The sequence below is a fragment of the Hirsutella rhossiliensis genome, assembly GCF_020360975.1.
Source record: "Hirsutella rhossiliensis strain HR02 chromosome Unknown scaffold00011, whole genome shotgun sequence".
Classification (NCBI taxonomy): Eukaryota; Fungi; Ascomycota; class Sordariomycetes; order Hypocreales; family Ophiocordycipitaceae; genus Hirsutella; species Hirsutella rhossiliensis.
The window spans coordinates 10,539-76,499 of record NW_025408677.1 but is presented as its reverse complement, the minus strand read 5'-3'; the positions used below and the strand labels follow the sequence as shown (position 1 = coordinate 76,499).

At 59.7% G+C, this 65,961-nt stretch overlaps 15 protein-coding genes across 15 annotated transcripts in view; 7 read left to right on the top strand and 8 right to left on the bottom strand.

The window, feature by feature from the left end:
- Positions 1–234, bottom strand: part of HRG_08788 (PIF1-like helicase domain-containing protein) — a gene marked incomplete at both ends in the record, with an annotated part of 7,098 nt that extends 6,864 nt beyond the window's left edge. Inside the window, one exon of the mRNA XM_044867259.1 lies at positions 1–234. This exon is cut by the window's left edge and continues 951 nt beyond it. Within this exon, the coding sequence (XP_044717280.1) occupies positions 1–234 (234 nt within the window).
- Positions 235–527: 293 nt separating this feature from the next.
- On the bottom strand, positions 528–1,715 carry HRG_08787 (uncharacterized protein; the record flags this gene model as incomplete). Its single annotated transcript, XM_044867258.1, has 2 exons — positions 528–1,251; positions 1,306–1,715. The coding sequence occupies 2 exons, from the start codon at positions 1,713–1,715 to the stop codon at positions 528–530; spliced, it is 1,134 nt and encodes a 377-aa protein (XP_044717279.1).
- A 1,067-nt stretch (positions 1,716–2,782) lies between these two features.
- HRG_08786 (uncharacterized protein) lies at positions 2,783–3,984 on the top strand (the record flags this gene model as incomplete). Its single annotated transcript, XM_044867257.1, has 3 exons — positions 2,783–3,249; positions 3,319–3,541; positions 3,592–3,984. The coding sequence occupies 3 exons, from the start codon at positions 2,783–2,785 to the stop codon at positions 3,982–3,984; spliced, it is 1,083 nt and encodes a 360-aa protein (XP_044717278.1).
- Positions 3,985–9,476: 5,492 nt separating this feature from the next.
- On the top strand, positions 9,477–14,068 carry HRG_08785 (PIF1 protein; the record flags this gene model as incomplete). The annotated part of the gene is made up of 13 exons (XM_044867256.1): positions 9,477–9,616; positions 9,776–10,088; positions 10,178–10,402; positions 10,473–10,870; positions 10,927–11,142; positions 11,196–11,298; positions 11,377–11,538; positions 11,591–11,884; positions 11,937–12,170; positions 12,370–12,464; positions 12,537–12,991; positions 13,068–13,509; positions 13,723–14,068. The coding sequence occupies 13 exons, from the start codon at positions 9,477–9,479 to the stop codon at positions 14,066–14,068; spliced, it is 3,423 nt and encodes a 1,140-aa protein (XP_044717277.1).
- A 396-nt stretch (positions 14,069–14,464) lies between these two features.
- Positions 14,465–14,872, top strand: HRG_08784 (PIF1 protein; the record flags this gene model as incomplete). Its single annotated transcript, XM_044867255.1, has 1 exon — positions 14,465–14,872. One exon carries the CDS (start codon positions 14,465–14,467, stop codon positions 14,870–14,872), a length of 408 nt encoding a protein of 135 aa, XP_044717276.1.
- A 5,842-nt stretch (positions 14,873–20,714) lies between these two features.
- On the top strand, positions 20,715–26,422 carry HRG_08783 (PIF1-like helicase domain-containing protein; the record flags this gene model as incomplete). The annotated part of the gene is made up of 8 exons (XM_044867254.1): positions 20,715–20,796; positions 20,957–21,725; positions 21,827–22,757; positions 22,829–23,898; positions 23,992–24,171; positions 24,324–25,570; positions 25,645–26,306; positions 26,372–26,422. The coding sequence occupies 8 exons, from the start codon at positions 20,715–20,717 to the stop codon at positions 26,420–26,422; spliced, it is 4,992 nt and encodes a 1,663-aa protein (XP_044717275.1).
- A 904-nt stretch (positions 26,423–27,326) lies between these two features.
- HRG_08782 (uncharacterized protein) lies at positions 27,327–28,236 on the bottom strand (the record flags this gene model as incomplete). The annotated part of the gene is made up of 3 exons (XM_044867253.1): positions 27,327–27,817; positions 27,906–28,022; positions 28,086–28,236. The coding sequence occupies 3 exons, from the start codon at positions 28,234–28,236 to the stop codon at positions 27,327–27,329; spliced, it is 759 nt and encodes a 252-aa protein (XP_044717274.1).
- A 3,868-nt stretch (positions 28,237–32,104) lies between these two features.
- HRG_08781 (ATP-dependent DNA helicase PIF1) lies at positions 32,105–37,275 on the top strand (the record flags this gene model as incomplete). The annotated part of the gene is made up of 12 exons (XM_044867252.1): positions 32,105–32,242; positions 32,300–32,401; positions 32,456–34,144; positions 34,209–34,723; positions 34,789–35,133; positions 35,232–35,273; positions 35,344–36,056; positions 36,158–36,361; positions 36,411–36,435; positions 36,487–36,530; positions 36,600–36,897; positions 36,963–37,275. 12 exons carry the CDS (start codon positions 32,105–32,107, stop codon positions 37,273–37,275), a joined length of 4,428 nt encoding a protein of 1,475 aa, XP_044717273.1.
- Positions 37,276–38,223: 948 nt separating this feature from the next.
- Positions 38,224–43,711, bottom strand: HRG_08780 (AAA domain-containing protein; the record flags this gene model as incomplete). The annotated part of the gene is made up of 11 exons (XM_044867251.1): positions 38,224–38,598; positions 38,680–39,165; positions 39,481–40,058; positions 40,120–40,670; positions 40,741–40,838; positions 41,033–41,803; positions 41,886–41,970; positions 42,078–42,328; positions 42,418–42,886; positions 42,933–43,583; positions 43,641–43,711. 11 exons carry the CDS (start codon positions 43,709–43,711, stop codon positions 38,224–38,226), a joined length of 4,386 nt encoding a protein of 1,461 aa, XP_044717272.1.
- Positions 43,712–46,271: 2,560 nt separating this feature from the next.
- On the bottom strand, positions 46,272–47,383 carry HRG_08779 (uncharacterized protein; the record flags this gene model as incomplete). Its single annotated transcript, XM_044867250.1, has 3 exons — positions 46,272–46,761; positions 46,831–47,024; positions 47,087–47,383. The coding sequence occupies 3 exons, from the start codon at positions 47,381–47,383 to the stop codon at positions 46,272–46,274; spliced, it is 981 nt and encodes a 326-aa protein (XP_044717271.1).
- A 1,626-nt stretch (positions 47,384–49,009) lies between these two features.
- On the bottom strand, positions 49,010–50,779 carry HRG_08778 (metalloprotease-like protein; the record flags this gene model as incomplete). Its single annotated transcript, XM_044867249.1, has 4 exons — positions 49,010–49,337; positions 49,519–49,933; positions 50,005–50,685; positions 50,737–50,779. 4 exons carry the CDS (start codon positions 50,777–50,779, stop codon positions 49,010–49,012), a joined length of 1,467 nt encoding a protein of 488 aa, XP_044717270.1.
- An 871-nt stretch (positions 50,780–51,650) lies between these two features.
- Positions 51,651–52,313, top strand: HRG_08777 (putative transposase; the record flags this gene model as incomplete). Its single annotated transcript, XM_044867248.1, has 1 exon — positions 51,651–52,313. The coding sequence occupies one exon, from the start codon at positions 51,651–51,653 to the stop codon at positions 52,311–52,313; it is 663 nt and encodes a 220-aa protein (XP_044717269.1).
- Positions 52,314–52,531: 218 nt separating this feature from the next.
- HRG_08776 (RNase H domain-containing protein) lies at positions 52,532–53,387 on the bottom strand (the record flags this gene model as incomplete). Its single annotated transcript, XM_044867247.1, has 3 exons — positions 52,532–52,887; positions 53,010–53,095; positions 53,164–53,387. 3 exons carry the CDS (start codon positions 53,385–53,387, stop codon positions 52,532–52,534), a joined length of 666 nt encoding a protein of 221 aa, XP_044717268.1.
- An 877-nt stretch (positions 53,388–54,264) lies between these two features.
- On the top strand, positions 54,265–55,938 carry HRG_08775 (ankyrin repeats (many copies) domain-containing protein; the record flags this gene model as incomplete). Its single annotated transcript, XM_044867246.1, has 5 exons — positions 54,265–54,647; positions 55,311–55,460; positions 55,514–55,584; positions 55,647–55,800; positions 55,920–55,938. 5 exons carry the CDS (start codon positions 54,265–54,267, stop codon positions 55,936–55,938), a joined length of 777 nt encoding a protein of 258 aa, XP_044717267.1.
- Positions 55,939–56,864: 926 nt separating this feature from the next.
- HRG_08774 (PIF1-like helicase domain-containing protein) lies at positions 56,865–61,173 on the bottom strand (the record flags this gene model as incomplete). Its single annotated transcript, XM_044867245.1, has 15 exons — positions 56,865–56,950; positions 57,003–57,275; positions 57,397–57,607; positions 57,670–57,774; positions 57,927–58,207; positions 58,253–58,520; positions 58,780–59,038; positions 59,081–59,389; positions 59,759–59,814; positions 59,892–60,032; positions 60,075–60,145; positions 60,227–60,439; positions 60,522–60,645; positions 60,736–60,765; positions 60,982–61,173. The coding sequence occupies 15 exons, from the start codon at positions 61,171–61,173 to the stop codon at positions 56,865–56,867; spliced, it is 2,619 nt and encodes an 872-aa protein (XP_044717266.1).
- Between the last annotated feature and the right edge of the window lie 4,788 nt (positions 61,174–65,961).

The window sequence follows — 65,961 nt, the reverse complement described above, 5'->3', positions numbered from 1 at the left end:
CCGCCCGTGGAGGTGCATGGCCGGCGACGCCCCCTCGCGCCCCTTGGCCCGCTTCCGGTAGCATAGCGTGCAGGTCGCGATCGGCAGCGTGCCTGCGTCGTGGAACGCCCGGTAGAACCTCCGCACCGTCCTCACCTGCCTCTCGCGCGGCACCGGCGCGCACCACGTCTGCTCGTTGGCCAGCCTCTCGCCCGCCTCGAACTCCTCGGCCTGCAGCTCCCTTCGTCTTGGCATCTTGTCACCCACTCTGGCGCGTTTCCGCCCGGCCTGCCCACTACCAAGATGGCGTTTCCTCTTCTGCTCTTCTCTCGCCTGCCGTCTTATCGCCGCTCTGCCTGCGTCCTGTTAGCTGTCGCCGCCATACACCTTCACCTCGCTCTACGGCCGTACCTGCCGATGCGCTATCTCTGCCGCTAACATGCGGCCCGGCTGCGGCGGGAGTTGTGGTAGAAGCCTCGGCCCTGCTGGCCGGCCGGGACTGGATGGCTCGCGGCGAGTGCTGGCTTCCGGCCGAGACTACGGCCGGGCTAGTCCCGCTCGACGGCGGCGAAGGCCCGGCGGCCCTCCATGTCGGCTGGGGCCGGATATCCTGCGGAGACATCCGGTTTCCGGCCAAGGCTGAACCTAAACCTATCCCGCTCGACGGCGGTGAAGGGCCGGCGGCCTTCCATGTCGGCTGTGGCCGAATGTTCCGCGTAACGTCCGAACTTCTCGTCGCCGGCGGCGAAGACCCGGCGGCCCTCCATATCGGTTGGGACCGGATATCCTGCGGAGCCCCCGGGCTTCCGGCCAAGGCTGAAACAAGCGGCCCGGCTGTGGCGGGAGTTGTGGCAGAAGCCTCGGCCCTGCTGGCCGGCCGGGACTGGATGGCTCGCGGCGGGTGCTGGCTTCCGGCCAAGGCTGAAGCCAAGCCTATCCCGCTCGACGGCGTTGAAGGACCGGCGGCCCTCCATGTCGGCTGTGGCCGAATGTCCCGCGGAACCTCCGAACTTCTCGTCGCCGGCGGCCAAGGACCGGCGGCCCTCCATGTCGGCTGGGGCCGGATATCCTGCAGAGACCCCCGCCTTCCGGCCAAGGCTGAAGCCAAACCCATCCCGCTCGACGGCGGTGAAGGACCGGCGGCCCTCCATGTCGGCTGTGGCCGAATGTCCCGCGGAACCTCCGAACTTCTCGTCGCCGGCGGCCAAGGCCCGGCGGCCCTCCTTGGCGGCTGGGGCCTGATATTCTGGGGAGCCCGGCTTCCGGCCAATGCTGAAACAAGCGGCCCGGCTGCGGCGGGGGTTGTGGCAGGAGCCTCGGCCCTACTGGCCGGCCGGGACTGGACGGCTCGCGGCGACGGGCCGGCGGCTCTCCTCTGGGGCCGGACATCCTGCGGAGCCCCCCGCCTTCCGGCCAAGGCTGAAGCCAAACCCATCCCGTTCGACGGCGGCGAAGGCCCGGCGGCCCTCCATGTTGGCTGAGACCGAATGTCCCGCGGGGCGACCGAACTTCTCGTCGCCGGCGGCGAAGGCCCGGCGGTCTCCACCGTCGGCAGAGACCGGATTTCTCTTGGTGCGCGCTGGCCTTTCCCTGAGGCCGAGACGGCGCTGGGCCCGCCTAGCGGCAGCCAGTGCCCCGCCGCCCTCGGTGTCGGCGGCAGCCAAGTTGCCGCCGCACTCGGTGTCGGCTGAGGCTGGATATCCCGCGGCGCGACTCGGCCTGCGCTGATCCTCCATTTCCCTAGTCCTGGCGGTCTTCCCCGCCCTCGCCTCAGAAGCGCCTCCCTTGACGCCTCTTCTTGCTCTCTCCGAGAGGCGCCGCGACCGAGTGCCGGCGCTGCTGTGATCGGCCGGATCTCTGGTCCTGTGTACGGCGCTGCTCGGGCTTCTGGCGCCGGGCTTGCCCTGTCACCCGCTCCGGACTGGACCCTCCCGTTAGCTGGCTTCATCGCGACACCGGTCTACCGAGGCCCCCGCGGACCTCTTGTCTTCCTCGCTTGCGCTGCCCTCTTCGGCCCCGCCTACTTGCGGTGCTACTGGGCTCCCGGCGTAAATCCTCGTAAGTGTAATAACGGCGTATAAGTCCTTGCCTCGGCCATTCATCCTGCACTTGTCTTGCTGACTGGCACCCCTCCTGTGCGTACAGGATCCTCTAGGAAAGTCTATATATCTTACTCGTAGCTCTCTAGTACGTCTACAGGCGTGCCGCTGCTCTTTACATTATACCGGCGCCGCCTTTCTATCGAGCCCGCCCGCTATTGCCCGCCGCCCCCAGCGGCGGGCTCGGCCTCGGCCGGTCGCACATGTAGGTCGCCAAGACAGCTTCCTCTTGCCTGTGCTTTGCATGGTACACTTTTCCGTCTAGTCATCTAGGTCTTGTCGGTCAAAGCCTCAGTACGTCCCTAGACGCTCGCCTGCTGAATTTTGAACCCATGTCTTACACGTGTTGCGAATAAGCCTGCCTCCTTCTCCTCGAACATAGCTTCGCGCGTCCTGCTTGTCTTAAAACCCTCTACGTCTTACTAGACCGCCTTTCGAGGTTTCCTCTTCTCCTCTTGTCGCATTTTTCTATACACATCTTATAGACCTCCTTTATATAGGCTCCTTATCTTAGCCTACCGCTAACGCTACGTTGCGTCTTCGTTTAGTATCCTTTGACTTCTCTTATACACCACGGCCACCAGCCCTTCCCTACTACACTAAACTCTTAAGACGGCATATTGGTAGGGAGCACTCCTGCCCCTATTCCTCGCCGCTTCTAGCTTCGCTCCGGCAACGTTGCTCGTCCACTACACGGCCTCGCCATGTCTTCGTCTCCGTCGGCGGACAGCTCTGCCCCGCACCTCCGCAAGCCCCTTGTCACTAGCAAGGGCGCGGGCGGCGACATGTCCATGATGTTCTTCGCCCAGCCTGACTGCCCCGCGAAGTTTGCCCACCAGGACGAGCACCGCATCAGAGGCCTTAACGCCGAAGCCATCGCCCGAGTCCTCCTGCCGGTGCCCTCGTGGCTGCTAGAGTCGGAGTATGCAACCCTCCGGGCCGAGGGCGACGATCTAGGACCCTCTCTCTTCTTTAGCCTAAACCTCTCCATCTACGGCCAGCCAGTCGTCGATACAGACTGGTCCGAGCAGTGGTTCTTTATGAGCGGCCGCGTTCACCCCTACGCCATCTCCTGGGAGGTGGAGCGCCGCGACGGGCTCGAGGCCGGCCCGGACGATACTATTCTCTACACCGTGCCCGCCCTTATTGTCCGCGACCAAGGTTACCAGCCGTGGGCCCCCCTCCCCTTTTCATTTTAATGCGCCTCCTCACCCACCGCCCCGCTGACTTTGCCCCCTAGCGTCCTGCCGCGCTCCTTGGCCTCTAGCGGCCAGTTCCCGTCTACGCCTCCCGTTGTCTCCTTCCATGGCGTCGTAGCCGGGCCCGGCCTCGACCTCCTGCGTCGAGATTTCCTGCCAATCTCGGGCCCGACCAGCTCCGCTGCTGCGGCTTCGTCCGGCTCGACCTACATCGCCCCTGGCCTGCCGGACAGGATTCCATATAAGGGCTACCACCCCTTCGAGGTCTTTGTTATCTTTCCGTCTACGTTAACCCTTGGGCCGTGCTATGCCAGAAAATCGCTGCAACGCCTAACTCTTCATTCCTGCCCCGCGTCCCCTTTACCTCCACCGGAAAGGCCGTCCGCCTTCTCGACCACCGCGTTATGCTCTCCCCGGGCTCGGAGCGCGATTACGTCTTTATCATCGTCCCGGACAGCTGGACCTTTGTCGATCGACCCTCGGCGGCGGCCGCCGCCGCCTCGGCTTCCCCCCTCGCTACGCCCTTTAGGCGTCAGACCCAATCCGCCTCCTCTACCTTCGATTCCGTCCGTGCCGCCTTGTACTCTGTTGCCGCGCCGGCCTCGACCGCGCCGCCCCCCCTTTCCTCGGCCCCGGCCCCGCCAGCCCTCGACCCCGTCACGCCGCCGCCTAAGCGATCGCCCCGGCCCTGGCCGATACGCCCATGAAGAGGGCGCGCTTCCTGCAGCAGCAGTATTCGCCGCTTTCCTCGTCTTCGAACACCGTCGGCTCCGCCGCCCCTCCTCTCTCCTCCGCCGGCCGCTTTCCGTCTCGACCGGACGGCGCCCGTTCCCTCCGACGGCCAGCCCGGATTCCCCTCTCAACTCTATCGTCGCGAGCACCTCCGACCCGCCCGCACGCCCTCTTCGCTATCGCATGCAGAAATAAGCTACCTACTATAGACCCATCGCTCTCTTAAGCCTCCTACCTTTACTAAAACGAACTGTTCTCCCTCCCGGGGTGCTGCTCCTAACGCAAATTGTCGCTCTAGAATTACTATTACTCTGCACATTACAGCGTTTGTCCCTTTTAAGGACAGCTTTAGCTTCCGAACCCGTTTCTTACGAAAGTGCCTGCCTCTAGACGTTCTCCGTGACCTCATTTGTGTCCTGTGCGTTGCGCTTCGCCCCTTCTCTTTTCCTTGCCAGCTTGCCGCCGCACCTCTCGGCTGCATTTAGCGGCGACGGGGGGCCTGTAGTTGCGCCTCGGCAAAAGGCGTCTTTGTTGCGGAAGCCGACTCCGCTTCTCGCCTATCGGTCATTGCTCTACATGGAGGATACGGTTTTCTACTATAAAATATTATATGCCGTTCCTTAGTTGTGCAAGCCATAGGGACGACGGTCGTTGAAGTCGGCGGGTTCTACAAAGGCCGTTGCGGCGTTTGAGGCTGGCCGTAAGGCCGCCTCGACGGCGTTGCTTTCCCCCCTAGCTCCTAGCTTGCCTTTGGCTTGCATCCCTTCTTGTGTACCTTCAGTCCTCCTTTTGGTGTTGCCTGCTGCAATACGCGACCGCCAGGCATCGGCTGCACCTCCTCGCCCCGCCATCTCTCCACAAACCGGCAGACCTTCCCCTCAGTGCTCTGTGCATCCTGCCCTTGCATTTGCTTTGCGCCCATACTTCCGTCCGCCTGCCCCGCCTCTGCCATCGTGTCCTGCATTTCCTGCCTCGCCCTTATTTCGCATCCTTCTTGGCCGCAGAATGACGACACGACCACGACCACAAACGGCCTCTCTGCATGTAGGTACGATATCGGGCTCTGTAGAATGTCCTTTGCGACTTCGCCGCAACTCTCGCAGCGCGCCCCTGCTGCCTTCCGACACGCCGCCTCGTGCTCCCGTAGGATCGGCCTTATCCACTGTAGGAACAGTGCGCTGGCTTCGTCGTCCGGCCTCGCCTGGCCTACCTGCGTCACGAGCGTCTTCGGGATGCTATGCTTGCGAGCTCCGTGGCCCGAATTCGCACCAGAACTCCACGGAAACGTTGCAAGTGGCCATGCTGTAGTTGTTTTCCTAACTGCTCGATCGGTAGCTAGGGTAGACGCTTCTGCTCTCCTATTCGTGCCTTGGTGCCTCTCTTACTCCTTCCTCTCTCTTACCCCGCAACCGTTATCATCGCTGTATTTGCCTTCTTGCTTTTCTCCCTCTTCCCGCTGCGGGATGGTGCCCGAATGGCCGATTTATTGCCTACCTTCTTGCATGCATTAGTTCCTGGCGCTACCGCCTGCTTGCGTTCTTTGCTCTCGCCCTCTGTCTTCGTCTTGTTTGTCTCAATCCTCAGTCTTCGTTCCTCAAGGCTTTTTGCGCAACCCATGAGGGGTTGCCTTACCTGTACAGCCAAGAGGAAGAGAGACAGGCCGGCCGACTCTAGGCTAGCGGTAGCTACCGACGTAAAAGGAGTATAGGTCAAGCAAGGGCCAGGAGGACGGGCGAAGGGGGCGACGAGGACGAGTGCGATGTATTTTCAGACCAATAAGAGGAGAGCAAGCCGACGAATCAGATGGCGGCAGCTGACGAATCAGAGGAAAGACAGGTAAGGCAACCCTTCATGGGTTGCGCAAAGAGCCTTGAGGAACGAAGGCCGAAGATTGGAGAGACAAACAAGACAAAGACAGGGTGAGAGAAAGAACGCAAGCAGGCGGTAGCGCTAGGAACTAAAACATGCAAAAAAGGTAGGTAAAGAAAGCGGCCATTCGGGCACCATCCCGCCGCGGGGAAGAGGCAGAAAAAGCAAGAAGGCAAGTAAAGCGGTGATGACGATTGCGGGGTAAGCGAGAGGAAGGGAGCATAAGAGGGGCGCCAAGGCACGAATAGGAGAACAAGAGCAGAAGCGTCTACCTAGCTACCGATCGAGCAGTTAGGAAAACAACTACAGCATGGCCACTTGCAACGTTTCCGTGGAGTTCTGGTGCGAATTCAGGGCCACGGAGCTGAAGTACAAGCATAGCATCCGAAGACGCTCGTGACGCAGGTAGCCAGGCGAGGCCGAACCACGCAGCCAGTGCACTGTTCCTACAGTGGATAAGGCCGATCCTACGGGAGCACGAGGCAGCGTGTCGGAAGGCAGCAGGGGTGCGCTGCGAGCTGCGGCGGACTCGCAAAGGAGATTCTACAGAGCCCGATATCGTACCTACACGCAGAGAGGCCGTTTGTGCTCGTGGTCGTGTCGTCGTTCTGCGGCAAAGAAGGATGCGAAATTAGGACGAGGCAGGAAATGCAGGACAAGATGGCAGAGGCGGGGCAGGCGGGCGGAAACAAGGGCGCGACGCAAATGCAAGGGCAGGATGCGCAGAGCACAGAGGAAGGTCTGCCGGGTTTGTGGAGAGATGGCGGGGGCGAGGAGGTGCAGCCGATGCCTGACGGTGGCGTACTGCAGCAGGCAACACCAAAAGGAGGACTGGAAGGTGCACAAGAAGGGATGCAAGGCAAAGGCAAGCTAGGGAGCTAGGGAGAGGAGGAAGGAAAGTAAAGGGACAAGGCATAACGCGCAGGACATAAACAAGGTCACGGAGAACAAATAGAGGCAGGCACTATCGTAAGAAATAGGTCGCAAGCTAAAGTTGTTGTTTCAAAAAGAGATAAACGTTGTAATGTGTAGAGTAATGGTAATTTTGCAGCGATAAGTTTCGTTAGGAATAGCATCTCGAGAGGAGAACGGTTTATTTTAGTAAAGGCAAGAGGCGTAAGAGAGCGATAGGTTTATAGTAGGCAGCTCATTTCTGCATGCGATAGCGGATGGGTCGAGCGGGCGGGTCGGAGGTGCTCGCGACAATAGAGTCAAGAGGAACCCGGCTTGGCTGCCGGAGCAGGAACGGGCGGGACGCCGCTCGGTCGAGACGAAGAAGCGGCCGGCGGGGAGAGGAGGAGGGGCGGCGGAGCTGACGGTGTCCGAAGACGAGGAAGGCGGCGAATTCTGCTGCTGCAGCAAGCGCGCCCTCTTCATGGGCGTATCGGCAAGGGCCGGGTGGGAAGTTTAGTGTAAAGAGAGGGCCAGTGGCGATGGTGTGTAAGAGAAGTCAAAGGATTCTAAACAAAGACGCAACATGGCGTTAGTGGTAGGTTATATAAGGAGCCTTTGTAAAAGAGGGTTATAAGATGCGTATAGAGGAGAGTGCAATAAGAGAAGGAGAACTTTAAAAGGCGGTCTAGTAAGATGTAGAGGGTTTTAAGACAAGCAGGACGCGCGAAGCTATATTCGAGGAGAAGCAGGCAGCCCTATTCGCAACACGTGTAAGACATGGTTTTAAACTTCAGCGGGCAAGTGTCTAGGGGCATACGGAAGCTTTGACTGATAAGAGCTGGATGACAAGAAGGAAAAGCGTAGCATGCAAAGCATAGGCAAGAAGAAGCCGTCGCGGCGACGTACATATAAGGATCGGCCGAGGCCGTCTAGCCTATCGCATATAGCAGCAGGCAATGGCGGGCGGGCTTAATAGAAAGGCGGCGCCGGTATAATGCAAAGAGCAGCAGCACGCATATAGACATAGTAGAGAGCTACGAGTAAGATATATAGACTTTTGTAGAGGATCCTATATGCGCAAGAGGGGGGCCAGTCAGCAAGATAAGTGCAGGGCGAATAATCGAGGCAAGGATTTATACGCTGTTATTACACTTACGAGGATTTACGCCAGGGGCCTAGTGGCACCATAAGTAGGCAGGGCCAAAGAGGGCAGGTGCAAAGAGGAAGACAAGACGTCCGTGGGGCTTTGGTAGACCGGTGTCGCAATGAAGCCAGCCAACGGAAGGGACCAGTCCGGAGCGGGGGACGGGGCAAGCCCGGCGCCAGAAGCCTGCGCAGCGCCGTACACAGGACCAGAGTTCCAGCCGACCACAGCAGCGCCGGCACTTGCTAGCGGCGCCACTCGGAGAGAGCAAGAAGAGGCGTCAAGGAGGCGCCTCCGAGGCGAGGGCGGGAAGACCGCCAGGACTAGGGAGATGGAGGATCAGCGCAGGCCGAGTCATGCCGCGGGATATCCAGCCTCGGCCGACACCAAGCGCGGCGGCAACGGCTGCCGCCGACACCGAGGGCGGCAGGGCACTGGCTGCCGCAAGGCGTGCCCAGCGCCGTCTCGGCCTCAGGAAAAGCCAGCGCGCACCAAGAGAAATCCGGCCTCTGCCGACGGTAGAGGCCGCCGGTCCTTCGCCGCCGCCGACGAGAAGTTCGGACGTTCCGCGGGACATTCGGCCACAGCCGACATGGAGCCGCCGGCCCTTCGCCGCCGACGAGAAGTTCGGACGCGCCGCGGGATATCTAGGCTCTGTCGACACCGACGGCGGTAGGGCGCCGGCTGCCGCAAGGCGGGCCTAGCGCCGTCTCGGCCTCAGGGAAAAGCCAGCGCGCACCGAGGGAAATCCGGCCTCTGCCGACGGTGGAGGCCGCCGGGCCTTCGCCGCCGCCGACGAGAAGTTCGGACGTTCCGCGGGATATTCGGCCACAACCGACTTGGAGGGCCGCCGGCCCTTCGCCGCCGTCAAGCGGGACTAGCTCGGCCGTAGTCTCGATCGGAAGCCAGCACTCGCCGCGAGCCATCCAGTCCCGGCCGGCCAGCAGGGCCGAGATCCCCGCCACAACTCCGGCCGCAGCCGGGCTGCTTGTTGGCGGCAGAGATAGCGCCTCGGCAGGTACGGTCGTAGAGCGAGGTAAAGGCGTGTAGCGGTGATAGCTAACCGGACGCAGGTAGATCGGCGATAAGACGGCAGGCGAGGAAGAAGAAGAGGAAACGCCATCTTAGTAGTGGGCAGGCCGAGCGGAAACGCGCCGGGTCGGTGAAAGGTGCCGAGACCAAGGGAGCTGCAGGCCGAGGACCTAGCCAGCGCGCTGCGGCACCTCGACGAGGAGTTCGAGGCGGGCGAGAGGCTGGCTAACGAGCAGACGTGGTGTGCGCCGGTGCCGCGCGAGAGGCAGGTGAGGACGGTGCGGAAGTTCTACCGGGCGTTCCACGACGCTGGCACGCTGCCGATCGCGACCTGCACGCTATGCTACCGGAAGCGGGCCAAGGGAGCTGAGGAGATGGCGTGGGAGGGTGGGAGGGTGGTCGCGGAGCGGTGTTGCGGGGGGCGGGCGGTCCCCGTTCGGGTGCCAAGCCTGCTTCCCGGAGGGCAGGCCGGTGGCGGTCTGCGCAGAGTGCGCGCGATGGGCCGGGCGTGAGGGGGCGTCGCCGGCCATGCACCTCCATGGGCGGCTCGGCTGCGAGCACGCGTACCCCGACGAGCTAAAGGACCTCACGCCGCTCGAGGAGAAGCTCATCTCGCTCAACTCGTGCTACGGCTTCGTGACGAAGTATAGCATCCCCGGAGGCAGAGCGTGAGGTACCCGAGGCACGTCAAGGGCCATATCACGGTGTTCCCGAACGACGTGCAGGGCCTGGCTGCCAGGTGCTCCCGCACCCGCTGGTCCGGGTCATGGACGAGATCCACGTCTCGTGGCAGGGCGCTGAGAGGCCCGGGCCGCGGGACCTATCAGGCCTGCTGTCGGTAAGGCGGTCGGCGGTCGAGAGGGCGCTGGCCTGGCTCAGGAGAACAACCCGCTCTACGGCGAGGTCGAGATCGACGCGGCGGAGATAGCCAGCTGGGGGCGCCGCCGCACGGTGCCGCCGGTGGTGTGCGAGCGGCTGGAGCGAAACGAGCCGTCGGCGCGGGAGAGGACGCAGACGGCGCAGGTGGTGCCGCCGTCGGAGCGGGCCATGGACGACGGAGGCGCGGCCGAGATCGAGGAGGTCCTCGCGATGCTAAGGCAGGGCCAGGACCCCGCCGAGGAGCCGCGACGTCGGGCTCACGTGCGAGGACGACGACAGGGACGGCGCTAGGCCCGAAGAGGACGGGGACGTAATCAATGAGGTAACGTCTTCCGGCATGTTCCCGTTAGATGGGGCGCCAGATGTGGCCGACGCCGAGAAGATTCGCTTCGCCCGCGACGCGGTCGGGCCCGAGGCGCGCGCCAGCCGAGGACGTGGGTAGGGACGGCGGCCAGAGGGCGGCGGGCGACGGCGGCGACGGCGAGCCGTACATACAGGTGCGACGCGGCGAGGATTTCGCCGACTCGGCGGACGCCTCCTTCTTTGCAAAGGCCTTTCCGACCCTGTTCCCTTTGGCTTAGGCGGGCCGAGGCTCGCCGACGAGGACGCCGCGGGAGAGAGCGCGGGCCTAGCGTCGGGAACCAGGGCGCCCAGGCGGAGCGGGTTGCAGAGGGCCTTATGTCGACGCGGAACATGAAGCTCCAGGCATGGGCCGACGTCGTGCTGCGGCGTCACGGCGGCCGGTTCGCGACGCACCCTATCTTCGCCTTCCTTGTCTTTAACATGGGCGTGCGGTCTAAGAACCGCCAGGCCAGCATGCTAGGCGTAGCGAGGAAGAACTTCGCAAGGGTCGAGGGCCTACTAAAGTCGTTAACGGCGCAGAGGCTCGAGGCGGCCAGGGCCGAGCTCGAGGCCACGGGCAAGACTAGCGACGACGGGGTAAAAGAGCTCCTCCGGTCCCTCTCCGTGTTCGGCTACCGGCAGCCAATGTCGAGGGAGAGCCGCCTTAGTATGCGGAAGAAGATACTATCCCTCATCGTTAGGTACGGGGTGCCGGCTATCTGGTTCACGCTGAACCCGAACGACATTACGAACCTAGTAAAGTTACGGCTAGCGGCGCACCGCGGCCGCGACCCGACGAGGCCGAGGCCTTCCTAAGTGACCTAGGGACCGCGTATAAGCGGACGCGGCTGGCCATATCGGACCCGATGAGCTCGGCCGTCTTCTTCCACCGGGAGATGACGCTCTTCTTCGAGCACTACGTCAACGTCGGGGAGGAGTCGGTGTTCGGCCACGTCGGCGCATACTACGGGCGGTAGAGACCAACGAGCGAGGCGCCCTCCACATCCACGGGCTCCTCTGGCTAAGGGGCAACGCGGGCATTGGCGACGCGCTCGCCGGCCCGGACGCGGAGGAGCAGGCGGCGTACCGGGAGCGCATCGTCCGCTACGTAGATAGCGTCTTCTCTGAGGTAAGGCGGCCGCCTTAACACAAACCCCGATGCCCCTATCTGGGGCAGGCTGAGGCCTAAGCTGAACCGAGGCCGCAGGAGCTAGACGCAGAAGGTTACTGTGCCATGCAGGCAGAGCGGTCGGCCACGGCGGACATATCGTCGCGGCTCGACGACGTCGCGCGCTTCACGGACACCTTCGACGAGGAGGCCAACTTCTGCGCGGGCGCGACGCAGATCCATACGCATAGCGCGACCTGCGTAAAATACTCGCTCGGCGTGGGGCGCGGAAGGGGACCTCTGCCGGTTTAAGGCGCCGTGGAGGTTGGTGGAGAGGACGGCGCTGACGGCGGACGGGGTGCTCGAGATCCGGCGGACGCATAGCATGGTGAACCGGTGGAACAGGGCGATGGCAGTGGGGCTACGACACAACCACGACATCTCGTTCATCGCGACGCAGCGCAAGACCATGGCCCTAATCTACTATATTACTAACTATGCGACGAAGGTAGAGGACCCGGTGTGGAAGCGTGTGGCCGCCGCGGCCGAGTTCCTTCCTGTGCTAGAGCCGACGGGAGAGGGCAACAGAAGTGGCGCCGACCGCGACGCCGGCCGGGAGGGCGGGGCCGAAGGGGTAGCGACGGCGGCGGACCCCGTAGGGGAATAAGACGAGAACGTTCCTGCTTAAGGCGGCGAATCGAGTCTTTACGGAGCGGCCGCTGTCGCAGGTCGAGGTGATCGCGCACCTCCTAGGGTACCCGGCGGAGTTTAGCAGCGGCTCAGCGTGGGCGTATATAAACGCAAACCAGCTCTACTGGGCCGTCTTCCGCCGGTGGCGGCACCTCCGACGGGCGAGCGGCGCCGAGGCGACGGGCGACGCGCCGGACGAGACGGTCGTCGTCGAGGAGGCTGGCCTGAGGATCCCTCTCGTCGAGGCCTACCGGCACCGGGGCGAGCTCCTGCGGGGCCTCTGCCTTTATGACTACGCATCGCTTGTAAGGTTAAAGCAAAACGGCAGCGGCGCCGACGGTATGGCGGGCTGGGGTGGTACCCTTCGCGGAGAGCTGGGCGTCGGGGAAGGGCTGGGTGCAGGCGCTTAGGCGGCCGGGTTGCGGGGCGACTGTATGCGTCGACGGATACCTCAGCAAGGAGTTCAGCGAGGAAGACGACGAGTCGTGCCACCGGAGGTGCGTACTATAAGACGGGGGGCGCCTAAGAGGAAGGCAGAGCAGCTAGGGGCATCGGCTAACAGCATCTAGGGCGGCGGTGCAGCACCTGGCCCTATTCGTGCCGTGGAGTCCTTCCTCGGCGAGGAGGCAGGCGACATTAACAACATCTGGGCACGGGCGCGGGTCGCTGGCGCCGAGGGTCGCGCGGCTCGCAGACAACGTGCAGCTCCTCCGGCGGTCGGCGGAGGACGCGAAGCGCGACGCCAAGCAGTGGGCCGCCACGGCCGAGGAGGGCGGTATGACGGCGCCGCAGGCCGACGACGAAGGCAGGGGCGGCCGAAGGGGCGAGGAGGCATACCGCGCCGGCGGGGCGGGCGACGCGGCTCGGCTCATCGACGTCGTCCGGAACGCCGCCAGCGCGGGACAAGTCACGGCGCAGTCAACAGAGCTGCTAGCGATGACGCAGCAGCTCTGCCGGTTCCAGCAGTCGGCGCTCGGGTCGGCGGCCGAGCTCGCGGCGACGGTGGTGGCGGACGAGAGGGCAGGCAGGCGGGTGAACCTACCGGGCTCGGCGCTGTCGGGGCGGCACTGCCGCGGCAAGAAGAGGTGCGGGCCATCAAGTCGCAGCAGAGGAGCGCGGCGCGGGGCGGGAGCGGGCGATCCAGGGCATCCAGGGCGGCGGGGCGGCGGCGGGCGTCGGGGCCGACCGCGGCGCGGCCCTTCGCGGGGTGATGGGGGGCTTCGGCGAGGACGACATCGACGTAACGGCGGCCGACGGCGACGCAGACGCAGGCACGGCGGCGGGGATGCGCGTGCGGCTCGGCCCGTCGAGCTCGTTCGTCGCCGCCGGCAGGAGCTGGCGGGCCAGCTCACGCTCAACGAAGCAGGCCATCGCCCTCCTAATCGTGTGCCGGCAACTCGACCGAATCCGGCAGGGCGACGACGCAGGCGGCGACGGTGGTGGCCAGCTCTGCCTATTCATCGGCGGCGAGGGCGGCACCGGCAAGTCGCGCGTCATCGAGGCGCTCGTCGAGCTGCTCGCCCGGAGGACCTATCGAGCCGGGTACTGGTTACGGCGACGTCGGGGACGGCGGCAGCGCGGATCAACGGCATCACGCTGCACTCGGCCTGCGGCCTTACGGTCGGCCAGGGCGGCCGGGCGGGAGGGGGGACGAGGGACATTGACGGCGTACGGCTGGCGGGCCAGGGCGAGCGCTTCGTCGACGGCCGGTCGCGGATGGACTGGCAGGAGAAGGAGGTGCTGGTGATCGACGAGGTCAGCATGCTCGGGGCGCACGCACGCCGCCAACGAGCAGCTCTGCCGGCTGCGGGGGTCGGCGCGGGACTTCGGCGGCATCCCGGTAGTGATCCTCTGCGGCGACTTCCACCAGTTCCGGCCGGTGCAGGAACGGTCGATCCTGCTGCCGAGCGCGGCGGTGGCGTGGGACGAGGACGGGGCGTTCGCGGCCGAGCAGCGGCGGCGGCACGACAAGGCGCACGCGCTGTGGCGGCGCTTCACGACGGTCGTCATGCTGACGAGCAGATGCGGGCCGCCGGCGACCCGGAGCTGCGGCGGCTGCTCGGGCGGATCCGCCGGGGCGAGCAGGACCGGTCGGACCTAGAGCTGCTCAACTCGAGATGCTACCGGCCGGGCAGGCGGATCCCGTGGGAGACGGGCCTGACGGTGGTGACGCCGCTCAACCGGAACCGCTGGAACCTCAACCTAGAGGCGGCGCTCGCGTTCCGGAGAGGCGGCGGACGGCGGCGCGCGTCTTCCTCTCCGAGCATAAGTGGAGGGACGGCGTGCCGACGGAAGAGGAGGCGGTGCTAATGCTAGGCCAGGGCGACGACAGCGCGACCCCGGTGCCGGCCGTCTTCCTCTTCGTGCCAGGCATGCCGGTCGTCGTGAACCAGAACACGCACCAGGGGCTGAAGCTTGTGAACGGGGCCGGGTACACGGCGGTGGACGTCATCCCCGACCGCGCCTTCCCGGCCACCGCGTCTCGGCGGAGCTCATCATGCACTTCGGGCCGCCGGCGGGCATCGTGCTGGCCTCGGAGACGACCAAGGACTTCCACTTCGTCGGGATGCCTGCCGGGACGATCCTGCTAACGCCCATCAGCGTCAAGATCACAGCGCAGCGGAAGCGGCCATGGCAGCGCAACGACGTCAGCCGGAGGGGCCTGCCGTGTGCCGCGGCCTTCGCCTGCACCGACTATAAGGTGCAGGGCGGGACGCTAGAGCGCGTGGCGCTGGAGCTGCGGGGGGCGAGGATGACGACGGTCGAGGGGAGGGCGGTGCCGTCGTCGTGCGACCCGTATAGCCTATACGTGCAGCTGTCGCGGTGCCCGACGCTCGACGGCATCATGCTCGTATCAGAGGTGCGGGAGCGGGACCTAGTGGGAACCGGGTGCCTGAGGAGATGACGGCAGCGCAGGCCCGGCTAGAGGAGCTTAGCACGCAGACAACACAGGAGGCGGCCGACTGGCTCCGCAGGTAACGCAGGCGCCCTGCATTTTCCACACTTCTGACGTAAAAGGAGTGTAGGTTAAGGGCCAGGAGGACGGGCGAAGGGGGTGGTCTGTGGAGGCGTGTGGTCTATGGCGGAGTTAGAAGCCGGGCCGGCTTGGGCACCTTCCTCTATGTGGTCTGCGGCGGCGTATGGTCTACGGAGGCGTTGGAAGCGAACTGCGCAGCTGGAACTAAAAGGGGCAGCAAGGGGGCAGGGCATTATTTATTTTTATTTATTAACGAATGAAAAGCGAGAACATCGACGAATCAAAAGCGAGAAAAGAACAACCGACGAATCAAAAGCGAGAACGCCAGCGAATCAGAGGGCGGCATTTGCGGGGGGGAAATCGATGGCGAATTTTTTTTCTCCCCGGGGAGGAACCCTACAGGAGAAGGCTCGCCTCGGGCTCGCGCAAAGAGCCTTGAGGAACGAAAGTTTGTGGTTGAAATTTGAGGCTGAAAAGGGGGATTTATCTGTCTGTTTGATGTTTCAAGGTTTTGTGGTGGTTGCGGCATCACTGGCACGGAAAAAATCTTTCCCGCAGTAGCTTGCATCGCGCGACGGGTGATTGGGGCGAAGAAGATCGGGCGCCAAGCTGTCAGTCATGTCATGCAGCAATACGTGTGAATAAAAAGCAAGGAGAAGATGAGAAGTGATGGAGGAAGAGGGGATAAAATAAGGCGTCGAGAATTCGGCCTTGAGTGGCCTACTTGCTGTTCTAGTGTTCTTCGCATCATATGCGTCAGTTAATCATAAAAAAAAACTACAGAGTATCTAAACATCTAGAACACAAATTATGGCGATGTCTACGGTCCGAGTCGAGTTCATATGCCAATTTGGCGCCAGGCAACTCATCCACAACCATAGCATTCCTCGGAGCCTTGTGACGGAGGCAAACGGGGCCGGCGGAGATGCTGAATACAACGAGCGATTTACACAGTCCATGATGCCTCTTATGAAGGAGCACGAATCAGCATGTCGCAGTGCGTCGGGTGCTTTCTGCGAATGCTGCGGGCGGTTTGCGACAGACATCTTACAGAGTCCGATATCGATGCTGCACGCAGACGAGGCTCGCATTGTGGTTTGGGTCACATCGTTATGTGGAAGAGGGCAGTGCGAGGTAGAAATGAGACAGGAAATGCAACTAGTAATGGGGGAAATGCGGCAGGAGGAGGAAAGGCGAGATAAGTTTCTAGGACGCAATAGGTGCATGGAGGTCAGGCTGTGCAAAATATGCGGGACGACCGTGGGAGTGAAGCGGTGCAGTAGATGTCACGCAGTGGCATACTGCGGCACGGAGCATCAAAAGGCGGACTGGAAGGTTCACAAGAAGGCGTGCGAGAAGCGGCCTAGTCGGCGAGTCTGATGTGCAGGCGACAATTGAATTAGGGAAGATGCCGAGGCATTCTCCGAGGCAGGAGTCTGACCGGCTGTTTCCGGATCGCTAATATGGGAAGCCGCTAAGAGGAGCAGGATCGGGTAGCAGAGCCCCCAGTATCGGTAGAAGACGAAGGTTTCGGGGTCGTCAGGCGCGGTCTCTTCGTCGGCGTGCCGGCAGGGTCAGGACAGGGACGCTTCTGCGAGGGTGTAGCTAGGTCGGCCAAAGTAGAAGTTGAAGCAGAAGTTATTAAAGCCGAAGGTGGAGGACTTGGCGGGAGGGTACCAGGTGTTGCCACGGAGTAAGAGGCAGCGAGTATATCCCGGAAAGCGGCCGAAGCGGAGGACGGTTTTTCCTTTAGTGGTGTCGAGATAGCCGAGGACGAGGCAGCCGCAGTGCTGGTGGCCTTATCGAGAAAAGTCCAAGAATCCGGGACGACGATAAAGACATAGTCTCGGTCGGAGCCTGGGGGATGAATCATGACGCGGTGACTGAGCAGGCCAGCAACTTTGCCCGTGCAGGTAAAGGGGATGCTGGGCTGAAAGTAAGAGTCCCTCCTCTCGGCCATCTTCTTACATAGTATAGCCCAGGGGTTAGCGTGAATGGGGAAGATAACGAAGACCTCGAATTGGTGGAAGCCTCTGAAAGGGATCTTGTCGGGAATGCCAGGAGCTAGATACGTAGAGAGCTGGACGAAGCCGCAGCAATTTAGCTGGGCGGCGTCTAGGTCTGGCAGAAGGTCTTGTCGTAGCAGGAGTGACCCGGGCCAAGGATGAAGCCGGTGAAGGAAACGATAGGCGGGATGCAAGGGAAGTTATCCATAGAGGCGAAGAGTCTAGGAGGATGCTAAGAGGACAAATCAGCCGGACCTCTCGCCCGAGAGCCGAGAGCGGTACGCGCTAGGGTAAATGGCACGCCTTACGGCTGGTAACCCTGGTCGCGGACGACGAGGGCGGGCATGGTGTAGATAAGGGTGTCGCCAGTTTCAGACTCTAGGCCGTCGCGCTGCTTAACCTCCCAGGCAAGGGCGTAGGGTGGACGCGGCCGTTCATAAAAAACCATTCCTCAGACCATTCGGAGGCGATAACAGGCTGGTTGTAAATAGAGAGATTGAGACTGAAGAAGATGGATGTCGGCGAGTCGTCGGTATCCAATCGGAGCGGCGCATATTCCGCGGTGAGCAACCATGAAGGAGGTGGCAAAAAGATGCGGGCAATGGTCTCGGCGTTGAGACCTCTAACGCGATGCTCGTCCTGATGGGGAAATCTCGAGGGGCAGTCGGGCTGGACGAAGAACATCATAGACATATCACCACCCGCGCCTTTCTGGCTATCGAGCGGCTTTCGAAGGTGTGGTGGAGGTAGCGGTGACGAGGAAGACATCGTGCATATCTATGTTGGCTAATAAGTGGTTTGTGCGCCTAGAAAAATGATCGGTATAAGTCGTTAAGAAGGAAGTAAGAGGTGGAGAATAAAGCGGCCTTTTTTATAAATCCAAGGTATTATAGAACCAGTGGGGAGAGCGAGAAGCTTTGCCATGGCAAGTTTGAATTTTGATAAGGATGCGTGGTGCATAATAGCTCTTGACCCGACGAGTAAGCCAACGAGTAAGCCACACGAAGAGGCGGTGTGGAGAAGGTTGCCTGTTAGAATGGAACGGAAATTTAGGGAAGACTGTCTTGGGAGCTATCGTGCCGGGTGAGCTGAATCAGATGGCAGGGCTATTCCTTTTTCCGTTGCAGCATAGGTAGCGAAGAAAAGAAAGTCTAATTTGATGTTCCTTGAAACGCATACCTGCAACGACAGATTCGGAAGATGCGGAGGAGAGCAGAGTAGTAGAAGGCGGCCTTAGATGGAGTTGCGGTGTGTATTCCTATGCATGGGCTGGTCGAGGCCGTCCGGAAAGGATGGACGGACGGTGGTAGGGTGGTGAAGGGGAGAAAGGGGGCTCGCGGATAAGCATTGCCGCGTCGGCTCAGTGCTAAAAGATCACAGGGTTTAGTTATAGGAAGGATTGGTAGGAAAAACGCCAACACGGCGGACCATTATTGTTAGGAGGCGAGATAATATTGAAGAAAGATCCGGGGGCAAACTTTTATGGTCCATCATCCGTGTGCAGAGCCGCGGCGTTAAGATAGCATCGACATGGGAGAGAGTTCTCGCTGCGAGGTTCGGTCGGTAGAGGGAGAAGGTGAAATGGTGATGGGAGCAGCGGCCGTTGCTGCGACGAGAAATGTCGCTGCGGCGAGATTGAGCGCAATGGATGATTCGCTAAGGCGGGTGTCGGGATATAAGAGACAGGCAAACGTGGCATCCAGGTTTCGGCCCATCATGGCCAAGCAGGGGCTGGTCGAGGAGGTCTCGCGAGGAGAACAAGCGGAAGCGCTTAAAAGAGCGTTGCCCAAGAGAAGCCGGCGAGGCGGTCGGCGGCCAAAGGGAAAATCAGTATTGAACGATGGCATTTCGAAGGCGGCCCCATCACGACTTTCAGCACCGATAAACGTGGGTGATGATAAGCTAGTGAGCATGGAGACGGACGTTGCCATGCAAGGGTTGGGTGCGAAGCCGTGTGAGGAGTCTTGTGCCGTCCGTCGGCGGTGTGTTGCAGCGCGAGGGTAACGACCCGATCACCTACCGGCACCTCTTGCCCAAGGAGGGGAGGGCTGGGGATGATGAGAGGAGGGCAGCGACCACGGTAGGTCTGGAAGCACCATGTCCTCCGGAAGCCTTAGTCGGGCGAGAAGACGGCCTAGACAGTGGGAGATGGTCCGGCGTGGCCGTAAGTGGCTCTGAGACGGTTAGGCGACCCAGCGGTAGCGAACTGACGAGGCCGAAAGGTCTCGTCGAGCGGACAGGTGGTGGGGAAAACGCCGGGTTGGAAGACCGATAACGGTGATGAGATTTCGGCTGGAAGGCGGAGCCAGCATTCGCCAAGGCCCATCCGATCCAAAGAGATGGAGAATACGGCCGGACCTGCGCCTGCTCTTATGAGATTTCGATTGGAAGGCGGGAGCCAGCATTCGCCAAGGCCCATCCGACCCAAAGAGATGGAGAATACGGCCGGACCTGCGCCTGCTCTTATGAGATTTCGATTGGAAGGCGGGAGCCAGCATTCGCCAAGGCCCATCCGACCCAAAGAGATGGAGAGTGCGCGGGAGCTGCGCCTGCCCCCCCTGAGGAGGCCGGATTATCACACGCCGGGATCGCGGAGGGCGTGCAGATCGGCACGTCTGGAAAGCGGAACGATAGGGCGCGGACGAGGCAGAAGGGGAGCGAGGGATACTCTAGCAGCCCGGGAAGGAAAGGTCGGCCGGCAACGGTCGACAGTGTCCGGCCTATCGAGGCGAAGCAGGCGCTGGCGGCCGAGGAGATCTCACGAAGAGAACAAGGGGATGCATTGAAAGAGCGTTGCCTAGGGAAGTCGGCCAGGTGGTGGGCTGCGGGAAAAGGCGATGCACGTGAATGGCGCCGCCTTGAAGGGAGGGCGAGCGCGACGCTCGACACCGATAAATGTGCGTGAGAGGCGTACGGACGAAGGACCGAAGCGGGTGTTGGGCGACGAAAGTCAAGCGGACCCGGCACCTAGGTTCCGGCCTATCCAGGCGAAGCAGGCGCCGGCGTCCGAGGAGGGTTCACGAAGAGAGCGGGTAGAAGCAGTCGAAAGAGCGACGCCTCTAGGAAGCCGGCGAGGCAGTCGGCCGCGGGATAATAGGACGCGCGTCCATGGTGCTTCTTCAAAGGGAGGGCAAGCGCGATGTTTAACAAGATTTCGGCTAGAGAATGTAAGCCAGCACTCGCCGCAACCCACCGTCGCCCGGCCAATTCAAGCGAAAGCGATAGGAGACAGAGCAGGAGATCTGCAGTCATCCGGGCGGTTATTACCACGGCCGTCACGCCTGGCAGGGCAGGATCGGCCGGCAGGGGCGGTCGGGATTTCGTCCACGGCCGTCAGGAGCCCTCGTTCAGCCAGTCGAGCCTAAAGAGCCGGGAGATGGAGCCGGAGATACACAATCACCCGGACGGTTGCTACCACGACCACCACGCGGGGCAGCGGTGGAGAGGAGGATCGGCCGAGGCGAGTCGAGGCGGTAGCGAGATCTTCGGAGTCCGTGGAGCAGAGAAGAGGATCGGCGAGCCCGACCGAGACGAGCTGCCAAGGAAACGTATTCGAGGCGGCCGTCGGAGGCAGAGGAGAAGTGAGCTACAGGCGGAAGATCTAGCCAGCGTCCTACGTTACCTGGAAGACGAATTTGCCGCCAAGAGAGGCTGTCAAGGAGCAGACTTGGTGCACACCAGTGCCGCATGAGAGGAAGGTATCGACGGTGCGAAGTTTCTATCGGGCGTTCCACGATGCGGCCACCTTGCCGATACGGGCATGTATGCTGTGCTACCGCAAGCGTTCGAGGACGGAGCTTAAGGAGATGCCGTGGGATCGGTGGCTGTCGAGCCCCGTCCCTAAGGGTGAGGGCTCGCCGTTCGCGTGTCGGAGTTGCTTCCGTGAGGGCGAGTCTATCGTGGTCTGCGCGGAGTGTCATCGAGGGCTGGCGCGTGGGGTGCTGTCGCCGGCGGCCCAACTTCATTGTCGCCTCGGTTGTGAGCATATGCTCCTGATGAGCTCAAGGGCTCACGCCAGTGGAGGAGAAGCTGATTGCGCTAAACTCGTGTTACGGGTTCGTCACGAGGTATAGCGTCCCGGGCGGCCAGAAGCAGACGCTGAGGTACCCCAAGCACGTCAAGGGCCACATCACGGTGTTTCCGAACAATGTACAAGAATTGGTGACGAAAGTGCTGCCGCACCCTCTCCTGCAGGTGATGGACGAGATCCACATCTCGTGGCAGGGGGCGGTAAAGCCGACACCGAGCGACCTATCGAGTCTCTTGTCTGTGAGGCGGCGCGTTGTCGAGAGGGCTCTTGTTTGGCTGAAGAGAAACAACCCACACTATGCCGAGATCGAGATCGACGCGGCTGAGATGGAGAGCTGGGGAGAGTCGGCCCACGGGGTGCCGCCGTCGGTGTACGGGCGCCTGGAGCGGAACGAGCCGTCGGCATGGGAGAAGACGCGGACGGCGCATATCGTGCCGCCCACGGAGCGGGCCATGGACGACGAGGGCGCGGTAGAGATCGAAGAAGTCCTGTCTCTGCTCAACCAAGGGGGAGGAAGCGCGACGATTCTCGAGGACGACGAGCCAGAGTCAATCGAGGTAGACGAGGCGCGTGGTCAGAGCGGCGACGAGGCTAATCACGATGCGGAGACGATCAACGAGGTAACCTCGTCGGGAATGTTTGCGTTAGACGGGCCGCCCGACGTCGCCGACGTGGATAAATTGCGCTTCGCATGTGATGCCGTCCGCGAAGGGGCGGGCGACGACGGCGGCGCGGGTCCGAGGACGTGGGTGGAAACCTCGGCAAGGGGGCAGCCAGGGCACGCCGATGGTTCCGAACCGTATATAGGCGTTCGCCGCGGCGATGACTTCGCCGACTCGTTCGAAGCCTCCTTTTCGCGAAGACCTTTCCCACGCTGTTGCCATTTGGCGTCGGAGGGCCGCGACCGGTCGAAGAAGCAGCCGTACAACTAGGCAGAGGCACCGCCGACATACGCGAGCGGGAGGCCGCGACGCGAGAGCTCGTGTCGTCTCGGAACATGAGCCTTCGGACCTGGGCCGACACGGTGTTACGACGCCACGGTGGCCGGTTCGCGACGCACCACATCTTCGCCTTCCTCGTCTTTAATATAGGCGTGCGGTCGAGGAACCGCCGCGTCAGCATGCTAAGCGTGACGAGGAAGAACTTCCGCAAGGTGGAGCGCATCGTACGGTCGCTAACCGCGGACGGATTGGCGGCGGCCAGGGCCGAGCTAGAGAGCACAGGCAAGACGACCGATGATGCGGTGAAGGAGCTGCTCAGGAGCCTTTCGCTGTATGGGTATCGTCAGCCCATGTCGAGGGAGGTCCGTCTCGGGATGCGGCATAGGATCCTGGCGCTCATCGTCCGTTACGGCGTGCCCGCCATCTGGTTCACGATCAACCCAAACGACATCACGAATCCGGTAAAGCTCCGACTAGCAGCGTACCGCGCGCGCGACCCCGAAGCGGCCGAGGAGTTCCTACGAAGCCTCGATAAGGCGTTCAAACGTGTGCGGCTGTCCGTGTCCGACCCGATGAGCTCGGCCGTCTTCTTCCACCGCGAGATGACGCTGTTCTTCGAGCATTACGTCAATGCCGGGGGGGAGTCGGTCTTCGGCCGCGTCAGCCAGTATTATGGCGCCGTGGAAACGAACGAGCGAGGCTCCCTCCACGTGCACGGGCTGCTCTGGCTCGAGGGAAACGCCCACCTCAGCTCGATGCTTGCCGACTCAGACGGCGGGGAACAAGCGGCATACCGCGAGCGAATCGTCCGCTACGTCGATAGTGTCTTCAGCGAGGTAAGGAACGGCGGGGCGTCGTACGAAATAGTCGTGGGAGAAGAGGACGCGGGCTGACGCGGGGAAACTAGGACCTGGACCAGGAAGGGTTCTGCGCCGTCGAGGCAGAGCGTTCGGTGACGTCCGATATCTCGTCCCTGCTGAACAGGGCCGATCAGTTCTCGGCCTCGTTCGAGGAGGAAGCCAACTTCTGCGCCGGCGCGACCCAGATCCATACCCACAGCCCGACATGCGTCAAGTACTCCCTCGGCAGCAAGGGGCGGAAGGGCGCCGACCTCTGTCGCTTTAAGGCACCGTGGGAGCGGGTCGAGGAGACGACCCTGTCAGCGGACGGCGTGCTGCGGATCCGCAGAACACATCCCATGGTGAACCGGTGGAACAAGGCCATCGCCGTCGGGCTCCGTCACAACCACGACATTTCCTTTATAGCGACGCAGCGGAAGACCATGGCGCTCGTCTACTACGTGACCAATTACGCGACTAAGGTGGAGGACCCGACGTGGAAGCGCGTCGCCGCCGCCGCCGAACTGCTGCCCGTCGTGTCGGCCGGTAGTCAGCCGGGTGCCGGGGATGACGTAAGTAGCGGCGTCGTCGGCGACGGCGATGGAAGGAAAACAAGACGCGGCAGTTTCTCGAGAGTGGCGAATCGGGTGTTCACGGAGCGGGCGCTGTCGCAAGTCGAGGTCGTCGCCCATCTGCTGGGACACCCGAGCGAGTTCTCGGGAAGCAGCGCCTGGGCGTACCTGAACGTGTCGGTGCTATACTGGCACGTCTCGAGGCTCTGGCGACACCTTCGGCAGCAGAGCGGCACCGCGGCGGTCGAAGACGTGTCCGTCGCGGACGAGTCGGTCGTCGTCGAACAAGCAGGCGAGAGGATCAGTTTCGCCGAGGCCTATCATCATCGCGGACATGTCCTACGAGGCTTGTGCCTATACGACTATGTTTCGCTCGTCAGGCTCCAACGCGTCGGCAAGGCCGGCTGCTCCGGCGGCTGGGGAGAGGTGCCGTTCGAGAGCGGCTGGGTGGCCGGTAAAGACTGGGTCCAGGTGCTAAGGCGGCCGGGAAAGTACGCCGTCGTCTGCCTCGACGGCTACCTAAGCAAGGATTTCGAGCAGGACGACGAGGAATCGGCTCATCGCAGGTAAGTGCGGGCGGGCAAAGTGGCCGAGTGAAGAGAGGGGGGGTTGCGACGCCGCGGGGGGCTGGCTGACTTACACTTATTGTGCCGTCGCAGGGCTGCCGTCCAGCATCTTGCGCTATTTGTGCCGTGGAAGCCTTTCTCGGCGAAGAAGAAGGGGACATCAATGAGATATGGAGGCGGGCGCGAGCTGCTTCCGCCGAGAATCTCGTGCCTCGTCGACAACGTTCAACTGCTCCGGCGGTCCGCCGAGGACGCGAGGCGAGACGCCAAGCAGTGGGCGGCCTCGGGCGGCGCCGGGGATTGCGCCGGCGCTCTCGGCGAGGCGGGGAGGAGGGGGGGCGACACCCGGGGGACGACGACGCGGCCTCGGCGTACCAGGCCGACAACGTCGGAAAGGCAACGCGACTAATCGACGTCGTCCGAAGCGCGGCCGGGGCGAACCAGATCACGGCGGGATCGCGCGAGCTCTCGGGTATGATACAGCAGCTGTGCCGCTTCCAGCAGTCAGCGCTGGCCTCGACCGCCGAGCTCGAGGCCTCCATCGTCAGGAACGGGGCGGGAGGCGCATCGACTTGCCGGGGCGGGTCTTTTCCGGGGCCGCGGTGCCGCCGCAGGACCAGGTCAAGGCCATCAAGTCGCAGCAGACGAGCGCCTCGAGGAGAGGTGAAGATGATACAGGGTATACAAAGCATGGCCACGGCCCACGGCACCGATCGTGGCGCGGCGGAGCGGAGTGTGCTGACCGGCTTCGGCGAGGAAGGCGTGCAGATAACGGCGGCGGAAGCCGAGGAGACGGCGGGTAACGCCGAGGCCGGCATGGAAGTCCGCCTCGGCCCGTCGACCTCGTTCCTCGAGGCCGGAAAAGGCTTGACGAGACGCTTGACGCTAAACAGGAAACAGGCCATCGCCTTGTCCATAATATGCCGCCACCTTGACTTGATGCGGCGAGGAGACGGAGGGGGCGACGTCAGCCAGCTCTGTCAGTTCGTCGGCGGCGAGGGCGGTACCGGCAAGTCGCGCGTCATCGAAGCACTCGTCGGCCTCTTTGCCGCTAAGGGCATCTCGAGCCGGCTGCTGATCACGGCGACGTCGGGGACCGCGGCGGCCCGGGTCAACGGTATCACCATCCACCCGCCTGCGGCTTCACCAGGACCAAGGGCCGGGCGCGAACACGGCGAGGAGGTCGACGGCGTACGGCTGCCGAGGCAGGCGGAGCGGTTCGTCGACGGCGAGTCCCGCATGGACTGGCAGGACAAGGAGGTGCTCGTCATCGACGAGGTAAGCATGCTCGGCGCGCGCACGCTGCACGCCGTCAACGAGCGGCTCTGCCAGCTGCGGGGGTCGCAGCGGGACTTCGGCGGGATCCCCATCGTCCTCTTCTGCGGGGACTTCCACCAGTTCCGCCCGGTCCAGGAAAGGTCGATCCTACTGCCGAGCTCGGCCGTCTCGTGGGACGAGGACTACTCGTTCAGGGCCGAGCAGCGCCACCAGCACGACAAGGCGCACGCGCTGTGGAAGCGGTTCACCACTGTCGTCATGCTGGACGAGCAGATGCGCGCCGCCGGCGACCCGGAGCTGCAGAGGCTGCTAAAGCGGATCCGACTGGGCGTGCAGGATCACACCGACCTAGACCTCCTTAACTCAAGATGCTACCGGGAAGGCAGGCGAATCCGTGGGAGACAGGCATCACCGTGGTCACGCCGCTAAATAGGAACCGGTGGAATCTCAACATGGAGGCGAGCTTAGCATTCCAGATGCAACGACGTTTGACGATACGCATCTTCATCTCCGAGCATAAGTGGAAGGAGGGGCTGCCGACCGAGGAAGAGGCCATCATGATGCTAAACCAGGGCGACGACAGCGCGACCCCAGTGCCGGGCGTCTTTATGTTTGTGGCCGGGATGCCGGTCGTCGTGAACCACAACACCCACCAGGGGCTGAAGCTGGTGAACGGCGCCAGCTACACGGCGGCCGAGGTCATCGTCGACAAGGTGCACCCGGCGCATCGCATCTCGGCCGATATGGCGATCCACTTCGGGCCGCCGGCGGCGATCATACTAGGGTCGGAGACGACTAAGGACTTCCACTTCGTCGGGATGCCGCCCGGCACGATCCTGCTGACGCCTATGAGCGTCAGGATCCAGTGTCACCGGAAGCGACCGTGGCAGCAGAAGGAGGTCACCCGCAAGGGCCTGCCGTGCGCCGCGGCCTTCGCGTGCACCGATTATAAGGTGCAGGGCGGGACGCTCGAGCGTGTCGCGCTCGAGCTGCGAGGGACGAGGACGACAAACGTCGGTGGACGTGCCGTCCCCTCGCAGTGCGACCCTTACAGCCTATACGTGCAGCTGTCGCGGTGCCCGACGCTCGACGGCATCATGCTCGTATCGGAGGTGCAAGAGAGAGACTTCGTGGGAAACCGGGTCCCCCGGGAGATGACGGCCGCACAAGCGAGGCTCGAGGAACTGAGTGACAGAACCGTCCGGAGGCGCTGCGCTGGCTCGGCGACGACTTCGAATACGCGTAGGAATAGTGAACCCTTCGACAGGCACAAATATGAATGAAATGACATCGGACGTTAGACGCGGGAAACGGTGCAATTGTCTGGCTAATCGGAAAGCGCAATTTGAGCGGGAGCGGGAACAGTGGGAACAGCTGACGTAAATAAAAAAGAGTGACTAAGACGAGAAAAAAAAGGGGGGGGGAGAGGCGACGACTTTCATATATGGCCAACAGGAAAGCGGGATGAAAAAGGACACAAAAGAGGGGGGAAAAACAGGGGCAAACTTGTAGGCCAACCGAAAAGCAATCGTTCAAGACGAAAGAGGCAATTTTTCTAGCCAACGGGAAGCCGAGAAAGCTAGCGAATCAGAGGCGCGGATTCGGGGGGCAAAAAAGCGCGGCATAGAAATCCTTTCGTTCCTCAAGGCAGGAACCCTAAGAACCTTTCGTCACTCGTTCCTCGTTCCTCAAGGCACTTGCGTCTTTTGTCTTTGCCCTTTTCGTTCACAGGAGAGGCAACCCAACGGGGGTTGCGCAAAGAGCCTTGAGGAACGAAAGACTACAGGGAAAAAAAAGGGGCAGACGTGAGGATTGAGGATGGAGTAAGAACAGGGGGGACTTAAGGACGGAGTGAAAAAGAGTGATAGAACCAGGGTAGGGTTAAGGAGTAGGTTAACTTAAAGTATAAGATTTAACTGTCTTACTCGTTTAGGAAACTGTAGCAGTTTATGGTTTCGCATCGTTATTCCGTTTCGGTAGCTTTCTTAGATAGGGGACGGTTTCGGAGTGGACGGGCCGGCGAGTCCAAGCCATGCGCGACAATGGAATGGAGGAAGAGTCCCTAAGACATGACCCGTTTAGGGCTATCCGGCTTAGATGTCAAGGAGGCAGCCGAAACAGAGAACGACTGGGTGGCAGATGAGCCAGGGTTAGGGAAGACGAAGGCACCGGGGCCTTATGCAGCAGCCGCGGTCGTTTCGTCGGCGTATCGGCAGGCTCAGGGCAACATCGCCCCGGGGGGCCGGTCGAGGGCGAAGCCGAAGCCAAAGGTGGAGGGCTGAGCGGGAGGGTGCCAGGGTGGCCAAAGACAAAGAGGCAGCGCGCATGTCCTGAAAGGCCGCGGAAGGGAGGACGCCTGCTGCCTCTGTGGTGTAGAGAGGTGTCATTGGGGTGACGGCGGCGGCGGCCTTGTCGAGAAATGTCCAAGAATCCGGGACGACAATAAAGACGTTGTCCCGGTCGGAGCCTGGGGGATAGAGCATAACGTCATGACGGAGCAGGCCGGCGACCTTGGCTGTGCAAGTAAAGGGGACGTTGGGTTGGAATTGAGAGTCCCGCCTCTCGGCCATCTTCTTACACAAGATGGCCCAGGGGTTAGCGCGAATAGGGAAGATGACGAAGACCTGGAAGGGTGGAAGCCCTTGAAGGGGAGTTTATTGGGCATCCCAGGAGCGACGTAGGTAGAAAGGCGGACAAAGCCGCAACAGTTAAGCTGGGCGGCGTCAGACCCGGCAGGAGGTCCCGCCGGAGCAAGGAGTGGCCGGTGCCGACGATAAGGCCGGTAAAGGAAACAATAGGCGGGACGCAGGGAAGTCGTCCATAGGGCCAAGAGCCTAGGAAGAACGCTTCAGGCCCACCTTAGCTATGTATCTTTCGTTGGCACTTGCGAGGAACAGGGCACGGCTTACGGCTGGTAGCCTTGGTCGCGGACGACAAGGGCGGGCATCGTATAGAGAAGGGTGCCGCCCGTGTCGGACTCAGGCCGTCGCGCTGCTCAATCTCCCACGCAAGGGCGTAGGGTGGACGCGGCCATTCATGAAAAACCACTCTTCCGTCCATTTTGAGGCATCAATAGGCTGGCCGTAAATCGAGAGATTGAGACTAAAGAAGACGGATGTCGGGAATCGTCGGCCTCCGATCGGAGGGCGCATATCCCATCGCGAGCAGCCAGGCGGGCGGAGGCAGCAAGACGCGGGCCATGGCCTCGGCGTTAAGACCCTTGATGCGGTGCTCGTCCTGGTGGGCAAATCTAACGGGGCAATCCGGCTGGACGAAAAACACCATGGACATCTCGCCGCCAGCGCCCTCTGGCTATCGAGCGGCTTTCGAAGGTGTGGTGCGGGCACATCGATGGGAGGTAGAGAGGAAGACATGGTGCAGCAACGCAGGTCGATAGGCCAGTCGCGCGCACGAAAATGACCAGTGCTCAGTGTCAAGAAAGAAAGGAGTAGGGAAGAAGTCGAGCGTGAAAGCACTTGGGATAGATCAATGGTGACATAGATTCGCCGGGAAGGGCGAGGAGCCTTGCCGCTGTAAGTAAACGGACGTTGAAGAGATGCGTAGTGGTGTCGTGTAGCTGGGTTCCGATCAGGCACCAAGGGCGGCGCGGACTAAAGTGTCCGGCAGGGCTGGCGGCATAGGAGGCCGAAAGCTAGGGCTGTCGGCAGATAAGCCTGCCGATAGGTCCAGAGGAAGCCCAGCAGGCCTGGGAGAGCAGAGGCCTGATGCAAAAGGAGGACATCAATAAGGAAGGACATAAACAGGGGGCGTTTTAGAAGGCTGAAGATAAGGGGGCGGGGGATGAAGCAGGCAAGATCAGCACAGGGAACCTTGTCATACCTTTCCACGCCCTGTTGTACACCAATTAGTTTGCCCTCCTCGCGGGGGGTAGAGACCGACCTAATATATAACACGTACAAAGCGCACGGGGAGGTGTTGCAGGGAAGGTCGTGGTTACACTTGATAGGGAAGGTCGGGAAAGAGGGGACCGGAAGCAACCGTTATAGGTGAGGGCGAGCTGAAGGAGGCCATTCCTACTTTCGGTGCAGCAGGAATACTAAGAGATACCGAGGAAAAAGAAAGATTAGCACAATGTTCCTTTGGCCGCCTATTTGCAACGGCCAAATAGAAAGATGCGGAGGAGAACCGAGGAGGGAGGAGAAGACCTCGCCAGGCAGATTTTTATGGTGTCAGCTCCTGCGCATGGGCTAGTCGAGGCCGTCCGCCGGGAAAGACGCGTGGCGGCGGAGTTAGGAACCGCGGGGGAGAAGGGAGGGGTCTGTCCCGGACAAGCACTGCCGCGTTGTCCCCGAGTTATAAAGACTATAAGGTTGCTGGAGACAGACCGCTGGTAGGAAGAATGGCGATACGGCGGAACGCCATCGCCGGGAAGCAAGGCAATCCCAGCGTATATCGCGAGCGAAAGCTTCCTATCCATCGTACGGTTGCAGAGCCTAGCCGTCAAGAAAGCACCAGCATGGGGAGAATCTAGCCGCGAGGCTAGGTTGGTGGCAAGAGGGTGCGAAATAGCGACGGTGGCAGCGGCCGCTGCTGCGACGAGGAGCATTACGGCGGGGAGACTGAGTGCAACGGACGAAGGGCCGAAGCGGGCCTCGGACCATGAAAGCCAAGCTAATACGGTACCTAGGTTCCGGCCTATCGAAGCCAAGCAGGCAACGCTGGCTGAGGAGGCCTCACGAAGAGAACAAGCAGAGGCACTCAAAGAGCGTTGCCCAAGGGAAGTCGGCGAGGCGGTTGGCCGGGAAAGACGACGCACGTCAATGGCGCCTCCTCGAAGGGAGGGCGGGCGCGACGCTCAGAAGCGATAAACGCGCGTGATAGGTGTCCAAGCATAGAAGCAGACGCTGCCACAATAGGGTCGGTAGTTGCTGAGCCGGCTAGGCGGGGTCTTACGCCGTCCGTTGGCGCTGTGTTGGAGGAGCGGCCGACAACCTCGTACCGCAGCGGCACACGTTGGCGAAGGAGATGAGGGCTAGGAGTGGCGAGAGGCGCACCAGGCATAGTTGCTCTGCAAGCACCACCCGCCCCAGGGTCTTGGTTGGGCGAAACGAATGCCTAAGCGGCAGGGGATCTTCCGTCGCGGCCGGAGGTGGCCACGAGATCGTTCGGCCTGGGCAACTCATCGGTGGCGTACGGATGACTCTGAAGGGTCTTGTTAGGCGGACACCTGGTGCCGGGGAACAGAGGAGGGGAGACCGACAAGCAGGATGGGATTTCGGCTGGGAGAGGCGAGCCTGCAGTCGCCCCGGCCCATCCAGCCCAAAGGGATCAGGACGTGGCCGGGCACAATCGTCCTTCTGGCGAGGCCGGGTCGTGCATCGGGGCAGCGGCCGCTGCTACGAGGAGGAATACTGCGAAGGCGAGACCGAGCGCGACGGACGAAGGACCGAAGCGGGCGTTGGGCCGCGAAAGTCAAGCGGGCCCGGCACCTGGGTTGCGGCCTATCGAGGCGAAGCAAGCGCCGATGTCCGGGAGGTCTCAGGAGGAGAGCAAGCGGAAGCACCCGAAAGAGCGTCGCCTCAGGGAAGTCGGCGAGGCAGTCGGTCGCGAAAAATACGGCGCGCGTTGATGGTGCCTCTGCAAAGAGAGGCAGCGCGACGTTTAACAAGATCTCGGCCAGAGGACGTAAGCCAGCGCTTGCCGCAACAACCCATCCAGCCGAAAGGGATCAGGGCGCGGCCGGACATACCTCCTCGGACGAGGGCGGATCGTGCGTCCGGGTCGTGGAGGGCGTCCAGAGGGCACGACTAGAAAGCGAAGGGGTGGTGCGCAGACGAGGCCCAAGGGCCCGACGGACACTCAAGCCGCCCAGGAGCACAGGATCGGCCGGCAACCAGTGTCGGGGTTTCGTCTCGAGTTGTCAGGGAGCGCCTCATTAGGCCAATCCAACCTAAAGAAATAAAATACAGAGCGGGAGATTTGCAGTCACCCGGACGCCAGGCGGGACAGGGTCGGCCGGCAATCAGGGTCGGGACCTCGCCCAGAGTAGTCGTCAGGAGTACGTCGTTCAGCCGATCCAACCGAAAGAGATGGAAGAGGAGCCGGAGATACACACTCATCCGGACGGTTGCCACCACGGCCATCAGGAGGCAGCGGCGGGAGAACAAGACCGGCCGAGGCGAGACGAGGCTGCGGCAAGATCTTCGCGGCCAGCGGAACAGAGAAAGAGGAACCGGCAACCCGACCGAGACGAGCCACTGACGAAACGTACTCGAGGCGGCCAATCTAGGGAGGTGGGGGATGGAGCAGGAGATGTGCAGTCATCCGGACGGCTGCCACCACGGCCACCACGCCAGGCAGGACGGAATCGGCCGGCAACCAGGGTCGGGATCTCGTCTCGAGTTGTCGGGGAGTCCCTCGTTCGGCCAATCCAACCTAGAGAAATAGAAGATGGGACAGGAGATTTGCAGCGATGCGGACGCCAGGCGGGACCGGGTCGGCCGGCAACCAGTGTCGGGACTTGGCCCGAGTCGTCAGGGCATCCCCTCCAGCCAATCGAAGCTAGAGAGATGGAGGATGGAGCCGGATATTTGCAGTCATCCGGACAGTTGACACCACGGCCATCACGTCAGGCGGCGGCGGGAGAACAAGATCGGCCGAGGCGAGACGAGGCAGCGGCAATATCTGCGCAGCCCGTGGAACAGAGAAAGAGGAACCGCCTGCCCGACCGAGACCAGCCCCAGGCGAAACGTAGTCGAGGCGGCCATCGGAGGCAGAGGAGCCGTGAGTCACAGGCGGAGGATTTGGCCGGCGTCTTACGTCACCTTGGGAGGAATTCGCCGCGAAGGAGAGGCTGTCCAACGAGCAAACGTGGTGCACACCAGTGCCGCACGAGAGGAAGGTATCAACGGTGCGGAGCTTCTACCGGGCGTTCCACGACGTGGACACGCTGCCGATACGGACGTGCATGCTGTGCTACCGGAAGCGCACGAGAAAAGAGCTGAGGGAGGTGGCATGGGACCAGTGGTTGTCAAGTCCTATCCCTAAGGCTGGGTGGTCGCCATTTGCGTGCCGGAGTTGCTTCCGCGAGGGCGAGCCTGTCCCGGTTTGCGCAGAGTGTTCTCGACGCTTGGCGTGCGGTGTGCTGTCGCCAGCGGCGCAGCTTCATAGACGTCTCGGTTGTGAGCACACGTTCCCGGATGAGCTCAAGGGCCTGACGCCGGTGGAGGAGAAGCTGATCGCGCTGAACTCGTGCTACGGATTCGTAACCAGGTACAACGTCTCAGGCGGCCAGAAGCAGACGCTAAGGTATCCCAAGCACGTCAAGGGCCACATCACGGTGTTCCCAAACAACGTACAAGAGCTGGCGACGGACGTGCTGCCGCACCCTCTCTTCCAGGTAATGGACGAGATCCACGTCTCGTGGCAGGGGGCGCTAAGGCCGACACCGAGCGATCTGTCGAGTCTCCTATCGGTGAGGCGGCGAGTCGTCGAGAGAGCCCTTGTCTGGTTGAAGAGGAACAACCCCCACTACGCCGCGATCGAGATCGACGCGGCAGAGATGGAGAGCTGGGGAGACCCGGCCCACGGGGTGCCGCCGTTGGTGTACGAGCGCCTGGAGCGGAACGAGCCGTCGGCGTGGGAGAAGACGCGGACGGCGCACGTCGTGCCGCCCACGGAGCGGGCCATGGACGACGAGGGGGCGGTGGAGATCGAAGAAGTCCTCGCCATGCTCAACCAAGGGGAAAGCACGACGAGTCGCGAGGCCGGCGAGCCAGAGGCAAGCGAGGTGGACGAGGTGCGTGGTCAGAGCTGCGGCGAGGCCGATGATAATGCGAAGACGGTCAACGAGGTGACCTCGTCAGGGATGTTTGCGTTGGACGGACCGCCCGACGTGGCCGACGTCGACAAGCTGCGGTTCGCATGCGATTCCGTTCGCCAAGGCGCAGCCGACGACGGTACGGGCCCGAGGACGTGGGTCGAATCCTCGGCAAGGGGGCAGCCGGGGCACGTCGATGGTCCTGAACCATTCATCCATGTCCGCCGCGGGGATGAATTCGCCGACTCGTTCGAAGCTTCTTTCTTCGCAAAGACCTTTCCCACGCTATTACCATTCGGTGTCGGAGGGCCGCGGCCGGTCGAGGAAGCAAGCTCGCAGTTGGGCAGAGGCTCGGTCAACACGCGCGCGGCGGCGGAGGCGGGGGCGCAGGACCTCCTGTCATCCCGGAACATGAGCCTTCGTACGTGGGCCGACACGGTGTTGCGACGCCACGGCGGCCGGTTCGCGACGCACCACATCTTCGCATTCCTCGTCTTCAACATGGGCGTGCGGTCGAGGAACCGCCGCGTCAGCATGCTGAGCGTGACGAGGAAGAACTTCCGCAAGGTGGAGCGCATCGTACGGTCGCTGACCGCAGACGGGTTAGCGGCAGCTAGAGCCGAGCTGGAGAGCACAGGCAAGACGACCGACGACGGCGTGAAAGAGCTTCTCAGGAGCCTCTCGCTCTATGGCTATCGTCAGCCCATGTCGAGAGAGCTCCGTCTCAGTATGCGGCACAAGATCCTGGCGCTCATCGTCCGCTACGGCGTGCCTGCGATCTGGTTCACGATCAACCCAAACGACATCACGAACCCGGTGAAGCTCCGACTGGCAGCGTACCGCACGCGCGACCCTGAGGCGGCCGAGGAGTTCCTGCGGAGCCTCGATATGTCGTTCAAACGGGTGAGGCTGTCCGTCTCCGACCCGATGAGCTCAGCCATGTTCTTCCACCGGGAGATGACGCTGTTCTTCGAGCATTACGTAAATGCAGGGGAGTCGGTGTTCGGGCGCATCGGCCACTACTACGGTGCCGTGGAGACCAACGAACGAGGATCCCTTCACGTCCACGGGCTGCTCTGGTTACACGGAAACGCGCACCTGAGCTCCATGCTTTCCGACGCCCACGGGGAGGAGCAGGCGGCGTACCGTGAGCGAATCATCCGCTATGTCGATAGCGTCTTCTGTGAGGTAGGTAACAGCAAGGGGCGTTGCTGTCATGGGCCGAGAAGACGCAGGCTGACGCGGAAGGCAGGACTTGGACCAGGAAGGCTTCTGCGCCGTGCAGGCGGAGCGTTCGGTGACGTCTGACGTCTCATCCCTGCTGGACAGTGCCGAGCAGTTCTCGGCCGGATTCGAAGAGGAAGCCAACTTCTGCGCCGGCGCGACGCAGATCCACACCCACAGCCCGACATGCGTCAAGTACTCCCTGGGCAACAAGGGGCGAAGGGGCGACCTCTGTCGCTTCAAGGCGCCATGGAAGCTGGTCGAGGAGACGACGCTCTCACAGGACGGCGTGCTGCGGATCCGCAGGACGCATCCCATGGTGAATCGGTGGAACAAGGCCATCGCCGTGGGGCTCCGCCACAACCACGACATCTCCTTCATAGCGACGCAGCGGAAGACCATGGCTCTCGTCTATTACGTGACGAATTACGCGACCAAGGTAGAGGACCCGACGTGGAAGCGCGTCGCCGCGGCCGCGGAACTGCTGCCCGTCGTCGCAGCAGGTGGCCAGCCGGGTGCCAGGAGGATGCCGGAAATGGCGTCGTCGGCGGCGACGACGGAACCAAGAATAATAAGACGCGGCAGTTTCTGATGAGAGTGGCGAACAGGATATTCACGGAGCGCGCCCTGTCGCAAGTCGAGGTCGTCGCCCATCTCCTGGGATACCCGAGCGAGTTCACGAGCAGCAGCGCCTGGGCGTACCTGAACGTGTCGGTGCTCTACTGGCACGTCTCCAGGCGCTGGCGACACCTTCGGCAGGAGAGCGGCACCGCGGTCGCAGACGTGTCCGTGGACGAGTCGGTCGCCGTGGAGGAAGCAGGCGAGAGGATCAGCTTCGCCGAGGCGTACCATCATCGCGGACACGTCCTACGAGGCTTGTGCCTATATGACTATGTTTCGCTCGTCAGGCTCCAACGCGTCGGCAAGGACGGGTGCTCCGGTGCCTGGGAGAGGTGCCTTTCGAGAGCGGCTGGGTGGCCGGCAAAGACTGGGTGCAGGTATTGAGGCGGCCAGGAAAGCACGCCGTCGTCTGCCTTGACGGCCACCTTAGCAAGGATTTCGAGCAAGACGACGAGGAACAATGCCACCGCCGGTAAGTAGGTGCGGTGGATGGCCGGTCGAAAAGCGGTCCCAACGCGCGGTGACTAACCGTGCCGCTACAGAGCAGCCGTGCAGCATCTTGCCCTATTCGCGCCGTGGGAGACCTTTCTTAGCGAAGAGCGAGGCGACATCAACGAGATATGGAGGCGCGCACGAGAGCGGCTTCCGCCAAGAACCTCGTGCCTCGTCGATAACGTTCAACTACTCCGGCGGTCCGCCGAGGACGCAAAGCGAGACGCCAAGCAATGGGCAGCGTCGTCCGGCGACGGGGATCCGGCCGGCGCACCTGGCGATTGGGGAGGATGGGGAGGGCCGGGCGAGGCGGACCGCGAGGCGGGATCCGCGTACCAGTCCGACAACGTCGGAAACGCAACGCGACTGATCGATGTCGTTAGAAGCGCGACCGGCGCGAACCAGATCACGGCGGGGTCGCGGGAGCTTTCGGGAATGATGCAGCAGCTCTCCCGCTTCCAGCAATCAGCGCTAGCCTCGACGGCCGAGCTCCGGGCCACCGTCGTGACCGAACGGGGTGGGGGGCACATCAACATGCCCGGGCAGGTGTTCTCCGGGGCTGCAGTGCCGCCGCAGGATCAGGTCAAGGCCATCAAGTCGCAGCAGACATGCGCCTCCAGAGAGAGGGTGAAGATGATCCAGGGCATACAAAGCATGGCCCCGGCCCACGGTACCGATCGCGGCGCAGCGGAGCGGAGCGTGCTCGCCGGCTTCGGGGAGGAAGACGTCCAGGTGACGCGAGTGGAAACCGAGGAGAGGGCAGGTAACGCGGAGGCCGGCATGGAAGTCCGCCTCGGCCCATCCACCTCCTTTCACGAGGCCGGGAAAGACTTGACAAGACGATTGACGCTAAACAAGAAGCAGGCGATTGCCTTCTCCATAATATGCCGCCACCTGGACTCGATGCGGCAGGAGACGGAGGCGACGTCAGCCAGCTCTGTCAGTTCGTCGGCGGCGAGGGCGGCACCGGCAAGTCGCGCGTCATCGAAGCACTCGTGGGCCTCTTCGCCGCGAAGGACCTCTCGCATCGCCTGCTGATCACGGCGACGTCGGGGACCGCCGCCGCGGGTCAACGGCATCACCATCCACTCGGCCTGCGGCTTCACCAAGGACCAAGGGCCGGGCGCGAACACGGCGAGGACGTCGACGGCGTGCGGTTGCCGAGGCAGGCGGAGCGGTTCGTCAACGGCCAGTCTCGGATGGACTGGCAGGATAGGACATGCTCGTCATCGACGAGGTGAGCATGCTCGGCGCGCGGACGCTGCACGCCGTCAACGAGCGGATCTGCCAGCTGCGGGGATCGCAGCGGGACTTCGGCGGATCCCCATCGTCCTCTTCTGCGGGGACTTCCACCAGTTCCGCCCGGTCCAGGAGAGGTCGATCCTGCTGCCGAGCGCGGCCGTCTCGTGGGACGAGGACAACTCGTTCAGGGCCGAGCAGCGCCACCAGCACGACAAGGCGCACGCGCTGTGGAGGCGGTTCACGACGGCCGTCATGCTGGACGAGCAGATGCGCGCCGCCGGCGACCCGGAGCTGCAGCGGCTGCTGAAGCGGATCCGCGGGGGCGTGCAGGACCACACGGACCTGGATCTCCTCAACTCGAGGTGCCACCGGGAAGGCAGGCGGATCCCGTGGAGACGGGCATCACCGTGGTGACGCCGCTCAACAGGAATCGGTGGAACCTCAACATGGAGGCGAGCCTGGCGTTCCAGATCCAGCAGCGGTCGACGGTGCGCATCTTCCTCTCCGAGCACAAGTGGAAGGACGGCCTGCCGACCGAGGAAGAGGCCATCATGATGCTGAACCAGGGCGACGACAGCGCGATCCCGGTGCCGGCCGTCTTCATGTTCGTGCCGGGGATGCCGGTCGTCGTGAACCACAACACCCACCAGGGGCTGAAGCTGGTGAACGGTGCTAGCTACACGGCGGTGGAGGTCATCGTCGACAAGGCGCACCGGGGCATCGGATCTCGGCCGACATGACGATCCACTTCGGGCCGCCGGCGGCGATAATACTGGGGTCGAAGACGACCAAGGACTTCCACTTCGTCGGGATGCCGCCCGGCACGATCCTGCTGACGCCCATGAGCGTCAGGATCCAGTGTCAACGGAAGCGACCGTGGCAGCAGAACGACGTCAGCCGAAAGGGCCTGCCGTGCGCCGCCGCTTTCGCGTGCACGGATTACAAGGTGCAGGGGGGGACGCTGGAGCGCGTGGCGCTCGAGCTGCGGGGGACGAGGACGACAAACGTCGGCGGACGCGCCGTCCCGTCGCAGTGCGACCCGTACAGCCTATACGTGCAGCTGTCACGGTGCCCGACGCTGGACGGCATCATGCTCGTGTCGAAAGTGCGAGAGAGACCTAGTGGGAAACCGGGTCCCCGGGAGATGACCGCCGCACAAGCGAGGCTGGAGGAACTGAGCGATAGAACTGTTCGGGAAGCGATGTGCAACAGGCTCGGTGAGCGCGGGGACAGAGACGGTGAGCAGTAGGTAACTTAACCCAAGAGGGCGCGACACCAATAACTTAGCTATGCCCCACCCCGACCCTTGCAAGGACTTCATTACTAATGGGAAAATTGGGTCGGGGCGACCGGTGGAGCAGGCGGCACAAGCGAATGGGAAGGGGGGTTTTCAACGGGCCAGAAGCGAAAGCGGTTTATTATTCTGGGCAATCAGAAGTCTCAGGGCACGGACAAGCGAATCAGATGCCCCAGGACATGACAAACAGAAGGCGAAAGGCCCAACCGAAGGCGAAATGACCGTAGCCAATCGACCGAGCGAATCAGAAGCGGGGATTTCGAGGGGCAAAACCGGGGGTGGGGCATAAAGTCCTTTCGTTCCTCAAGGCAAGTCGCCCCTCGTTGATCGCTGCTGCCCAGTGCCCTTGTCTTCTTGCCCGCCGGCGCGCTCCTCCGTCTTCTCCCCCTCGTCACCTCACCCTGACAACTCTCCTTGACTCTTCAGCGTCGCCATCCGACCGACGCAAAGCTTCCTCGACAGTCCTCTCGCTTAGCACCTCCAGCCTGGCCTGCGCGGCGGTCATCTCTTCGGGGACTCGGTTGCCCACCAAGTCTCTCTCCCGCACCTTGGACACGAGCGTGATGCCGTCTAGCGTTCGACAGCGCGATAGCTGCACATATAAGCTGTACGGGTCGCATTGCGAGGGCACGGCCCTTCCATCGACTTTCGTCGTCCGTGTCCCCCGCAGCTCCAGGGCCACGCGCTCTAGCGTTCTGCCCTGCACCTTGTAGTCCGTGCAGGCGAAGGCTGCTGCGCACGGCAATCCCTTCCGGCTGACGTCGTTCTGCTGCCACGGCCGCTTTCGTTGGCAGTGTATCCTGACGCTCATCGGCGTTAACAAGATCGTGCCCGGCGGCATCCCGACGAAGTGGAGGTCCTTTGTCGTCGCCGATTCCAGTAATATCCCCGCCGGCGGCCCGAAGTGGATCGTCATGTCGGACGAGATTCGATGCCCTGGGGACGCCTTGTCGACAATGACCTCCACCGCCGAGTAGCCGGCGCCGTTCACCAGCTTCAGCCCCTGATGGGTGTTGTGGTTCACGACGACCGGCATCCCGGCCACGAACATGAAGACGGCCGGCACGGGGATCGCGCTATCGTCGCCTTGATTGAGTACCATGATCGCTTCTTCCTCGGTCGGCAGGCCCTCCTTCCACTTGTGCTCGGAGATGAAGATGCGCATCGTCGACCGCTGCTGGACCCGGAACGCCAAGCTTGCCTCCATGTTTAGGTTCCACCGATTCCTGTTCAGCGGCGTCACCACGGTGATGCCAGTCTCCCAAGGGATCCGCCTGCCCTCGCGGTAGCACCTTGAGTTGAGGAGGTCCAGATCCGTGCGGTCCTGCACACCCTGCCGGATCCGCTTCAGCAGCCCTGCAATTCCGGATCCCCGGCGGCGCGCATTTGCTCGTTCAACATGACGACCGTCGTGAATCTCTTCCACAGCGCGTGCGCTTTGTCGTGCTGGTGCCGCTGCTCGGCCTTGAACGAGTTGTCTACGTCCCACGAGATGGCCGCGCTCGGCAGGACGATCGACCTCTCTTGGACCGGCCGGAACTGCTGAAAGTCTCCGCAGAAGAGGACGATGGGGATCCCCGAAATCTTTCTGCGATCCGCGAAGCCGACAGAGTCGCTCGTTTATGGCGTGCAGCGTCCGCGCTCCGACCATGCCCACCTCGGCGATGACAACGAGTCCGTTCTCCTGCCAGTCCATCCGAGACTGGCCGTGGATGAACCGCTCCGCCCGTTTTGTCAGCCGCACCCCGTCAAGGTCCTTGGCTGTGTTCGCGCCGCCCGCCCCTTGGTCTTTAGTGAACCCGCAGGCGGAGTGGATCGTGATGCCGTTGATCTGCGCCGCGGCAGTCCCTGACGTCGCCGTGATCAGCAGACGATTCGAAAGGCTCTTCCCACTGAACAGCTCGACGAGTGCCCCAATGATCCGCGACTTGCCGGTGCCCCCCTCGCCGCCGACGAACTGGCAGAGCTGGCCGGCATCGCCCCTATTCGTTTGTCGCATCAAATCGAGCTGGCGGCATATTATTAGGAAAGCGATCGACTGCCTCTTGTTCAGCGTTAGCCGTGTTGACAACTCCTTGCCCGCCGCGAAGAAGGAGGTCGATGGGCCAAACTGGACGCGCATTCCCGCTTCTGCGTCGCTAGCCGTCTCGTCGGAGTCGGCTGTCGTCATTTCGACGTCGTCCTCCCGAAGCCGGTCATCACCTCCGCAACGCAGCTCGGCGATCGCTTTCCCGGACTGCGATTGTGGTTTGTACGCCTGGATCATTCTCTCCTTTCCTCGACGCACTTATCTGCTGCGACTTGATAGCCTTGACCTGATCCTGCGGCGGTAGTGCGGCCCCGGAAAATACCCGCCCTGGCATGCTTATGCACCTCAACCCTTGTTCGGGAATCGCGATGGCCTCGAGCTCGGCCGTTGAGCAGAGCGCCGATTGCTGGAATCGACAGAGCTGCCGCATCATTGCCATGAGCTCCGGCGACTTGGCCGTCACCTGATTCGTGCCCACTGCGCCTCGGACGACGTCGATCAGGCGCGTTGCGTCTCCGATGTTGTTGGACCGATACGTCGCTGCAAATTCTGCGCCCGCCTCGCCTGTCTCGCCCTCCTCGACGTGGGCGACCGTGGAATCGCCATCGCCGGATGAGGCCGCCCATTGCTTGGCGTCGCGCTTTGCGTCTTCGGCTGATCGTCGAAGCAGCTGCACGTTGTCGACGAGACATGATATTCTCGGGGCCAGCGCCTCTCGCGCCCGCTCCCAGATGCCATTGATCTCACCTGTTTCTTCGCACAGAAAGGACTCCCACGGCACAAATAGCGCAAGATGCTGCACGGCTGCCCTTTAAGGGGGAGGGGGGGGAGGTTAGCCACTCTGATGATGCCTGCCGGCAGGGCGGTTGCTATACACACCTCCGGTGGCACGACTCCTCGTCGTCGTTGTGGCCGAAGTCCTTGCTCAGGTAGCCATCGAGGCAGACGGTAGCATGCTTGCCCGGCCGCCTGAGCACCTGGACCCAGCGTCTCCTGGCGCCCATCCATCCTCGAAGGGCACCTCCCCAGGCCGCACAGCTCTCATCCTTACTGGTGCGTTTTAGTCTAACGAGCGATATGTAGTCGTATAAGCATAGCCCTCGCAGGAGCTCTCCCGGTGCTGGTACGCCTCAACGTGGGAGATCCTCAGGCCTGCTTCTTCGACAACGACCGACTCATTCAGAGTATCATCTATGGCCGCCGCGCCACTTGCTCGTCGGAGATACGGCCACCGTCGAAAGACTTCCCAGTACAGCAGAGATGTGTTCAGGTACGCCCAGGCGCTGCTGTTGGTGAACTCGGCTGGATATCCCAGAAGATGAGCGATGACCTCGACCTGAGATAGCGGACGCTCCGTGAACACACGATTCGCCACCCTCATCAAGAACTGTCGCGTCCTGTTCCCCTTGGCGGCGTCATCGCCAACAGCACCTCCACCGTCGTCCTGTCCTCCGTTGGCCGTGCCGTCACCCGTTGAGGCGGCCAGGAGATCGGCCGCGGCCGCCACACGCTTCCACACCGGGTCCTCCACCTTCGTCGCGTAGTTCGTGACATAATACATAAGGGCCATGGTCTTGCGCTGCGTCGCAATGAAGGAAATGTCGTGGTTGTGCCGGAGCCCAACAGCGATAGCCTTGTTCCATCGATTGACCATGCTGTGAGTCCTCCGGATCTGCAGCACCCCGTCTGCCGTGATGGCGGTCTTGTCGACCAACCTCCATGGAGCCTTAAAACGACAGAGATTCCCTTTCCGCGCTCCTTTGCCCAAGGAATACTTGACACAGGTCGGGCTATGCGTGTGAACCTGTGTAGCGCCGGCACAGAAGTTGGCCTCCTCGTCAAATGCGGCCGAAAACTGCTCGGTGTTGTCCAGCAGGGAGGAAATATCGGACGTCACAGATCGCTCCGCTTGCACGGCGCAGAACCCTTCCTGATCCAGATCCTATCTTGCACGTCAGCCTGGCCCCGTTTGTCCATCGGACGAGCAATTCAGGTTCTCAGTGACACGTCTTAGCTATTCTTACCTCGGAGAAGACACTATCGACGTATCGTATGATTCGCTCGCGATACGCCGCCTGATCCTCCCCGTGGATGTCGGCAAGCATCGAGCTGAGATGCGCGTTTCCGTGCAACCAGAGCAAGCCGTGAACATGAAGCGCCCTCGTTCGTTGGTCTCCACAGCGCCATAGTACTTGCCGATGCGCCCGAATACCGACTCTTCTCCGACCTTCACGTAATGATCGAAGAAGAGCTTCATCTCCCGGTGGAAGAATACGGCGGCGCTCATCGGATCGGACATGGCCAGCCTTGTCCGCTTGTACGCACTCCCAAGGCCTTCTAGGAACTCCTCGGCCGCGCCGGGATCGCGTGTCCGATATGCCGCCAGTCGCAGCTTCACCGGGTTCGTAATGTCGTTTGGGTTGATGGTGAACCAGATGGCCGGAACGCCGTAGCCAACGATGAGCGACTGGATTTTCCGCCGCATATTGAGCCGAACTCTCTCGACATGGGTTGCCGGTGGCCGTACAGCGAGAGGCTCCTGAGAAGCTCCTTCACGCCCTCATCGGTCGTCTTGCCCGAGCTCTCCAACTCGACCCTCGCCGCCGCTAACCTTTGCGCGGTCATCGAGCGGGCAACGCGCTCGACCTTGCCGAAGTCCTTCCTCGCCACACTCAGCATGCTGACGCGGCGGTTCCTCGACCGCACCCCCATGTTGAAGACGAGAAATGCAAATATGTGGTGCAACGCAAACCGGCCACCATGGCGCCGGAGCACGATGTCGGCCCAAATCCGGAGGTTCAAGCTTCGGGAGGATACGATGTCTCCCGCAGCCGCCCCTGCCTCAACAGCTCTACCGGTGCCTCGCAAGTTGGTAAGGGCCTTCCCCGCCTCGGCTATGGCCTCTTCGGCCAGCCTTGGTCCCCCAACGCCAAATGGGAACAGGGTCGGGAACGTTCTGGCGAAGAAGGACGTCTCAAAGGAGTCGGCAAACTCATCCCCCCGCGAGACTCGAATGTATGGCTCACTGCCATCGTCGCCACGCCCTCGACCCCACCGAGGATCCGACCCACGTTCTCGGGCCCGCGCGGCCGTCGTCGGCACCTGCGCCAACAGCGTCACAGGCAAACCGCAGCTTCTCGACATCCGCCACGTCTGGCGGTCCGTCCAGCCCAAACATGCCGGAAGACGTCACCTCGTTGATTGGTCGAACGTTCTGATCGGGGCTAGCACCAACTCCATCACGACCCGCGCCTTCTTCGTTGGGCCCGTGCCCTTCAGCCTCGCCTCCCGTTTCCTGCCTTTGCTTGAGCAGAGCGAAGAGTTCCTCGATCTCCACCGACCCCTCGTCGTCCATGGCGCGCTCCGTGGGCGGCACAACGTGCGCCGTCCGCGTTTTCTCCCATGCGGACGGCTCGTTCCGCTCCATGCGATCATACACCAAGGCCGGCACCCCGTCTATCGGGTCTCCCCAACTCTCCATCTCCGCCACGTCGATCTCGATCTCGGCGTAGTGGGGGTTGTTCCTCTTCAGCCAAACAAGAGCCCTCTCGACGACCCGCCTCCTCACCGACAAGAGACTCGACAGGTCGCTCGGTGCCGGCTTCTCCACGCCCTGCCACGAAACGTGGATCTCGTCCAGTGCTTGCAAAGGGGTGCGGAGCACCTTGGTCGCCAGCTCCTGCACGTTGTTGGGAAACACTGTGATGTGGCCCTTGACGTGCCTCGGATACCTCACGGCCTGCCTCTGCCCGCCCGGAATGCTATATCTCGTGACAAACCCATAGCAGGAGTTGAGCGAGACGAGCTTCTCTTCGACCAGCGTGAGTCCCTTAAGCTCGTCAGGGAACATGTGCTCACAGCCAAGGCGAGTGTGAAGATGGACCGCCGGCGACAGACTACCGCGCGCCAGGCATCGGGCACACCCGCACACACCGACACGGGCTCGCCTTCGGAAAGCAGCTCCGGCATGAAAATGGTGAGCGGCCGCCCTCTGGCACGCAGCTTGACAGCCATTGATCCCATCTGATCTCCTCAGCTCTTTTCTCGTACGCTTGCGGTAGCACATCATGCAGGTCCGTATCGGCAACGTGCTCGCATCGTGGAACGCCTGATAAAAATCCCGCACCGTCGACACCTTCCTGTCGTGCGGTATTGGCGTACACCACGTCTGATCGTTAGACAGCCTCTCCTTCATGGCGAAGTCTTCCTCCAAAAAACGCAGCACACTCGCCAGGTCTTCGGCCCGCAGCTCCCGACTCCTCTGCCTTCCGATTCCACTCCGAATCTGTTTTCTCGGGCGCTCGTCCGGGCCAGGAAGACGTTTTCTCTTCTCCCGCCTCCGGGGCCGCCTCCGGGGCCGCCTCCGATCCATGATTTCTTCTCTCCGTGGCTGATTCGCTTCTTCGCAAGCCGTCGGATGCGGCAGCTTTGGCGACGACTGCCCGACTACGTGCGCATCCCTGACACGCCATCCGGCCCTTTGCACTGGACAGGCACCGGGCCGTGCTGGCGAACGTTTTCCATGCCGAACCTTGACCTCAGTCCTGCCCTTTCCAGCACTCTCCTCGTTCTTGCTGCCGATCAAACTGCACGGGCCCCAGCCGCCACCCGCGATGAGCCGCCCACCTCCCTTTGTTGCAGCCTCCGCCCGCTCAGCGAAGCGTCCGCTGGCTCTGCCGCGGCGTCGCCCACCCCCACAGGAGACGGCCCCGGATGCTGCGCCGTACCTGCTGCGTTGGAGACACCCCTGCGGCCTGGTACTCCTTTACCCGCCAACTCCGTCCCCGACGGCGCTTGGGCAAACCAGACGCAATCGCTGCTGCTAATTGCCCGTTTTCTCTTAAGTTGTCGAATACCGGTTCCCTAGGCTGGATGGATCGAAGCTTCGGTACCTCCTTCGAATGAACACTCGGGACATCGCCCGCCGCCGCCGTAACACGTTGCTCCTCATCTTCAGGATCTCCCTCCTGAGGCAGAAAGTGCCGATGAGGGAGCGGACGATCAGAGTCCGCTACCCCCATATCTCCACGTTCCCTAGGCAACAGGGGCCTCGGAAGCTGACCCGGTGACTGATGTTGCGCGGAACTTCCGCTGCTAACCATATTATGGAACTTCCGTGCTCTGTTTGACCGCAAACCGCCTCGCGGCGGTCTTCTCGGCAACGACCTCGCAATTGCTTCTGCGTGCTGTCTCCATGCGGTGTCTTCAACCACAGGTTTCCTAGGCTGAATCGGCCGGAACGTTGATGCCGCATTCGCCCGTGATTCGTATCTTCGTAACCGTCCCAGGCCCTCCCCGTGCTCTGCGGCCCTCTCAGAAGCTGCCACCACATCTACACCGGCTCCTGTCGCACCATCTCCGAGCCCCGAACCCGACCCGCTCACGTTCTCACCTCTTCTCCATCCCCGACTGACAACGAACAGGCTTCAGGGTGAGCAACCGCCTCGCTTAACTTCACTGCAGGACTGTCCGCCATGCTGCTGCCTCCTCGACGTCGACTGCCGTAAATTGGCAACGGGCTATAAAGCTTTGGCTCCGGAGCACCTCCACTTGGACAGTCTCGCTTGTTGACGACGCTACTTCTCCCGAATGGGAAGCTCCCTAACCATCACTTCCCTCATGGCCGTGGCGTTTCTTCCCTTATAGCTTCCCTATAAAATGCTTCCCTATGGTACCGAGGCGATGCAATACTACCCCTCTATATTTGTCGGAAAAACGCGGTTGTCAGATATATGTGTCAATTGCAGCGCACCTGTAGGAGCGCGTTCCACTTTTGCCTGCGTGGCGCAATGGTCTTCGCGACAGTTATGAGCCCGGGAGGGGATGGCACACCACCCCTGCAACTTCCGGTGACTGCGCGTTGCGGGGTAATACCCGTAGATAGCCGTGTACCCCTCCTTCTCTTGGATTTCCCTGGGTAATGGGCGCGGTGCTTGGTGTTCGACTCCCGCGTCGTGGGCTGCTAAGGTCCAGGAATCCCGGCGGAGCCGCGATCCCTGAGGGGGTGTGTCGGAAAAACGCGGTTGTCAGATATATGTGTCAATTGCAGCGCACCTGTAGGAGCGCGTTCCACTTTTGCCTGCGTGGCGCAATGGTCTTCGCGACAATATTCCCCCGTTACCATGCCTATCTATGTGCGTCCACCGTCCCGGCCTCGCCTGGTCTCCACGTGCGACCTGCTACCCCAGCTTTGCCAAAAGCGACCCTTCCATCGCCGTGCTGATAGCGGCGGTCAGTAAAGAATTGGTCTTGATCTTGAAGATATTGACTGGGCTGTCCGGGCTGTCTTTGGCTGACGGTTGTGAGTGACGATCTTAGCTGTGAAGATAGTCCCTCGAAGGTCTTAGCCGGCACGAAGAGGGCGAATTCTAATTCAGGCACGCCACGGCATGCTCGAATTGTCGTTGAAATTAGCTGGTCTTCGCCGCCATAGCTATTCCCAAGAGCTCTCTGGCATAGCTGCAATTTGTCAAGAAGAGCCTGGAGGATTTCACAGAGAGGCTTCTCGGAGATTCCTTCCGAAGCTGTGTGAAATTGATCGAGGTCCAGTCAGTGTGATACTGTTGCCTATTGACTTCCGTATCAAAGTGCTGCTTCATCTTCTGATACATCTCCGCGAACGTTGAATCGCGGCTGACTTGATGCACGAAGAAGTTCTTTGCTCTCTTCGTGAGGATATTTGAGAACAAAGCGTGGAATTGTGACGGTTTGATGCTAGCTGTGAGGCAGGCATCGAGAAAGTAACGGATCTTATCATCTAGGATATCGTAGGCGTCACCTGAATAGTTGAGCTTTCGATCCCATAGCTTAGAAAACTGGTTGGCGATGGCAGGATCGAGGTCTTCATTGGGGACCTGGACTGGGGGCACGGTCCGGTAAGCTTCGCGGTCGATAGCTGGTCTGATCATAAGTTCCTGCTGCTGTTGATTCGATCGTGACAGGGTAGGGATTGGTCATTGGGGGTCTTGCGGGAGGTTTAGATCGGGAGTGACTGGTGCTGGGGTTGGTGCTGGGGTTGTTGCTAGCGATGGCGAACGTCTGAGGAGTTCTTGTTGGCGTCGGTAGGCGGCCGTTTTCTCGTATAAGATGGCATCACGAAGATCGTCTTCATCCCACTCAGGAAGTCGGTCACGGTTCTTCAGATTTACTAGGAATGCCGTGATCTTTGCGTTCAGCTTTCCTGTATAGATTCCTCTGAACCTTAGGGTATTCCGTAGGACCTTACGGACCCTTGATCGACCTTCTTGAAGTCGTCTTCCTCCCAATCCTCAAAGTCTTCTTGGAATGATCCAAGCAGCTCGAGACCTTGACATGTTGAGGAGACTTTATAATCAACGATGCGGGCGAGAACGTAGGTATTATAGTGGATCTCATCGGAAGTCTCGTTGACTGGGGTGTTGAAGAGGTCCATGTTGAAGATTGTGGCGAGGCCACGGTTGAATTCAGCAATATCGAGGAATTCGTTGATGTCGAGCGCCGGTGCGTTCGCGTTCGCGCTGCTGCCGCTTGCGCTGCTGCTCATGATGTCGGATGGGGCTTGACAGGAAAATCTGCGAGGGAATAGGGCAAGAAGGTGTCAAGAGAGGGTCAAATTGATCGAGAGTGATCAATGAAGCTAATAATCAAGCGGGATACCAGAGATTTGTATGTGCGATAGGGCACGCCTAAGAGGTCAGCGGCTGAGGCAAACAACTAGGCACGGTTGACTGAATAGAGTGGGCGCCGGTCGGGTCTTCGTAGTCAGTCTCGCGTTGTAGCACTTCTTTCTTCGCAGAGCGCCACAGATCGTGAGGATGCGTTGAGGAAGTCTCTTCTATCTTGCTGCTCTGAGGTTACCAGCCAAGGTAACAACTGATCAGTGTGGATAGGTTAACTGAGGCTCAGTTGGGTCTTTGATCGATGATCGTGTTGTTCTTGTTATTCTTCGCTATCTAGACCATGCTGTGAGGTTTGATAGGTTGTGTGCGTGTCGGGTAAACGTTGTTCCCTGCTGACGCACGTGATACCCTCCTGCGATGTGCGCTCTATCGTACAAATGATCAGACATATTATTTTATTTTGGCGCAGCAGAGACTTGTTAGCATTGAAGCCGGGTGAATGTCGCATATCAAGCCTGTCCAGGACGATTATTCATAAGGTGGCGATTTTACTCGCAACGCCGCTGTTGCCTGCTAGGCAACCGCTACTGCGTAAACGCGACGGACTTTTCATTTGTGTATAAAGAGCTGCACATTTTCGTGCGTTCGTTCATTTAGCTCCTGTTCTTCAGATAATTCTCATCAATTGCCTGATCTGACGGCAGCCCTGAGGTTTGTTGCCTCTTTGCATCGTACACCACTATTCCGGTAATCACCCAGCTATCAATACCACACAGCCTCTCCGCATATTAATATACTATTACAGCGTACCCTTTATCCAGTAGTAGTAGACGCATTCGTCGCCCATCGTCATCACGTTCGATCATAAACGTCCCTTTCTCATTTATGGCCGTCCTTCATCCCCAGGAATGCTGTCCTCACCATCAGAGTATCCTCTGCGAATCCAAAACTTCCCGCACCTCGCCGCTTGCATACTCTGCCCTTCCCTGGACCTGTCGTACTGCCCGAGTCCAATCTTCTCTTGTTGGGCACCAGCTGCGCAAGTGGCCGTCGCACTAGTTCAAGCAACATAGCACGCTCAAAGTCGATCATCATCACACCGTCCGTCTCTTTGTTGACCAGCATGTTGGCGCTTCGCACGTCTTTGTGCACCACACCTTCCTCATGTATCGCCCGCAGGGATGCAAGCGCCTTGGCCTCAAGGATTCTTCTCGTGCTGGCTGCGACCTTGGCCTCGTCAATTATGTCTCCTCCCCATGAAAGAAACGTCATGTGCACGACGTAAACCCGATGGTCGTAGTAGTAGGTCCTCTTCAGCGGCCGAAGGTCTACGGCTCCGAGAAAGACAGGTACGTTAACGCCCTGAACCCGCTCTAGGCGCTTGTAGACGGTTGCTTCATGCTCAAGGTCTCGGATGAAGGCCTTCACTGTGCCCTTGCACACAAACGTGTAGCCATACGACAGAAGGGTCACCTTGAAAAGCACTCCTCGAGCACCGTGCTTTCCTAGCTTCGTGATCCCGGCATCCAGTGTCTGTCGCAGCTGCTCACTCAGAAGTTGCAGCCATGTAGAATGACTGATCGGATGTAGCGCGCCTCGAGGTCTGCCATGACACCCCGCGTTGGGACAACAAGGATCGAGGGTGCCTCCCTGAACCAGTCCAAGGAGGCATGCTTGGGTGCAGTACCGCCGTTCCACTTCCTCATCAGTCCCTTGGCGGGGCCGGCGTGCCAGGATTCGTTGACTTCTTCGAGGTACATTTGCATCGCCTCGTCCACGTTGTCCGCGTTGTCCACGTCGTCCTTGCCGCTCAGAGGGCTCGGCGTATCCGGAGGTCGATATCCCGACTCGTCGTCCGATGATTCCGACTGATCTCGTCTAGTCGCAATTGTGTTGCGCTCGTCGCCTATTCTACCTCGACGGTGTCTCCTCCCGCCGCGTAATCGGCGACCGGTCAAAGTCCTCGTATGTTGTAGGTGCCCAGCTGGATGCGATGTTCGATGCCATTCGGTCGCTCTCTGGAATCGATCGCAGTGTCGTTTCGAAATCCTCCGCCCACCTGTTGAGATTCGCCGTCGCCCGATCACGCTCATCCTGCCCGTGTTCCACCCGTCCGCCCGGCCTACCTAGCGCCATCAGGCTGAACGCGAGATACTGCCCCACCGCGGAGCTAGACTGCATATGCTCTGGATGAGCCAACACCTCCGGCCCGGGCTCTGCCAGGTGATAATACAACGTTTCAGGCTCGGCCCAGTCCACCTTGAGGAAGACGGTCGCCTCGCCAGTTGTCAGCAACCCGTACTCGAGACCGCCCTCGATCATGTAGTGATACGTTTGTGTGAGGGCAGACGCCGTCAGTCTCTCGGCGTGATATTCAAAACGGCCGTCCGGGTCCACAGATGGCGGGATCGTCTTCCGATTGACGACTTCCTTGTAGATATTCATCGGCCGTAATCCGGCGCGGAGATGCGGAGCTGTGAGCTTATGGGGTGCCTTATACTCGGACACATAGATCATCGTCCGCTTCTCCGGGATGGGTCATCACCAGACCGATAAATGCAGATTTGGTCGGGCCGCAGCTGATGAAGATCTCGTCGGTGGTCCGGTGTTTGCGGCGGTGTTGACGGGTTCTCCCGGGCGACTACTTCCTCTGCGACGTCGCTGATGGCGTGAGGATGGTTCTCGAAGACGATCCCGTTTCCCATGTCGAATGCGTCGCACACCTCGTCAATCTGCCTGAGTTGCTCCATGATGACTCTGACAGGGTCTTCGACACTATTATGCATGAAGTATTCCAGCGTCTTCTCATCTGCTATCGATCGTTGCGCCACTCTCCTTCCTAGACCGGCTAGGAAGTTTTTGCTCTCGAAGACACGAATGCCGACGGGCAGACATTCGTAGAGAGTATCGAAAATGCTCCCCTGCTGTTCCATGAACCGTGGCCAAGGCTCAAGACTAGTAGGGCACAGCTTGTTTCGAGGGTTGGTGATGGAACCCCTTGACGTAAGCCTGCGGTCTCTTTCCACCGTGAACTGGGAAAAGACGTGGTGATGACAAGCAGCGATGTACTCGTCGAATGTGGTCGGTCGCGTCTGTTCCTCTGCTTCTTCGGCGCGTTGCTGCTCCTTCTCGGCGCGTTGCTGCTCCTTCTCGGCGCGTTGCTGCTCCTTCTCGGCGCGTTGCTGCTCCTTCTCGGCACGATCTCGCTCTTGTTGACGCTCTCGTTCTGCTTCTTCGGCGCGTTGCTTTTCGCTTGCAATGCGTTCTTCCGCCTCACGAAGTCGCCTCTCTAGCTCCTCGATTTTGTTTGTTTCCTGCATGTGGTAGTGATGTTGGTTGGAACTTGCTAAACGTGTGTTTTTTGATGTTGACGACAACCTTCGTGGAAACGATGGTTACGAAAAGGCTAGAGACAGTTGAGAAGGCAACCACATCATGTCACGTGACTCGCCTGAAATTCTTCCTGACTAACGCACCTAGTTGGCTGCCCCACCTAGTTCTCCACCCACACAGTCTCGCGAAGAGGGCAGGCAAAGGGCGACGTTACCCGTTGATCTTGGTGTGGGGCCACAGCAGCCCAACTAAGTGTCTTCGCCACTTTCCACTATTCTAAGATTGTCCCGGGGGTTTTTGTGCTGTCCCGGATTTTTTGGGCCAACTTAACGTTTTTGGTCAGCCGCGCCTGCCTTTGACCAACGGGTATGTGTGTGTGTATTTTCCGTCCAGCGCCGTCAGGCCGCTCAGGTCCCGGTGGGGCACAGGACGTGCTGAGCTAGGCTATCGAGAAAATCCTGTCACAGTAGGCTTCACCCAGCGCTTCTTGCAAGGCCTCGCAAGGGCGAGCTGTCGGGCTCAATCCCCGGAGACGACTTTCCTACCTCCTCCCCTCGTAGGTTTTCGCTAACGTCATCAAGGTAGGGTTGCGCGATGCTTTGACGACGATACACCTCAGCTTTGGCCTGTGGACGTCGCCGAATCGTTTTGCGATTGTGGCTTGTCTCGCACACTTCATCGACCAGGGGGCACGCCAGCAGTCGCGGCTGCTTGCACTTCGACGTCAATTCGGCATCCATAGCGGAAAGAACCTTGCTGCGTCACTCGTGGGCATCGTCCAGGACTGGGAGATCCGGGGGGCGAGTCGGCTGTGTTGTCTCTGACAACTTAGTCACAAATGATCATTGCCTGCACTACATGTACAAGCAGCTGGACTCATCCATGAGAACCGCTGACATCAAGGCACGCCGGATGCGTTGTTATGAGCACACTCTCAATCTTGTTGCGCGGGCCTTTCTCTACGACAAAGATGCAGAGTCCTTCGAACTCGAATCCGAGATCAATTGCATGCGAGGCCTTCCAGAGCAGGACCTCGGCCACTGGCGCGCGAAAGGGCCCATCGGGAAACTTCATAACGTTGTCAAGTTCATCCGATCGTCGCCACAGCGGAGCGAACACTTCAATCGCATTGCGCAGGATGAAGAGTATGAGGAACATCGGCTTTGCGAAGAGTCAACTGCGGAACTGGAGGTCATCCTGAACAACGAGACTCGGTGGAGCTCCACATACATGATGATCGAGAGGGCTTTGAGGAATCGGACGGACATTCGGGCATTCATCTTTGCACTTGAAGGCGAACAAGATGAGGCAAAACGCATCCCGGCGGCTGACATATTATCGAATGAGGATTGGCGCGTACTTGGTGAAGTCAATGCGATTCTCAAGCCAATATACCTTCAGACAATGCGGACCCAGGGCTGGGGCAAATCTGACGGCCATGGGCACCTGTGGGAGGTGTTGGTAGGGATGGAATATCTCTCAGAGCACTTTGAGGACTGGAAGGCATTTACGCGGAGATGACAACACTGACGATGAGTCAAGCTACCTTGGTCGACCTCGAGCCGGTTGAAGCAGCGTCCATTCCCACTGACTCGCCAGGAGGCCGGCCAAACCGTGCGCGTCGTCTCCCCGCTCGCTTTGATGATGACGAGGTTTACGTAGCCAGACAGCGGACCCAAACGTCAAGGTTCACAGAGTTGGCTTTGCCAGAGCAATATCACTTTTAGTCACCTTCACCCTCATATTGCGAGGCCCAGGCAATCCTTCCACTCGACAGGCGTTTCTTCTGCGGCGGCAGCATTTTTCGCACCTTCATCGGCGAGAGCGTTCCACTGGCGTGGGATCTTCCAGAACTGGATGACCAGGCCATTACGGTGGGCCTTCTCACACTCCCCCAAGAGCATCTCCCACAAGTCCTTGTTCTTGACGTTGCCGCCGCCAATTCCCTTCTTACCTTTCGTCCTCCAATTGTTCTGCACCCAAGCCTTCGCCCACTGTGTCGAGCCCTCCACGACGTACTCAGAGTCGGTGGCGATGATGACTGTACTGAAGCCCTCGCCCGGCCAGTGTCGGAAACGCAGGGCGGCGATGACAGCTCGCAGCTCAGCCCGGTTGCTGCTTTGATGCCGTCATCACCCCAAGGGCCCTGCTTTTCCAGACGACCTGAGACCACGAGCGGTTGGCCCTCAATATGAAGCCCCTGTACAAATGCCCAACCTGCCTTCGGATTGGATTGGCCGTTGTTAAGGCATGCTCCGTCGGTCATGATGAGAAGCATGGACTTGTCGTTGGGGTAGGTGCACCTGTGACCACGGACCGCGGGTTAGCCAGGCACGAGAAAGTACGTAACGAAGAAGAAAAAGCTTCATACCTGACGATATTCATGAAACGAACCCTGCCGCGAAACAGCTCCATCGGTCGCAGGGGGCTAGTGGGATGTCGAAACTTGGAGGGGAACACCAGACCAGTGCCCCTCATCACGTCAGATCCTAGGGAAGGGATGGCGATGGTGGATGGCGGCGCAAAAGGAGCCACGTCATGATCCTCATCATCTTCCTCGTTGTCCTCGATGTCTTCACCAAGGACATCGTCCATAAAGCTGTAGTCGCTGCAACATATACCACAACGCACCAATCCATGAGGTCCACAGACAAGTCGACCGTTTGGCAGCTCACAAGGGCCTTCGTCGTCGTCGCTGCTGCTGTAGCCGAGTGGGACTAGGCCCTGGGCGAGGTACCAGCCGCGAGGCATTGCGGATGCCTGTTTTCTGCCGCTCTGTTCGGTATGTTTGTGCTGAGGTATTTCATTTGACCAAGTGGTGGTCGTGAAGGGAAGGTCGAGGGCGGGGGCAGATTGCAAGCTGAGGTAAGATACTTACCGGCAGCCAATCAATAATAGTCTGACGAGGAGGCCGCGAGAGCGCATCGCTTATGTGGAGAACGGTGGACGGTGGCACATTAGTACGGTGGGCGAGAGGGGACAGTGTTGCAAAACCCATTTTAGGTTTAGGCGCGTCGATGGGCAGACATTCGAGTACTTCGGAGGGTCCCGACAGAAGTACCGCGGACTGGCAGCGGGCCTGCGCGACCTCCGCTGCCAGGGCTGGATTCCCCCACAGCACCCTCCTGCGAGAACGATTTCCATCACGAGTAACCAGAATCACGTCGGTATATCAACAAAAATTACTTGGAATTCTTTTTTTTGTTACAGAGCATACCCGAATATCGACGCCATGAATGACCATAAAAGAGCACTGCGTCACAAGTACGGGAAGATGATCCCGCACCTGAGGGCAAACAAGGCCATACCCTGACCAGCCCAATGTTTCCATCGTCAATGCGACGCATCCTTCCTTGTATTTTTACTTTCTTGGCACGCAAGTGTTAAGAAAGTAGCCTATTCTCACATACTTTCGCTTAACAAGTGCTCTTGACAAAACTCCAATTGAGCCGCGCGCGCGCCGGCAGCGGCCATGGCACCAGCCTCAGGTTCGCATGTCGACTCCAATGCCTCGAGACAAGGCATACGATCGCCGCCAAATTCAGCGGCTCACATATCGCATCTCCGACCTCGCTACCCGACGGAAGCTCGCCGAAAAGACTCGTTTCCCGCGGCCCAGCAGCTGGCCCAGTCAATCTCGTCCACCGAAACGCTTGAAGCTGCCGTCACGGAAGGAGCGCAGCTGGAAGAAGCCCCGAATCTCCTCGACTCAGCCCAGTCCACTGAGCACGCGCCAGTCTCAATCCTCGAAGCGGCCACGAAAATTGCTTGCGACAAAACGGCTGCCCACAGCGCCAAGCTGGCAGTCTTACGGGTCTTTAGCGAATCATTCGAACAAGCAGCAAAGCAGTTCACGTCTGGTACCGAAAACAGCAGATTTTGCAGTTCTTAACATTTTCCGAACGACCATTAACTATCAGAGAAGTCGTTGACGCGATCGCATTAGATACCACGTCGAAACCTCGATTTGACCGCAAAAATAGAATGCCAGTTCCAGAGGAGGTGTCAAGATATTGTTCCAGCCTCGTGTCCGTAACGAGAGACAAACAGGGCAGCGAAAAGACTGTGACGCAGCTGCAGCTTGCACATTTCTCAGTCAAGGAGTACTTGATGTCTGACAGATTACAGGCGGACATCGCTGAGCACTTCGAACAGACTAATGCAAGAGCTTCCATCGCAGAAGTCTGCCTTGCGTACTTACTGGATATGGATCACTTTCTTCCGATTACAGAACTCAGGCAGTCATACTGGTTGGCCCAATATTCTGCACAATACTGGATGGACCACGCTGTAGTAGCGGAGTGTAGCAGCGCAAGAGTTCATTCACTTCTCATAGATTTCCTTGTATGCGATGTTACTCTAAAAAAATGCTGTCAGTTGTACAGGCCTGACTATTTGTCACAAAGTGGTCCGTATATTCCGTACCGAATCGCACCAGCTCTATATTACGCCTCACTTGCGGGATTATGCCGTTCAGTTCAGACGCTTCTCAACAAGGGTGCCGACGTCAACGCCCAGGGCGGGCGATACGGCAATGCTCCAAGCTGCGTCAACTCAAGGACATGAGAAGGTGGTCCAGACGCTGCTCGACAAAGGTGCTGATGTCAACATCCAGGGCGGAGAGGACGGCAATGCTCTTCAGGCTGCTTCCTTGAAGGACACGAGAAGGTGGTCCAGATGCTGCTCGAGAAGGGTGCCGACGTCAACTCTCAGAGTGAAAGGCACGGCAATGCTTTTCAGGCTGCCTTATGTGGAGGACACGAGAAGGTTGCTCAGATGCTGCTCGAGAATGGTGCCGACGTCAATGCCCAAGGCGGAGAGTACGGCATGCTCTTCAGGCTGCTTCACTTAAAGGACATGAGAAGGTGGCCCAGATGCTGCTTGAGAAGGGAGCCGACGTCAACGCTAAGGATGGCAATGCTCTCTGCGCTGCTTCATATGGGGGGCACGAGAAGGTGGTCCAGATGCTGCTCGAGAATGGTGCCAACGTCAACACTCAGAGTGAAAGGTACGGCAATGCTCTCTGGGCTGCTTCACTTAACGGACACGAGAAGGTGGTCCAGATGCTACTCGAGAAAGGTGCTGACATCGACGCCTGGCTCTTCCCTTGTCTATTCCGAGCTGCAGGCTGCCGCAGCACATTTAGGGGGAAGAACAAATGGAAAAAGCACGTCAACGCCCTACATGTTTGTGAGAACGTCTGGGTTTGCGCTGAAGGGAACTGCACGTTACTCGCAATCGTCTCCTACCAACAAGCCTCAAGCGAGGTGCCATTTCCCTCTGGTGGTCGTGTTTTTATTCGAAAGGACTTATACATTTCGCACATAGACCGGAGTCATAAATATCTTGTCGCATATCAAGCCTGCCTAGGATGATTATTCATGAAGTGGCGATGTTACTCGCAACGCCGCTGTTGCCTGCTAGGCAACCACTACCGGTACTGCGTAATCACGCGACGGACCTTTCATTTGCGTATAAAGAGCTGCACAACTCCGTGCGTTCGTTCGTTCACTTCTTGTTCTTTAGATAATTCTCATCAATTGCCTGATGCCATCTCTGACCCGTGTGGAGCCAAATGTCTGACACAATCTCCTCCTTGCGCAAGCGAGTCACTTGGTCCATCTCCAAAGTCTTGTCCCACAATTCGCGAGATGCTTTTTCTTTGAGCTTTTGATTGCGCCAGCCTCCTCTTTGCTTTGATAGCCACGGATAGGTCCTTTGAATTGGCAAGTCTTCTGGCTTCGACTGCATGGTGCTTGGCGGCTTGGTATATGCTGTGCGAGTAGCTCTAGCGGCTGCAATTCTAGCCCTCCTAGACGTGATTACTACCTCCTTAAAATACTTCGAACACCCGTTAAGTTGCCAATGCAAGGGGCTTAACGGCTGAATATCCAGCCCGAAGGGTGAATATCGTATACCTGCACTCGACTTTCTTAAGGGGTACCCACTAGAACCCCCCTTCCGCCTTCAGCGGCTAACCAGCCGTTCGAACTACTTCCTGGCAGGCCCAGTCTAACTATAACCCTATATCGTACCCCCCCCCCTTCCCTGTAGCTTGTAGGAAGACGACGTTTAGTCACGGTAGAGTGGTGGATACAGTGGATCGCTCAGCTGTTGACCCTGACGCCGTTGTTGGTCAGCGAGGCGCATCTTCATCCCTGTCTCATAGTTAGCCGTGAATGCAGTACGTAGGAAACGCAGGCGTATAACCTTCCGTCGGCGTGTGGTTATAGAGGCTCTGACGATCGAACGGCGCCTCAAGGAGTAAGCCTTGGAGCGAGGTAACCCGTGAGACGGCAACATAGCTAATACCGGCCTGGAAGTCGCGTGTAGCGAGATCAGTAACTATTTTATCCTTTGTTAGGCTCTGGCATTTGTGAACAGTAATAGCAAACGCCACGATTAGGGGAAACTGCGTGCGAGCGCAGGTCTCGTTGCCCACAAGGAAGTCCCGCCTGACTGGCAGGATGGGGTGAGATTTTCCTGCCCTCGTTAGTTGTTAGATACGGCGGTCCGTCGTAGCTATCAAAGTCCACCATAATAACGGCTGGGGGGTCTTCCAATGGATCGGCGCCTGCGCTCCAGGCGATATCGTATACAGTACCCTGAGCACCGTTAACTAGGCCAGCTGATTGCCACAGATTAGTCGTGAGCATCACCCTGGTGCCCTTAGCAACAGGGAACTTGTTAGATAGATTGCCAGCATTGTTGCTTGGTGCCTGCCCAGCGCCGTTGCCGTGATTCTTTGCCTCCACTTGTATTGCCGGGGCGTTGAGATGCACCATATGCTCGTGGTTGTATTGGTTGACCCGTGCCTTTGTAGAATACACTCGCAAAGCGGTCCTGAAGCCGTCAAGCTGCTCCGCGGTAGCCTGGCCTGTACCCGATTGCTAAGGAGGTTCCAGGATGGTATAGATAACTTTACATCACGCAGTTCCTGCAACGCCTGACGGAACTGGGCCTGATCATCACCAGCCTGGCGCTGTGCCGTGGTCAGGAAGACGGTGCGGTCAAATAGGCGGTAGGCCACCTGCCCTCTCCTTTCCAACGAAGACAGGCCGGTGCTAGTCGAATACAGGGCTTTTGTCGGACTGGTGGTAACTGGAAGAAATCGCCCACAAGCACAACGCTCACACCACCAAAGAACTCGAGGTTACGCTGTGGAAAGGCTTGTCGCAAACGGGAATCGATCCGCGCGAGCTGCTCAAGCCCTAGCATGCTCTTTTCATCGATAACGAGGTATTTGATGTGCCGTAGGCGGGACTGAAGGGCGGCTGCGTCGGCCGGGGGAAGGTCGGTGAAAGTACCGCCTACTGGGAGGCGCAGCAACGAATGAATGGTGCTGCCCTGTATCTGGTTACTCGCAACGCCTGTTGGCGCCACGCGGCATATAGGGCTAGGATTCGGTAGGGCGGCTGCCTGAAGATGGGAAGAAAGCACCTTGATAAGGAACGACTTGCCTGTGCCACCACCACCATCAACGTGGAGAAGGATTTGAGCAGGATTTTGCGCCTGGAAGTGGCCCATGAATGTGTCGTACACGAGCCGTTGTTGCGTATTCAGCGTATTACGCCAGTGAGGGCCAAGGACCTCCACATCGTTGGCCATGGGGTGGCTAGCGATAAGGTCTTTCCAGTAGCCGTCTCGGAGTTCCGGATAAGTACCCACATGCTGTGTCCAGTCGTAATTGATGTCGATATCGCGGCGGCCAAGTAGGTCAAGATCTTCCTGGGTAAGGAGTTGTCAGGTAAAGGGCGGCGAGGCGAATCCAGTCTTCGTCATCAAATTCTTCCTCCACAGGCAGAGCCTCGTATTGATCATCTTGAGGCTGTAATCGAGCCTCTTTTGGCCGACCGTAATGGTCATCACCATGACTGTGATGCTGCCAACAATAGGAGAAGGCCTCAGCGTGAGAACCAAAAAGCTGGCCGTCAACTGTGAGGAGATCATCAACCCGCCGATGTGGGTGGTTTAATGTTAGCTTTACACGACAGTAATCTGACCACTGTTGACCTTCTGGATCAGCCTGATAGCGAGGAAAGTAAACCAGCACTCGAGGCCTGCCGTTAATGTTGCCTGGCTGCCATTGCTTCCACTTTGAAGGGTCCCTAGGGCGGAAATTCCAGCATTTCAGGAAGGAGACGTAGCTTAGGTCCGCTAGGGCTTCCGGGCGTTGAGTGTACTTTTCGTAAACGTTGGGGGCCTCGTCCACCTCATCGCCGTCAATACGGAGGGAGCGGGAATGCCTGTCAGGATTACGACAGTCGACGTACAGGCAAGTTCGTGACCCTTCCTGTAACGGCAGGCCGAGGAGCAAGTGGCTGACCTCCTGCTTCGAGTAATCCCGCTCCGCAACCAGCTGATTGAGGAGCTTTGACGTGAAGGAAATCAAGGGGTTGTGGTCCTTGACCCGGGGCATCAGGGCCTTCCCAATCTGGGCAAAAGACTCGCTCTTCTTTTCCGACTTGGAGCAGTATTTGGCCGCGTAATCGATTACCTGCTGTAGACTCGTGCAAGGCGAAACATCTGTATTGGCTAGCCACGCAACGGTAAGCAAGCGGTTGTAGTGGTTAATCTGGCCATCGTTCCGCTCGCCCCTAAAGCTCCAGTGTTTAGAGTGAGGAACCTTGTCAAGGAGGCTAGTAGGCGCTGGCCGTGAGGAAATCCAAAGCGGCACTCCACCTGCTTGGTATGCTTATTGAGCTGCATGCAGTAGTTGTTGCAGCGGTGGCGTTGCACGCGGTTGACTACCATCGATAGGAACTGAACGGTGGGATGTTCCAGTAGATTACCGATCAGGGTTCCTTCCCCAGGAGCCTGTATTCGCTGTGGCTCTGGGTTCACTGCAGATACGTGGTATCCCCAGATGCGAGCGAATTGCTCCCGGACTGATCGTTGTCAGGATCTAAGTCTGGGTGGCCACTTAGCCAATATAGGCCGTGGTGGTGACTGGAACCCTGCCCTGCCACTCGTAGCGGCCCCAAGAGTCCGTTAGGTTGAACTTCTGCTTCAAGACAATAGCCTAAACAGCGCATAACGCTTATGAAAGTGGTACGCAGCGATGTGGGCGTTGTCTCGCAGTAGTTGCCGGGATAGAGCCATCCGCGCCGCCTCAGGAGCTGTTTGCCACTCGTCAAATCGAGGCATATGGCGGTATAGGGATTCCCAGTGGTAATCGGCTGCACTTGCAGTAGCGAAAAGGCCGGGCTTGCCTAGATTATAGGCATATGCTTCCAACTCCTTCCTTTGTTTATACCAATACGGCCGGGTGCCCCTAATTACTGCGGCTTGGCGCGTGATCGACTGGATCAGGACCTGAGCCTCCGGCTCGTCAGGCTCAGCCATTGCTTCCTCTAGGTCGGCGCGTGTAAGGGGCTGACGGCGGCTGTCGCGTTGCTTGACGAGGTAGTCACTTCGCTTTCGGACCTGCGCACGTAACAGCGTGTTGAGGGCGACGAAAGGCCACGTCTTATGGCGGGCGAAACGTCCGTCATGCCATCTCATCGCATGGGCAAGGTAGTCCTGGAACGTGATGCTCCGTAAACGAGGCTCCACGAAGTCGGCCTTGCCGTCAGGGTAGAGGGTAGGGAATGCAAGCGTTAGCAGCGGCTGGGAACGGTTGAATTCGTCGATGGGGGTCCTGCGAACTGAAGGCAGCGGCATCTGGTGGTGAGCCTGCGCGTTACACGGTATATGCTCCACATCAGTCATACGCTCAGGTTAGGGTACCATCAAGAAATCGGGACTGCAGAGCGTTCAATTCGGTATCGGTAACCTGCAAATTCGGGATCGCTGATGCATCGGCATCGCTAGGATCCTCTTCCACAGCCTCCTCGACGGGGCCTTTGGGGACCTCGCCGTCAGGTATGTCAGCCACTTGGCTGGCAATGGAATCAACTATGTTGCCATCAAGAGGAAGCCGGTGCAAGCGATTCTGACTCACGACGATATCGCGATAGCCCCGGTGGTGGCGCTGTAGGTAGTGCAGCCACGCCAACAGGCATGAGCGGCGTACCCGCAAATCGCGAGCAAACTGTTGCCGGAAGCGAGGGCTGCCCTCCATATTAGGAGGCCGCAGGAGGACGACATCTAGCTCTTCAGGTAGGACCGGGAGCTCTTCAAATAGCCTGCCAACATTGCGAAGGAAGTGGACAACATGACCGCGATATTTATATTGAGCGCCACGTACCTGCAGGACCTTCACATGTACGTGAACTCTAGCAATGAGCATCTCCTCGACCATCGTTAGATCAGGTAGATTGCCGGGGACTTCCCCGAAGTCAAGGTTGTTCGCAGCGCTAAAGAAGTAGGGCTCGTTGGGGCCTTTCTTCCTGTCTCGACTAATGCAGCGGCTGCAGATTTTCAAGCTATTTCGCTTCATATCGAACCAACGCTCCTGGCAGCGAATGCAACTATGCATCTTGTCGTCATTCAGGGCAGTATAGAACTCGCGCACAAGGGCTCGATCCCTCACAAAGGGCAGGCAAGTCAAGGTCCCCAAAAGGCGGATCAACTATCTGATCGAACTGTCGCTCTTCAGGCTGTGGCCGTGGCCGGGGGTTAATGTTGACTCGACGTGTATAGCGGCCGCGGCGACGACTCTGTGGCAGTAATGAAGGAGGGGTACGAGGCGATTCCTTCGGTATAGGCGTGCCTTGCACAACAGAAGCCGATGGGAGAGTGCCTTGAGGAATTGGCGTTTCTGGAATCGGCGTGCCCAGAACTACTGTTGGCAGGCCAAGGGTAGGAGGGGTGGGGGAAGGTCCCTCTACCGCGCTTGAGGTAGATGGCCCCGGCAGAGGTCTAGGCAGTCCCTGGAGTGCGGGCGCCAGGGCACGGCATAACGTAGATGTGGCAGGGGGTCGTAAGACTTGCACACACGCAGGCGTTGGCGCAGCCCGCCTTGGAGGCGTCAGGTTAGCTAGAGAATCGGTCCGTTTCGTGGCTCTGCGTGGCGATAGCCTCAAGGCGAAATTCCGCATTGCGGCAACGGCGGCTCGAGATTCGGTTACCCGTTCCTTTCGGCGTGCCCTACAGCTAGCACAGTCTCTTGTAAACTTCGTAGGGTCCTTGACGCTTCGAAATTCGACTTCAGGCAGGTCTTGCTTGCAGGTATGGCAATTCCGAACTGCCTGGGGTATGTCGTCCTCCATCTGGCCGTATATGTATCCACCTCTTACCCTTCAGACTGCTAGAAGAGACAGAATAACCGGAGAATCTTGGGAGGTGGGCCGGCTGCCGAGGTAATAGGTGAACCTATAAACCGTTAGTAACATGATTAGTTTGATAGATTGGGCAGAAAGAGAAGCAGCCGCTATGTAGGTTAGTGTAAAGAGTGCCTAGCGACCCAGTAAATTGATGGCATGGATGGAAGAAAGGAAGAACTGGAAGCTCTTGGAGAGCCTGCCAAGCTGGCCAGTTACCTAGTCAACGCTCAGGGTATTTTTGCGGGCCTTCATTTGGTGACGTTATCGGCCGACCAATCCGCGCACGAGTTGAGCACAAGCCAGGCCAATTAGCCAATCAGAGGAGGTTTTATGCTCGAATCTTTCTGACTGAGTAGAACGCCCTTCGGGCTGAACGAGAGGAAGGCTCGCCAGCCGCGGCTCGCGCAAAGAAGCCTTTCGGAACGAAATTTGGCGACAAGAGAACCGGAGAAGAGTTGGCTACAGAAGAGAGAGAGAGAGTTGGCGACAGTAGATAGGAGACAGGAAGAAGAGTGAGGTCGAGATACGAGACACGGCGAGAGACGTAGAGCATTATCGTGAGTGAAACCGAGACAGAGCGTCGGGGAGGCAGGCTAGGCCGCTGGAGGGAGATTTTGTTTAAAAAGGCGCAAACTCAAAGGGCGTGGAGAGACGGCAGGGTTGAAGAGAGATGTGAGTGGGTAATGCATGTCTGGGCGAGTGGAAGGCTCGGAAAATTTACATGTGCTACCGGTATAAGTCGTAGGTATAAACAGAATAAGGAGTATATTGGGGAAGTTTTGACTTGATCGTCTTCATGAAAAGGAGAACAAGAAGAGAAGAGAATGTGCTATTCGAGCCTTTGGCAGTTGATTTTGAGGATGATGAGACATGTTGTCATGTTGTATTGTTTCGTTTGAAGCTTTAAAGTTTAGAGAATATTCTTGGGCGGACGTCGGGCGCGCAGTGGTCGGGAAGATATCGACGCGGGAGGTCTGATAGAGCCAGAGGCGGATGTGTCTTGGTGATTGACCTGTTCGGTGTCCGTCTCTGACTCTGCGGGGTCTTCCGGGGACAGAAAGGAGGAGGTATCGGATTTGGGAGTCTTGACCGTCACAGTCGGTGATTATGGTGGAAGTTTCGGGAGAAAGTCGCGGTCTCTTGGTTGGGGTTTGGTAGGGATCGGGCATTGACCGACTTGATGCCAGCATAAGGATCGACTGGGCCAGAAGCATGCGGCGTGGGGAGGCGGGGCTTTGGGCGGCCTTGGGTTTCTTCGTAGAGGTAAACCTGGCCAACGCAACGCTATAGTCCGAGGATTGCCGACCGCGCTCTTGGGTGTCGTCGGCAGTAGTTGTGTTGCAGAAGCCTGGTCGGACATGGCCTTGTCGTGGAAAGTCCACGTGTCGGGGACGACGATGAAGATATAGTCTTGGTCGAAAGCCGGGGCATGTTTCATGATCTGGTGATCCAGTAAGCCGGCGATTTTGCCCGTACAGGTGAAGAGAGCGTTCGACTGGAACTGGCTGTCGCGCCTCTCGGTCATCTTCTTGCATAGGAGGTCAAGGATTAGCGTGAATGGGGAAGATGACGAAAACTTGGAAGGGCGAAAGCCCTTGAAGGGGTTTTGCCGGGAATCCCAGGACAAATAAAGGTGGAGAGCTGGACAAAGCCGCAGCAGCTCAGCTGGGTGTCGTCAAGGGCCGCAGCCGAGTTTCCATGCAGGAGGTCGCGGCCGGAGCCGATGACAGGTCCCGTGAAGGAGACAATGGGTTGTATCGTTGGGAAAGTATCCACCGAGCTGAGGTGCGAGTGACAATTCTATGGATATCGTCAGGAGGGCAGTGGCGACAGAGAGATTTGGAGCATAGACTCACGGTTGGTAGCTGTGATCGCGGACTATAAGCGCGGGGACGGTGTATTCTGTGATGTTATCATCGTCCGACTCAAGCCATCACGTCGCTCGATTTCCCACGTCAGGGCAAAGGGATGAACACGGCCGACCATGAAGAACCATTGCTCGGTCCATTCCGAGGAGATTATCTGTTGGTTGTATATGGAAATATTAAGGCTGAAGAAGATGCAGGTCGATGGATTGCCAGTATCTGACCGGATTGCTGCATACCCGGAGTCGACAGCCATGAGGGCGTGGGAAGGAAGACCCTCGCTAGGGTTTCTGCGTTGAGCCCTTTGACACGATGCTCATTCTGGTAGGCGAACCTAGACGGGCAGCCGGGCTGGACAAAGGCCATCATGGACATGTCGGCGCCAGCATTTTTCTGGCTGTCAAGAGGTTGCCGCGGGAGGACGAGGTATCGACGTTGAGCTGGGAGGCCGACATCGTGAGAACATGGCAGATGTAGTCACCGTGGAAGTGTAAATGAGGGGTTACGCAGAGTGGAGGTGGGCATCCTATAAAGCAGGTTTTCTTGCTGCTCGAGAGGGCTCGCGGCTAGGGTCGGGGAGACTTAAGAGTCAGAGAATGCTACCTAGGTGATAGATCAGAAGCGGGGTATGCGGGAATGAGCTGGCGAGGTTCTTGAACAGTCTCGACCATCTGGTTCTATGGTCGTGAGTGAAGTAGGGAGCCGGGGGTTGGAAGTTGAGTAGGGGTGATGGCTATGTCGCGAGAAGTTGGAGGTCGGCGAACGGTAAGGTTAGTGTGGGTAAGTCTGCGGAGAAAGAAAGTCCAGCAGTACCCTTCGGTGTCATCGTTGCATGGAGTAGATAGCAAAGGCGACAATAACGAATGAGAGTGAAGGAAAGAAAGAGGTTATGGTAGTATTGCAGGGTCCCTTTTGACGGTCGTCGGTAGTTGGATGGGCATTGCGTGCGGCTGAGCGAGGCGGGTGCCGACCGTGTCGAGTCCACTATTGGGACACGGTGAAGTCGGATATAGGGGACGAGCTGAGGAGGAGGATGCGAGTTGGTCACGAGAACTCCAAGAGGGTTTGCAAGTCGAGACTCCGGTGGCTAGCGACTACAAGAGGACAGGCAGGGGGATCCTGGCTGTCGCTTTAGCATGAAGGCCGTTGATGCGACGTTGGTGGTGGCGAGGGAGCAAACCTAGCCGGGTAGTCCGGTTGCACGAGGGACACCGTGGACATGTTATCGCCGGCAGCCTTTTGGCTGTTGCTCGACGAGGTGGAGTGGCAGATATTGATGGAGCAACTGATGCGCAAGGTGGGTGGGACGGCGTTGGAAGGGCCGGAGAGTATGGTTGGAAGTGTGCGGCGGGCGGTTGGCGCGGCCACCCCCATGTGCCGGAGGTCGGCAGTAGCCAGGGATTGGCTGAGGCGCAAAGAGAGCACGGCGATGGAAGGGCCGCCTTGGCAAAGCTGGGGTAGCAGGTCGCACGTGGAGACCAGCCGAGGTCGGGACGGTGGACGCACATAGGGAGGGTAAATGGGGATTACAAAGGTAGTAGTATTGCATCGCTTCGGTACCATAGGCAAGCATTATAAGGAAGAAATGCCACGGCCATGAGAGTAGTGATCGTTAGGAAGCTTCCACTCGGAAAGAAATAGTGTACGCCAAGAAGCGAGATTATCCAAGTGGAAGTGCTCCGAGCCAAAACTTTCTAGCCTGTTGCCAATCCACGCTAGTCGACGTCGAGGAGGCAGTAGCATGGCGGACAGTCCTGCAGGAAGCTAGGCGAGGCGGCCGCTCACCGTGGAGCCTGTTCGTTGTCAGTCGAGGATGGAGAAGAGGGTAGGAACGGGGGAGTGCCTGTTTCGGGGTGCGGAGATGATACAGGGGCAACTCCCGAGAAGGGGCACGGAGCACGGGAGACAAGGTTGGGGCGGTTCGGGAGATACAGATCAGTGGCGAATGAAGCATTAACGTTCCGGCTGATTCAGCCTAAGCAGTCTGCGGTCGAAGAAACCGCATGGAGAAAGCATGCAGGGGCGATCGCAAAGTCACTGCCGAGAAGACCGCCGCGAGGCGGTTTGCGGTCAAGCAGAGCACGGAAGTCCGTAATT